We start from the raw sequence: 72,089 nt of genomic DNA on the forward strand, positions 1-72,089 counted from the left end.
TTCTAAAGAGCTTTGGTGGAGGCACAACCTCGGAGAAGCTATGGCAGCTACTACTGAACGGAATTGAAGTAGAGAGGTCTGCTAGAGTATGCCACCTACGAGTCCAATTTTGTGAACTTATGGGAGAGATGGGCTGCCTCACTGGAGAAAGGCGAAGGAGCACCTAATTTCCTAATTTCCTGAGCGCCTATGGTCGCTGCTTAGAGAGAAGGTGAAGGGAAGGTTTCCTGCAACATATGAGTTGGTAGTAGAAGTAGCCCACCTTAAAGACAAGAAGCTGTGCATGAAAGCAAGGGTAAACGAGTCAGGTGAAAGAAGCTCGGTCCGCCGACCAACCCCAGTGACTGCAACAGCCAGTCATAGAGCCCAACCACAAGAGGCATCAGAGGAGAAGCAAGACCTGCTAAGTAGCATCACTATACCCAACTAGAGAGTTTATCCGTGCATCTGGTGCAGCAAGGGCATGAACCTGTCAGAAATCCAGAACAAGGAAGGGAACAACAAAGGCAAAACCAAGAGTACAATTGCTACAATTACGGGAAAGACGGCCATGGTATGTACTATTGCCCACATCCAAGGAGGCAGAATTTCAATAGAGGGGGGAGACAGAATCAGATCTCTCTATCAAGGGCAAGACCACCACCACCCAAGCAACCAAGCCCGATCCCACCGGTCCAGATCCTTCAACCACCCGTACAAAAAGAACCACCACCACAACCTCTTATTCCACCACTAGAGTGTTATTAGCTTGGAGGCTAAAGGGAAGGCAAAGGTAGAAGAATTAGTTCGAGAGAATCACAAAGGGAAAGTAAAAGTAGAAGAAGTGAATGCTATGGGAGTGAAGCATGCTAGGCACGAGGAAGCCTCTCAAAGAGAAGAGAAAATGAAACGGAAGGCCGAGTCTAGCAGGCAAGCACCTAAACCCCGACGGAAAATAGACATCATGGATTTTTCACTAGGTGAGTATGCTAAACCCTATGACTTAGTTCAGGATGTGTTGATGCAGGGTCCGAAGATAACTTGGCCCCAATTAATCCACCTTGCACCAAGAATGAGGAGGCAATGGACAAAAATGGTGAGTACCAGGAACTCAAGACCCAGGATAGCTGGGGCTATCTCTGGAAGGGATCTCGGCGACATCCTACCAACTATGTATGCCCACATCAAGGGGAAACGAATCTCAAACGTCTACATAGATGGTGGCGCACAAATATGCGTCATGAGTGAAAAAATGATGCACCATCTAGGTCTAGAGGTGAGTAGGCCGACACCCTACCGAACCAAAATGGCAAACAATGTAAGAGTGAAATGCGTGGGCATTGTGAATGCGGTCAAAGTAAAAGCATTCAATACAGAAGTGGAGGTAGACATCTTTGTCATGCCACATAAAAGGGAGGGCTACCCTATCATTCTTGGGAGACCTTGGCTCATGTCTGTGGAAGCTAAGCAAGATTGGAGCACCGGAATGATTCAGATGAAGGACGCTAAGGGAAGTCCATATTCTATGATATGAGGACTGGGAAGCAACGCAACATGATCTTGGAGTCTTTAGAAGATGAGTCCACCAGCGACTATTCGTCTACCTCACGATAAGAAACAACCACCACTAACGAGAGTGATCATGCCATTGAAGTGATGGGGGTCATTCTTAAAGACCCAAAAAGATTGACACAATCTGAAACACCCTCGACAAACCAAGAGGAACCATCAGGTGCACAATCCTTAGAGGATGTAGGTAAATTACAAAGGATGCTCTCAAATGAGTTAACCGATGAAGAAAGGAGGGAATATGTCTCCATGTTGGGTAATTTCACTACACTATTCATTGATGGCTATGACAAGATCACAGGAATCACAGTAGTACAACACCACATAAAACTCAAGGAAGGCAGTAAACGCGTGGTGCAAAGGATCAGAAGACTTGGAGTAAGCCAACAAGAGGCACTACTTAAAGAAGTGAGAAGTTTGCTACAGACAGGTTTCATCTACCCTATCAAAGACTTAGAATGGGTCTCCACAGTAGTAGTCACACCAAAGAAGAATGGTAAGTGGAGAGTCTGTGTGGACTATAAACCTCTCAATGCAGCAACGAACAGGGATCACTTTCCCCTCCCATTCGAGGATGAAATTCTCAATGAAGTGGCGGGTCACGAGGGATACACAATGTGCGATGGCTACTCAGGATACTTCCAGATTAGCATTGCGGAAAAATATCACAAGAAGAGAACCTTCATCACACCTTGGGTGGATGCTTTTCTTACAGAGTGATTCCTTTTGGCCTCACTAACGCTACGGCCACATTTCAACACTATGTGACCTTTGTTTTCCAAACCTAGTTTAAAATGTCAATATGGGTTTTCATAGATGATTTTTGCATCTATAGTTCATGAGCCCTCCATTTAAGCAAATTCTATGATGGCTTAACCAGGCTGCAAACTTTGGGTGGCTAGCTCAACATGGATAAGTGTCACATTGGTGAAAGCAAAGTCACTCTCCTTGCCCATGTAATTTCAGCAAAAGGGATTGAGGCTGACCCTACGAAGATTCAAGCTCTGGTATCTTTGTCATCACCCACCACCGCTAAGTAGTTGGTTTCTTTCCTTCAGAAGGTAAGATACTTAAGCAAGTTCATTCACTTGCTATCTCAAGTGGTCCTCCCTCTACAACAAATCACCCAGAGGTATGTCTTCTCATGGAGTGAAGAAAATGAGCAGCAATTTACCAAGGTGAAGCAAATCCTAACTAAGCTTCCCACCATTTCACCCCCTAAGTGGGACGAGCCATTTTATGTGAACCCTAGTGTAGGAAGTGATACACTCGGAGTCGTGCTAATGCAAAAGGACCCCCAAACTTCTTTCATGCGTCCTATTTACTTCTCTAGTCGTGTCATGACCCCCGTCAGAAAAGGGATTTACCGAAGTAGAACAAATGGTTCTTGCACTAATGTTTGCTACCACAAAGTTCCGCTCCTATCTTTTGCCTAGACCCTTTGTAATCCTGACAATGGAGGAGGTTTTCCCATATGTAATGCGACACATGGATGTCTCATCTAGGATCTCTAAATGGCTGGTTAGATTACAAGAGTTTGACTACACCATGCAAGTGGAAAACTCCATCAGGGCTAGTTTAACGGGAATTCTTACTCATCGCCATTATGAGAAGAAGCCGAAGGTCAACACGAAAGCAAAAGAAGAAACACCATTGGTAGAAAGTCCTAAGCTAGAAAGAGCTCACTCTCTATTCTTTGACAGAGCATACAAAAGAAGAGTGGACCAGTCTGCAGCTGGCATAATCATTTTCAATGAGCAACCAGAAAGAGTATTCTCCATCGGGCAGTTATTACACTCCCACTCCAACAATGAAGCAGAGTATGCAGCTCTAATTCTTGGGTTGGAACAATGTATTTCACAAGGAATTCAACGCATAAATGTGTTTGGTGATGCTTTGATTTTGATAAGGTAGATAAACGGAACTTGGGTTTGTAAAAATCAGGTTTTACTTGGTCAACTACGCCAAGTTAAGGATCTTCTAAGGAAGTTTGAAGCATTGAAACTATTTCATGTCCCCAAAGCAGAGAATCAGGAGGGAGATGCTCTAGCCAAAGAAAGAATAGAGGACATTTCCATAGGAGAAATCAAACTAAAACTACCCCTCTTTCAAGGTAGTGATGCTATGCCTGATATCATTAAATTTCTAGATACAAGAGAATGTCCGGAAGGATACACCAAAGGCCAGAAATAGTGGCTGGTAAGGAAGGCTACCAGATACCTCCTTGTAAACGACCACTTGTATTGTAAGGGCAAGGATCAGATTCTCAGGCGAGTGCCAACCTCTAGTGAGATCATAGAGGTAATTTCAAGTTGCCATGATGGCGTCTGCGGCGGTCATTTTGCTCTAGATATTGTAACGTCCCTAATCTCGCCCCGACACCAAAAAACAGGATGGTACCATTGATAGGTCTCTAGGCCTCAAACAAGAAAAATTATAATGAATTCACCCTTACCATTGACAATGGTTTAGGTTTATAGCCCTAGAAAGAGACCTAGTCCTGTCTCGCAGTGGAAACGGGACCACAAAAAAAAATATCCGGCCCTATAACTTCATCATTCAGATTACGGTCTCCTTAGCCAACGGTTTTTTTCCCCTAACATATATGAGGGCACAGCTGTTGGTGGATTCCTATTCCAAGTGAAGAAGTTTCTAAACGTTTTAGTGCGCGAATATGGATAGTTACCTGACTAATCAGGTCCACCCATCCATGATTGGCAACCTTAGTCAATCCCCACTTACCACCCAGCACTCACACATTATTTCTGTGTTATTTCATTACTACCAGCTTCTTTTCACAATTAAAACAATGATTCCTTTTAACTTTTACAATGAATTTCATTAAGACAACCTTTGAAAACAGTATTGAAGAAATTCTTTCACCAAACAAACATCTTTAGACTTAAGACAAGGTACTGTCATTCTGAAGTATCTCTGACCAGTACTGGCTTGTCTCAAGACCACCTATACACACAGGGGTGAAAAACGGCAGCCATTCCTTATTTATAAAAACCGGGGTGGAAAAAGCCATCACCCAAAGTCTGAGCGCCCATACGCCAACCGGCTGCCCATACAACCGCGTGGTTCCTCTAGGATACACTTGAAAGTAATATCCACAAACACAAATAAGCACAGGGTAAAGACTCCACACGTGCTAAGAAAATAGCTCATCCATGATGGTATTGCCATCATTACTCATTACCTGGAGTAAAGTATTTTCAAGGAATCAGAGGTGTTTTGACACAAGCTGTCTTAAGGATGGTCAAACATTTCTTTTCTAGGTCAATCAGTCATAGCCCAATCATTTATTTCCTATTTACAATCATTGCTCGTTGGTTTCATGGAAGTTACCTTCCGTTTACAGCCAGTTTATCCTTTCTAACCTTACATATGCAATGCTAACTTAAAAATTAACTTTAAAAGATTTTAAGAGAACAAAATAGAAATCCACCTGGGACTGCTCGTCCATGTGTTGTTGGGCAGGAGCCCGTAGACTTTCCTCTGTCGACCTATCACTAGGCCCAGCCTCATGGTCATTACTGACTTTATTCCTTTTGTTGCTAACATCCTCTTCCTCAGTAAGAGAATTTCCCTTGGTTCTGTTTGGAGCCATGTCAGCAGCCTTATAAAAAGACTTAATCGATTAGAAGTTTAATTGAATAATCTTCTTTTTCACTTTTTTTAACCCAAAAATAAGGATTTGTGGAGTAAGTAGGTATCCTTGATAGTTAATTTGATGAGATATTCCTCCTGTAACTTCTTTATACTATAAGTAATTTCCCATAATTACCATTTAATTTGGGAAGCCTTTTAACTAGGTTTATCCTTAGTCTACATTCCAGTTTAGCCTTAGTAAATTATAAATTTCTATCGGCTAATGGATTACTCACACTAAATTATAGCTGGATATGTTCTATCTTTAGGAGTTTTCATAGATTTGATTTATAACCTTTCCCTCCTATACTTAGGGTCTAATTTAGGCAAAATTTTGCTAATAGTAATTTGTTACACCAACCATTTTTGCTGAGGTAATTTTCCCAACCTTCAATAGTGCTTTTGAATCTCAGGTATTTATTTGGTAATTGGATAAACTCATTTACTAGTTTTCGTTCTCTATTTCGTATGAAAAATTGGTTATTTTTAATGGGGATAAATATTTAAACTATTCATCTGAGGTTCGGGTATTTATAACAAATTCTTCAAGGTGTGTTCTACCTCTGATAATTATATCAAAGGTTTCTGGATCAATTTACTATTTTTCCCTTTTTATTTTCCCCTGAAAATAATGTAATTTTAGTTATATAATTAGATAAACTAGTTATCTAACATTATCATAATTATCCCAGGTTTCCTAACATGTAATTTACCTTTGATAAATAACTCAATGCATTTTGAATCAATTTGCTAATTTTACCCTTTTAATTTGTCCTAAAAACAGAGTAGTTCTCCTAAAGTAATTATGTAAATTAATTATCTGAGATTAACATAATTATCACAGGTTCCCTAACATGTACTTAATCTCAGGTAAACAACTCAAAGGAATTTTGAATCAATTTACTTATTTTCAATTTGTTAATTTTCCCCTTTTGATTTGTCCTAAAAACATAGTATTTTTGCTAAAATGATTAGGAATATTAATTCTTTGAGGTTAACATAATTATCACGGGTTTTGTAACATGTAAATAACCTCTAATTTAATTATGAAAAATACTCAAAAAACTATAAGATAATTTTCCTAGCTTAATGACAGTCCAATCCAGCTCTATAATTATCTCAACATAATCTAAACTTAATTATATAATTCCCATTAATTTATGGTTAATATGGACAATTTCAGCCATAATATGATATAATCATTAATTATCTTAATAACCCTACGGTTAATGACAACATTCAATATAGAATATTTAATTAATAGAGGATTTTTGAGTATCCATAGGCCTAATCTTTAATTTATTAAGAAAATAGATTAATCTAGCCTTGTTAATTAAGAAGGATTAGACTAATTACCATTTAATTTAATCAACTAGATCTTAATCTCTAGTAATTTATGCATAGCGGTTTCTCTAGATGAGAAAGAGTGTGTCAAGGCTCCGAGTCTAAATTTTTATGAAGGAAAGGGATGCTTTTATAGTTTTTCTGGGCCTTGGGTTGTTCCTGGTAGGTTTTTACACCCCAAGCAGGCCCCCAGCTTCAAGATGGCGGCAACTGCTACTATTTCAGTCCCTGGCAGGTTCCCCTCAGCTCCATGCTACCTCTATATCTTCCAGAATCGATTTTGGTTGATTTTATTGATTTCTAATGAGATGAAAATTGGAATATCAGTTAATTCTAAAACCTTAGGATAAGAAAGTCTTTGTTAATAATAATTACTAAAACCATCCATTTTTTATCAACTAATTGAATTCCTAGTGAAATCTTTCAGGGCCCGTGAATTTTCCAGTTTTTATCAGATTCTGATTCTGAAAATTACTAACCATAGTAAAGCTCTGCTTATGATTCCAAAAATACCAATATCAGCCATGATTGAATCATTCAACAGTGGTTTTCAAGTTAATTTTATAAGCTTTGTACAATTTTTAAGGTTTCAAAAACTGGAAACCTTACAATCACCCCAACTTAAGGAATTGAGATGTCCTCATCTCAACCGAAATTGGGAAAATCTTTGCAAAGTGATACTTCATCCTCCCAGGTGGCGTCTTCATCAGGGTAGTCTTTCCATTTTACTAAATGTTCTCTGATAACTCTGTTTCTTAGACTCCTTTTCCTAGTGTCGAGAATACAATCTGGTTGGAGTTCAAGAATCCCCTACTTCTGCATCACAATATGTTCTTCATCTAGAGTGTGATTTGGATTTGGGATGTAGGGTTTTAGAAGACTGATATAGAATACATTATGGACCTTGTGGTGCTCAAGTAGTTTTAGTTTGTAAGCTTGATCACTGATTACTTTAATCACTTCATAAGGTCCACAATATCTGGGGCTTAGTTTTTTGTATTTTCCCATAGATAAAGTGCTTCTCTTTGGCCGTACACTAAGGAATACTTTATCCCCTTGTTTGAAAAAAAGATCAGACCGTTTTTTATCAGCGTATTGTTTTTGGCGGTCCTTGGCTGTCGAAATGTCTTGTCTTATGGTTTTGGTTTGGGCATCCATCTCCTCCAACATTTGCTTTGAAGCTTCTTCTCTTGTAGTAGGGTCAGAAAAGTTTAGGGTGATATACATTAATGCCCATAAAGAGCATTAAATGGTGACATCCCAATGCTTTTATGAAAGGATGAGTTATAGGCGAATTCCACCAGAGGAAGAAATTGGATCCATTTTTGGGGTTCTCTACTACAATAGGCTCTAAGGATGTCTTCAATTACTTGATTCACTCTTTCCGTCTCACCGTCTATTTGAGGGTGATAGGATGTATTGAAACATAACTGGGTACCTAAGGATTCAAATAAAGCTTTCCAGAATTTGAAGCGAATTTTGCATCTCTGTCACTGACTATTCTCTTAGGAAGTTCGTGTAATCTAAAGATCTCTTTGATAAAGAGACGGCTTATTTCTGATGCAGTGTAAGTTGTTTTTACAAACATCAAAATGGATACTTTAGTCAGCATATCCACTACCACCATAATGGAGTCGTAACCCCCTTGAACAGTGGGAAGGGCTGTTACAAAGTCCATGCTAATGAGTTCCCATTACATTTGAGGAATGTCCAGAGATTGAAGTTTCCCTGGCATCATTACTCGATCAGTCTTAATCCTTTGACAGGAAGACATTGTCTGATGTAGCGAAGTATATCTCCTTTCATTCCTGGCCAGAAATAGCTTTTCCTTATGGCATTAAGGGTATTTGCATAACCAGTATGGCCGGCAGCTGGAGCATTGTGTCCTTCATAAAGGAATAACTCCTTTAATGTTGGATTCTTAGGAATGTAAAGCCGATACTTATAATAGAGAAACCCATCCTCAAGTGAATAATCCTTGATTCTGTCTTTCTCTTTCTCTTTTAGGTCCTGCTGATTGATAACCTGTAGAAGTTTTGGATAATCCTTATCTTCCAGGAAAGCTTTCTTAACCTTGTTTAGGATTGGATTGTTGACTGTGGAAATAGCCCCAAGAAAAACCTTACGGCTAAGAGCGTCAGCAACCACATTCTCTTTCCTTGGTTTATATTTTATTTCAAATTCATATTCTTATAAGAGTTCTATCCATCTTCTCTGACTCATGTTGAGTGTTGCTTGTAAGAAAATTCATTTTAAACTTTGATGATCGGTGATTAATTGGAACTTCCCTCCTAGAAGATAGTGCCTCCAGAGTTTTAGAGCATGGATGACAACTAGAAGTTCCAGATCACGAGTTGGATAATTCAGGTCATGGATTCTTAATTTTCAAGAAGTAAAGGCGACTAGTCTGCCTTCTTGGTTTAAAACTCCTCATATAGCAAGACCGTTGGCATCTATTACTACTTCAAAATCTTGAGTGAAGTCACGAAGTTTAAGTACAGGGGCTGATGTGAGATTTTTTTTTAGTTTGAGGAAACAATCCTCCTATTCTTTTCCCCATGCAATTTTGGATGTCTTTTTAAGTAGCTCAGTCAAGGATGCGGCGATAATTGCATAATCTTTGACGAAGATTCTATACCATCCTGTAATGCCCAAAAATTCTCGAATCTCACTGACCGTTTTGGGTTGTGGCCAGTCTATTATATCTTTAATCTTTGCGGGGTCTACTGAAACTCCTTTAGGGTTTATTATAAAGGTAAGATAACTAACTTCGGGCGTGAAAAACACACATTTACTCATATTGGCATAGAAGATGAAGTACTTTACGTACATGGCCTTCATGCTCTTTTTCATCCTTGGAATATACCAGGATATCGTCAAAAAACACCAGCACAAAAGCATCCAGATATTCTCTGAATATATCCTGCATGAGATGGTTAAAAGTAGCTAGAGCATTTGTAAGACCAAAAGGCATCACGATGAAATCATAATGCCCATACCGGGTGTTCAAAGTAGTTTTGTAAATATCTGCCTCCTTAATTCGGATTTGATGGTAACCTGATTTGAGATCAATTTATGTGAATACTTTGGCTCCATGTAATCTATCAAGCAATTCATCGATGCGAGGAATATGATACTTATTCTTTACTGAAACCTGTTTATGTCCCCTATAATCGCTGCAGAGACGTAAAGATCCATCCTTCTTCTTTTGGAATAGAACAGGCGCTCCCCAAGGTGAAATGCTTGGTCTTATGAATCCTTGTTCAATAAACTGACGAAGCTGTTCTTTTAATTCAATAGATTCAGGGAAGGAAATTTTGTAGGGTCTTTTTAAAATTGGTTCACTACCTGGAAAGGTTTCTATTTCGTGGTCTATATCCCTTGGAGGAGGTAAATTTGAGAGATATTTCGAAAATATATCTGAAAATTCCTTAAGCCATTATGGAGTTGTTTTATCCCTTGAATCATCTGCCTTATTAATTTTTACTACAAACATTTGTTGCCCCTTACGTAACCCCTTCAGAAGTCGACTAGCCTTAAGTAAATGAGCCTTAGGATTCCCATTTGATCCTTGTACTAATGTTTCTTCTCCTAAGTGATTTTTGAAGGTTAAGTTCCCTTGAGCATAGTGAATTTGGGCTTGATTTTTGATTAACCAATCCATTCCTAGAATACCATTATAGATTCCTGCTCTGGTAGAGTCCGGAAGTAAGATGAAGTCAAGGTTCCCCTTAGTTCAAACTCAACTTCCCCAGCTGTAAATTGAGATAGAATCTCTTTCCCATTTTCTAGTTCTATCACTAGTTTCTTGGTGGGATATTGGTTCAATTTAAGTTTCCTTAAACATTTAGGGGAGAGAAAAGAGTGTGTGCTGCCACAATCTATAAGTACTTCAAATTTTTCACCTTCTCTGTTTGAAGTGGTTTCGATGAGAGCATACTGTTGCTAGGCTCCACGGTTATCAATGGCGGAAAAAAGAGTAGCTCTTTCATCTTCCTCATCTAGCAAGGTAGGCTCTCCTACTCCAGCATAAGCTCTGGCTCCTCTACCTCTTCCTCTGCCTCGTCCTCTATTTCCTCTACCTCTTTGATTATTTCCTTGTCCTATCTGAGTCTGAGGAATGGTTCCGGTAGCAACTCGGAGATTTTTCCCCTCAGGGAATTGACTCTTGTAGTGTCCCATTCTATTGCATCCATAGCATCTGGTGTTTGGAAAAGTCTGCTCTATAGTGGCTGCAGCTGACACTGCCCTTCGTTGATTTCCTTGGTTGTAATTTCCCCTTGTTCTTCCTCTAAAGTTATTGTAGTTGTAATAGCTCATTGCAGGGGGGTTTCCTTCAGCTGCAAGTGGTTTAGCTCTTAGAGGAGCATCTTCAATAGAGATGGGTCTCATAGCTTCCAAGTGGGTACTTAAAGGTTTGTTTAGACCCTGATAGAAATGAGCAATCTGTTGTTCCATAGTCATTGGTTGTGCATACCATCGTAAAGACACATATTTGGTGTAGTACTCTTCCAAAGTAAGACCTAACTGTTTGAGGGTAAAGAATTCATTCATTTTAATAGCTTGGTGAGCTGGAGGAAGATATCTTTCTTTCACTGCTTGCTTCATTCTTTCCAAGGAGGGACTAATAGAAGGGTTATCTCTACAGTATTGTTTCCACCAAAGTTTTGCATCTCCGGTGAGTCGAAACATTCCTAACATTGCCAGATTTTCTGAAGTAGTTCCTGCTGCTGCCAAGAAATAATCATCCATGGCATCCAGCCAGGCTTCGGCATCACATTCTAAGTTGGTTCCCTCTCCTTGGAAAGTTGGGAGTTAAACTTGTTTTAACAGTAGTTTCTTTTCCTGCGTGGGAGTGTAGAGGCTTTTTGCATTTCCTTGAGTTTGTAATTAATGAAAATCTTTTGGTGATAACACTACTTTTGTTTTTGCATGCAAGTTTTCTAATCTATATACTTTTAAAATAATGAAAACAGAAAACGCTTTTTTCTCCCTAACATATGTGAGGGCACAGCCATTGGTGGATTCCTCTTCCAAGTGAAGAAGTTTCTAAACGTTTTAGTGCACGGGAATGGATAGTTACGTTACTAATCAAGTCCACCCGTCCATAATTGACAACCTTAGTCAATCCCCACTTACCACCCCGCACTCACACATGATTTATGTGTTGTTTAATTACTACCACATTATTTTCACAATTAAAACAATGATTCCTTTTAACTTTCACAACTGAATTTCATTAAGACAACCTTTGAAAACAGTATTGAAGTCATTCTTTCAGCAAACAAACATCTTTAGACTTAAGAGAAGGTACTGTCATTCTGAAGTATCTCTCACTAGTATTGGATTGTCTCAAGACCACCTATACAGGGGTGAAAAAACGACACACATTCCTTATTTATAAAAACCGGGGTGGAAAAAGCCATCACCCAAAGTCCGGGCACCCATACGCCAACCGACTGCCCATACAACCGGGCGGTTCCTCTAGGATAAACTTGAAAGTAATATCCACAAACACAAACAAACACGGGGTAAAGACTCCACGCATGTTGAGGAAACCGACCCATCCATGATGGTATCACCATCATTACTCATTACCTTGAGTAAAATATTTCCAAGGAAACTGTCTTGAGACAAACTGTCTTAAGGATGATCAAACATTTCTTTCCGAGGTCAATCAGTCATAACCCAATCATTTCTTTCCTATTTACAATCATTGCTCGTTGGTTTCGTGGAAGTTACCTTCCATTTACAACCAGTTTATCCTTTCTAACCTTACATATGCAATGCTAACTTAAAAATGAACTTTAAAAGATTTTAAGTGAACAAAATAGAAATCCACCTTGGACTGCTCGCCCATGTGATGTTGGGCCGAAGCCCGTAGAATTTCCTCCATTGGCCTATGGCTAGGCCAAGCCTCATGGTCATTAGTGGCTTTATTCCTTTTGTTTCTAACATCCTCTTCCTTAGTAAGAGGATTTCCACTGGTTCTCTTTGGAGCCATGTCGGCAGCCTTATAAAAAGACCTAATTGATTAGAAGTTTAATTGAATAATCTTATTTTTTCTTTTTTTTAACCCAAAAATAAGGATTTGTGGAGTAAGTAGGTATCCTTGATAGCTAATTTGATGAGATATTCCTCCTCTCACTTCTTTATAATATAAGTAATTTCTCATAATTACCATTTAATTTAGGAAACCCTTTAACTAGGTTTATCCTTAGTCTACATTCCATTTTAGCCTTAGTAAATTATAAATTTCTATCGGCCAATGGATTACTCATCCTAAATTGTAGTTGGATATGTTCTATCTTTAGGAGTTTACATAAATTTGATTTATAACCTTTCCCTCCTATACTTATGGTCTAATTTAAGCAAAATTTTGCTAATAGTAATTTGTTACACCAACCATTTTTTCTGAGGTAATTTTCCCAACCTTCAATAGTGATTTTGAATCTTAGGTATTTATTTGGTAATTAGATAAATTCATTTACTAATTACCGTTCTCTATTTCATATGCAAAATCGGTTACTTTTAATGAGGATAAATATTTAAACTATTTATCTGAGGTTGGGATATTTATCACAAGTTCTTCAAGGTATGTTCTACCTATGATAATTATATCAAAGGTTTTTAGATCAATTTACTATTTTTTCCTTTTTATTTTCTCCTAATAAGAATATAATTTTATCGAGATAACTAGGTAAACTAAATATCTAAGGTTAACATAATTATCCCAAGTTCCCTAACATGTAATTTACCTCTGATAAATAACTCAATGCATTTAGAATCAATTTGCTAATTTCTCCCTTTTAATTTTTCATAAATACATAGTAATTCTGCTAAAGTAATTAGGTACATTAATTATGTGAGGTGAGTATTTCTGTTAAAATAACTAGGAATATTAATTATATGAGGTTAACATAACTAGCACAGGTTCCCTAACATCTAACTAACCTTTGATAAATAACTCAAAGCATTTTGAGTCAATTTACTCATTTCTATCTTTTAATTTGTCTGAAAAATAGAGTAATTCTACTAAAATAACTAGGTATATTAATTATCTGAAGTTACCATAATTATCATGCATTTCCTAACATGTAATTAACCTATGATAGATAGCTCAAAGCATTTTGAATCAATTTGTTAATTTCCCCCTTGAAATTTATCCTAAAAATAGAGTATTTCTGCTAAAATAATTAGGAATATTAATTATCTGAGGTTAAAATAATTATCATGGGTTACCTAACATGTAATTAATCTCTCAAAAATAACTCAAAGAATTTTTAATGAATTTGATTATTTTTCTCAAAAAAATAGTGTAATTCTACTAATTTAAATATGAAAATTACTCTGAAAATTATAAGATATTTTTTCTAGCTTAATGAGAGTCCAATGCAGCTCTAATACTTATCTCAACATAATCTAAACTTAATTAATATAATTTTCATTAATTTATGGTTAATATAGATAATTTCAGTCCTAATATGATATAATCATTAATTATCTTAATAACCCTAAACTTAATTACAACATTCAGTAGAGAATAATCAATTAAGATAGGATTTTTGAGTATACATAGGCCTAGTCTTTAATTTATTAAGAAAATAGATTGATCTAGCCTTGCTAATTAAGAAGCCAATGCAATGGTCTAGTCGAGAGTGCTAATGGGCAAATCGTCAAGATGTTAACGAAGTACCTGTATAAGCAGGAGGTTGAGTGGGAAGAAAATCTAGAAAAGTGTCTGTGGGCGTATAGAACGTCCTATAAAGTGGCTAGAAACTTCAGTCCATTCGCGAGCCTATGCCGGTGCATGCACAGTTAGGTGCTTTGAAGGGTATGTGGCGTGTCAATGCCACCAAAAAAGGGGTTCTACAGGATCGGATAGTCAGTTTAGAGGCTTTGCAGATGGACAGAGAGGCAATGACATACTACTATCTTAAGCAAAGAGAGAAGTGGGTTGCCAAGTTCAATCAGGAGCTGCCAGACAAGAAGATAGAGGAAGGAGACCTGGTCATGAAGTACAAAAGCTACCTGGATTTCACATTCCAAAAGAAGTTCAAGAAGAAGTGGACAGGTCCGTATACAGTAAAAAAGGCCTTTCCGAATGGGACCTATCAGCTGGTAAGAGCAAATCGCAAGCTTCTTAGGAATATGGTGAATGGTGTACGGCTCAAACTGTATTTTGAGAGGGACTTAGTGCTTGAGGTGTAGCAAATTGTAGACAAGGGGGGTGGGCAACCCACCTAGAACATGCAGTGTGCAAGAGAAAAAGAGATGGAGCTTTTGTATATAGCTTGTACATACAGTTATGGTTTTGCGAGTGTTTTAAATCGTCAGTTTGGTGTGTCAGTTTTAAAGTTCTGTACATATGCTTTTGGTCGAACATAAATGTTCGATGAGGGGGTTGCGCAATGATGGTGCAACCAAAGTTGGTCTAAGCTAGGAAATGGTCTATGCCACGCAGAGGCAGCAGGCAAGTGTAGTGCAAAAGGCTAGGGCAGGTGCCAAGAACCTAGGCAACCAAAGGGTAGCGGGAATCTATGCTTAAAGTGGCTTCTTAGGCCAAAAGTGTTTCGGGATGGTAGATGAAGGTGTATGAAATGCCAAGTCAGTGCTCTGGAATGTAGTGTTTGGTGTGCTCTAGAAGCCAGTCCAAACGGCTCGTGAAGTGGAGCCCCAGTGCTCAAGATATTGCAGTTTAAAGTTAGAAGGTGTAGCAGATCCCTGACGGATAGGGTAGCTGGGGACAGGTGGCCCAGGAAGGTGTGAGTGGATATATGTGTAGTGCTCAAGTTGTGGACCATGCTGGTCTTCTCGGATTGCAAATCGGAGCTTTGGATAGCAAGTTAAGGTCAATTGAATTTTTTTCGGGGGTCGGGTTTGAGCCCACTTGACTACACTGGGGAATGCGCCATGTGGCATCTTTTGGGCCTCGTCAAAGTTTTCGGTGATAGTGTGCATCATGTGAAGCTAGCACAAATCGACGACGTGTCAATCGAGTTCTCGGCCGTCAAGATGTAGCAGGACTAAATTGGGAGCTAATGTTAGTAGAAGAGATAGAGAGGAATTTTTTACCTTTTTTGCGGCCTCGGATGGCGCACTAAAAAGAATCCGAAAGTGGCAAGATTCTTGTGGTCTGGGACCAGCACGTCAAAGGTTCAGCACAGCTTGGCAGCTTGAGCTTCCAACCATCGAGCAGGATATAGGGGCTAGATAATAAAGGCAAAAAGAATAGAAAGGGGGTTTTTATGTATATTTTTGGAGGATTTTAGAGGAGCTTGGGGGACTACAAGAGCTACCACCCTAGGAGCTGCCACGTGGAAAACCTATAGCCCATAGGTGATGGAGAAGAGGTCCGTGGGGGGCTATTTAGCCTGGGGCGTGAGCCCTCTTGAGTTTGTATGAAGGTAAGGCGAGCTCCCTCACCGTGAGCTTGTGGCTATGGAGTTGGCGGGCAGCGGACCTGCAGGGCGGAGCAACCAACGATTTTGTTGATCCCGGGGCGGAGATAGTGGTGCTTGTGCCCGCCGCTGGGAAGTCGCCGCCAATTCTTGCTAGTTGGCAGTCAACGCACCTGATGATGTGGCATGCCACTCGATAAGGGGGTCATTCCCGTGGCACAAATTTTGGAAAGGGAGCGAGGAGTCAATAGCAACATCGCTATTGCCCCCCTCCCCCTTGTAAGGGGTGCATCCCAAAGAGGTGGAGAAAAGGCCTGAAGGCAACCGGGCGATTAGGTGGCAAGTGGGGTGTCCCACAATAGAGTAGAGTAGCCTGAGGCAGGACAATGAGCATTGGGAGAGAGAGATAAAGGCCACCATGGGTATAAGGTGAAGGGTTGGCCAAGCAAAAGCGAGGTCAACATCAAGGCCAAGGTCAAAGAGAGAAGGCCATCCGAGCTAAGAGCAGGGACAAACCAAAGTAGAGGGCGAGGTGGAAGCCGGACCAAATGGAAAAAGAAAAGAAGGGAGAAGTGCAGGAGGAGGCGGATAGAGAGAGGGGAAGAGTCAAACCAGTAGAGCAATGCAAAGCTAGGCCCACAAAGGGGGTAAAAAATGAAGGAGGCAAAAACTAAAAAAAAAATCCTAGGGGGCAATAGAGACATTGCTAATGCCCTCCCCCCCAAGAGAAAAAAAGAGAAGAAGAGAGGAGATAGAACAAGGCGGTGCCCCCTTCCCAAAAATGCCAAATCAGGGCACCAGATGGACCAATAAGAGGGCAATTTTCCAAAATTAAGGCCCCCCCATATAAAAGTCAAAATTGAATCAAATTGGGGGCTTTTTTCCTAGCTTTTTGGTTGTTGTTTGAAGCCTGCAAAGTGGAGCTCTCTAGCAAGCTAACCCCTTTGTAACTTTTCCTAAAATATGGCCATGGTGATGGCAGTGGATGTCAGTGTACATGTTTTATGAAGTGCAATCAAGCCACCGTTGCCCCCTCCTGCTATTGTTTCCCCGTCCCCACTTCTCTTTCTCTTGCTTTCATGTTTCCCCTTGGTGTCGGCTGTGTGGATGTTTTGTGTGAGAGAGTGAGATTGAGTGGATGTGTGTGTGTGTGTAAGGGTGGAGACAGGATGTGGCAGTAGGTGTGCATTGTGTGGTGGATTGGAGTGTATGAGAAGTGGAAATTCAGCAGGCGGTGGTCTGCTAGTGTAAAGTGTTTCTTTGAAGGTGTTTTCCGAGAGGATAGGAGTGCTGTGGATACCTGAGCTATAGAGAGGCCCTTGTGTTTGTGCCGGGCGTGTTCCCCAATTACCTCTCTCCAACGTGATATATAGGTTTTACATATAGTTCCCCAAAGCTGTCAATTCATCATTCAAAGATTGTAAGATAATGCAAATATAACAATTCCACATGTACACACACACACACACACACACACACACACACACACAAAGTATACTATCATCCTACACCATAGCAATCTTGAAACTAATATTTTTCCATTGAAAAATTATTTACGCTTGATCCTTTGTGCATGTAACATTTAATGCACTAGTAGCTAGTTTATAGCGGAAATTGATAACATAGTGAGCATTTCATTAAGAACAAGTTCCTAATGAGCATAGATAGAGTACTTAATTTGAGAAAGCAACATAGTAATTTACACCTAGCTAATTTAGCATTGACAATACTTGAAAAAGGAGAGAAAAATAACAATTGACAATAGTTGTGGACAGGATTTACATGGAGCCGGCGGTCCCCCCTCCATAAAGGCTTTGTATTATAGCTTCTCCCATCAAAGGATACTTTTGTACAATACAATTCTTGTGTTCCTTGACAAAACTCGTTTGTGCAATGAAGATGGAAGCTTCATACACCAAATTATACTTGAAAAACACACCTAGTGTCCCTAGCCTTACTCCCAACACCTCACCCACCTTCAAAAATGGTGAGAGCTAGCAGGGAATGAGGATAGATTGATAGGAAGAAGAGGTATCTTGCGAGAAAGAATTATTCTCCTCACATAATCACTCTAATAACATAGCTTAGCTTAGTAATTAGCATGGTAGAGGATATGAGCATGCCATTGAAGCTTGGTTCTTGGTTGGATTTGCATTCCATAGCCAAGAGTCGTTGGTGTAGGGCTCTGCTTCTCACTTCTTGGAGAATGAGATGGAGTTCTTGTTCAATACATAACATGTGTGTGTATGTGTATCAAAGAGTGTAAGTCTAAAAATTCCAAGCTCTCTCTCTCTCTCTCTCTCTCTCTCTCTCTCTCTCTCTCTCTCTCTCTCTCTCTCTCTCTCTCTCTCTCTTGGTTGACCCCTCTTGATTTTTGCTCATGCTGGCCTCTCATTAGCTCCTACAAAGCTTAGCCAATCAAAAATTAGAAGCATAGTTAATATCCTTGTGACATGTGTCCCGCTTTTGTGAGAGCTTTAGGTAATTAAATAATTTAACTAAACTCTCATTGGACCTTTTAGTCTTTTGGCCAATAGGAATCAGGCAAGCCATTGGGCTGCTGGATGCTCATTGGACCCCTTTGTAGACTATCCAATAGTCTTCTAGGGAGCTTAATTTCTATTGGTTCTTTTAACAATCATTTCTAAATTGATTAGACTAATTTTACTCTAGCCTAATTCTCATTGGTCTACCTATATGGCCATCCAATAGTATTTGAGGGGAGGTTGGGGGAAACTAGCCTAGGAGCCTGACATGTGTCCAGTATTCCCTTTGTGTAAAGGGGAAGCCTTTGAGTGTGTGTGTGTGTGTTTCTGTCTCATCCCCTACTCTCATGGCTTGTCCCCTCCTTGATAGGGATATGGGAAGACTTTTAGTCTTCCCATGACCATCCAAGTTTCCCCTAGATTGTCCTTTGGACAATTGAATAAAAAAATAGGAACCTTAGCCTATGGAATTCTTAATGGAGCTGAACCTTAGGTCTTTTAAGCCCCATTGAACTTACATTGCTCTTTTGCAGATTGACCTCCTTTGGATCCCTATTATCCCTCCTTTGGATCCCTGCAGAGACCTGTCTAGTAGCCTTACCAAGTTTCTAGCTTTTACTCCCCTAGTACTTCCCCATATTAAATGATTAGCATTAACATGAGAAAATCATTTGGGAGTTTTAGATATTAGTTTTTATGACATTACCTCTGTCTTGAAATCATAGTCGTCCTCGACTATGAGGTAGAGAAGATAAAGCCTAATAATTAGTCCATTTGCTAGCGGGTAGAGAATCCATGTTTTACCCTACAACAACGTTCTAGAATGGATGACTAGTCCATTTGGTGCTTGAGAGCCTTAGCTACCGTAAGCATGTTTGCACATTAGTGTGTATCAATCTTCCATAGTAGAGTGACAAGCTCTACTTGGTGTTTGGGAGACGTCATCTCTACAAACATGATCCTAAGCATGCGTACACATTAACATGTGTGCACAATAAAGAAAAAGACACTCTTATCAGAAAAAGAAAATTGTTCATTTATGCATATTTACATTTTTTTACTCTAGGAAATCATTGTAAGCCTTGACAAGGTTTAGGTTAGCCTTTAGTTGTATGGCTTGCTTCCGTCTAGAATCTTCAAAAGAATAATTTTTAAACTTGATAAGATATCGTTGGATAGTCTTACCGCCTCGTAATACCTTGTCTTTGTGTCGGAGAATGGACCGGGTTGCAGCACCTTTTCTTGGTCCTTGATCTCCAGTGGGTCTTCAATGATTGCTTCTTGAGGTGGCTCTCCTTTGTATGGCTTTAGTAGACTCACATGAAAATCATTTTGCATGAGCCAATGGTTGGGAAACTTAAGTTGATAGGTCATTTCATTGATTGGCCTAAGAATTTGAAGGGGACCATAGTACCTTTCTGCTAATTTAGCATAGTACTTTTGGTGTCCCGTAGGATTCTTGCCCGTCGTGTGCCTTAATTGAGCCTTGGGAAACTTAAGCAAGAGCCAGTCATTTTGTTTAAAGGTTAAAGCTCTTCTATGCTTATCGGCAGTAGACTTTTGTCTTTTTTGAGAGATAGATATAGCATCCTTGATCTTCTGGAAAGATTCTTGCAGGTCTCGGCTATATTCATCTGCAGCGAAGATCTTCCCATGTACCTTGAGTAGCAGGGGACTTGTTGATCTTCCCTCTATCACCTGAAAAGGTGCTTTTCCCATGGAAGTATGTACACTGTTATTGAAAGAATACTTCACTAAGAGTAAGTACTTCTCCCATTGTGACTTTTCATCTACTTCTCTGACATAAGTTTTAAGGAGATAAAAAATTGTTAGGTTAGTTATTTCACTTTGGCCATCCATTTGGGGATGATAGGCCGAAGAGAAGTTTAGCCTTGTACCTAAATTATCGAAGAGACCCTTCCAAAAACTATTGGTCATTCTAGGATCTCTATCCGACACTATGGACATTGGCAATCCATGGTACTTGAAGATTTGTGATATAAAGAGGGTTTCCATTTGATGGGCTTTGATAGTCTTTTTGACAGGTATGAAATGTGCTTGTTTGCTAAAACTGTCTATTATCGACCATATTCCTATATTCCCATGGATAGAGTTTCGTAATCCAAAGATATAATCCATGGATATGCTCTCCCACGGCAAACTAGGAATTGGCAAAGGTTGAAGCAATCTAGGTTGCTTTCCTCTATCAAACTTTGTCTTTTCGCATACCACACATTTTGAAACATACTCTTGTATCTTTTCTTTCATGACAATCCAATACAAATATTGTAACATTTAATGGTCTAGTAACTTGTGTGTTGCGGAAAATAACATAGACATAGTGAGCATTTCATTAAGAATATTCCTAATGAGCATAGCAAGAGTGCTTGGATGCGGAGAGCAACAAAATCATAACACCTAGCTAGATATACATGAAGAATACTTCGAAAAGAGAGAGAATTAATCTATTGACAAGAGTTGAGGACAGGATTTACATGGAGCCGGTCCCCCCTCCAAAAGGCTTTGTATTATAGGTTTCCCCTATCAAGGGAGACATTTTAGAATACAATACTATGTGTTTCTTCAATAACTTTCTGGTGCAATGAAGATGGAAGCTTCAAGCACCAAGATTACACTTCAAAACACAACATCAATTCCCTCACGGTCTCAAACCCAAGACCTCACACACCTTTGAAGATGGTGAGAGATAGTGGGGTATGCGAGTAGATTGAGAGAAAGAAGAAGTATCCTTACGAGAAAGAAGTATGTCTCCTGACATAATCACTCTTAATAGCTTAGCATAGCTTAGTAATCAGCATGGTAGAGGAGATGAGCATGCATTGGAGCTTGTCTCTTGGTTGGATTTGCATCACAAAGCCAAGGGTTGTTGGTGTAGGCCTCCCTTCTCACAAGCTTGGAGTAGATGATGAGCTTTCCATTAAAGCTTGAGAAGGAGGTAGTCTTCTTTACTTCACACATGAGCTTGTGTGAGAAAGTGTGTGATAATGCCTTGCAAAAATCCCCCCCCCCCCCCCCCCCCTCTCTCTCTCTTTGTCGAACCCTCTTGCTAATTCCTCATGCTAACATCCCATTGGCCCCTGTAAAGCTTAGCCAATCATAAATTAGAAGCATAATTTCTAGCCTTGTGATATGTGTCCCCCTTTCCCCTTTTGTGAGAGATTTAGGTATTTAAACAATTCAATTAATCTCTCATTGGACCTCTTAGTCTTCTGGCCAATAGGAATCAGTCTTGGAAGAGCGTGCGTGTGATTCTCTCTCATTCCCTACAAATTGGGCTTGCCCCCTCCTTCCTAGGGATGTGGAAAGACTTTTTAGTCTTCCCCATGACCATCCAATTCCTCCACACTTTGGCCATTGGACTTTATCTTTGAATTTTGGAACCTTAGCATTTGGAAGTCTTAATGGGCTAAACCCTAAGGTCTTTGAAGCACCATTCCTGCAAATTTCTCTTTTTCAGATGTCCCCTCCCCTCTTAGGATCCCTATTTCCCCTCCTTTGGGTCCGTATTGTGACCGGTATGCTAGCCTATCGAATATTCTAGCTTTTTATCCCCTAGTACTTCCCTTTTAGGGTAGACTGAATCCCTCTATGCCATGCATAAAGAGGAGCATGAGGTTCATACATTACTTTCTCACGCAGTGAGTTAGTAATGCATAGTCTATTGCCATAAAGAAGATAACCATCTTGTAGGATAAATGGTTCTTCTTTCTTCCCTGGTGCAAGGTATGAAATCATATCTCTAAAATTGGGATCGATAGCGTACTCATCTATTATAGAAGATAGATCATTGTGAGTTTCTATGGATACCGCATTCACTATCGCTTGTCCTAAAAGTGCATCGGCTACTTGACTATTCTTGTTAGCAATGTGAGCGATATGAAAATGAAATTGTGCAAGAAAATTTTCCCACCTCGTTTGTTTTTCAGAGAGCTTGGTCTTCATCATGAAGTAATTAAGGCTTTGGTGATCCGTTCGCAGGATGAAAGGAGTCCCCAGTAAATAGTGCTTCCACGGATCTAGAGCATGTAGAACTCCTAAGAGTTCCTTCTCATATATTCCTAGAGCTTGCTCAACAAGGTCGATCCTTTGAATTTCATAGGCTACGGTGTACCCTTCTTGGAGCAAAACAGCTCCAAGGAAATCACCACAGGTGTCGCATTGGACCTCAAATGGCTTTGAGAGATCCGGTAGTGTAAGCACAGGTTGAGAGATGAAATTTTCTTTTTAAGCTTTTTAAAATCATTTTTCTCCTTGTGGACCATATATACCTAATGTTTTTCTTTGTTAGGTCATGTAATGGTCCCGTGATTTGTGAGAACTTTCTATGAAGCGTCTGTAGTATGCACACATACCTATAAAGCTTCTTAGTTCATGTAGATTCCTTGGATTAGACCATCCTTTTATTACCTCTAGCTTTCATGGATCCATTTGGATGCCATCTTGAGAGATAATTTGACCTAAATACTTCAAACCCTGGTTATATTCTGTAGATCATCAAGCTTGAGGGTACTTCAGATGCTTGCCAACATGATGAGCTCTCTCAAAGATCATATATTTTGTACAATCAACCCATGGAAGAGGTGTGTTCTAGTGCTATTGAAACAAAAAATATTAGATTTCAATCGATGATTAGTTGGCCTAATCTGAAGTTGAATCGCCCAAACTCATTGCCTTTGCAGGACCATTCAACACATTTTTTAGCTGATGCTATTAGGCTATTGGTGATGCAGACGATAGAGGCCGATGAATGCACAAGTCCTTTTGTCAGTAATCCCTGACTAACAATATTCTCGTGAATTTTTTTGCCCCTATCAGCTTCTTGTGTAGTGCAACATGCCTTAAAGATGAAATCATAGGTGATTCCATCTGGAGCAATGTCCTCGCTTTGCATCTCCTGAGACCAGCCTAGTTTTTCCTGGCCTACGACATTTTGCATACATGTATTGAGATCTTCCAAGCGAAGCAAACTAGTGAGAGTACAAGTGATGGTATGCAGCATTGGACAACGATCTACTTCTAAATCCTCTAGTAGCCTCAACTCCTCAAACACACATCTTGGACACATCACAAACTTTCAAGCTTGGCAAGCTCGGAAGGGCCTCCAACCCAAACTTGACCTCAATGACCCCTGGACAATTACCGATGGTGAGATGCGTGAGCCTTGGAAGCTGCCCATCAGAGACATTCACCTCTAAATCTTGTCACAACATCAAATCTACAAATGCTCGAGAGAATGCGCTAAGGATGCAATTACATCTCCAAGCTCCATGGAAAAGATGACGAAACTCAGCCTTAGCACTTGTAAGACCCTCCAAGTTGGCTTCATTACTTCGACGTCTTTAAAGAGGCCACTTGTCACACCCATGTCCTATAGGGTTGGGGATCCCATCAGTAAGTGTTCCCTCAACCAGCAATTGTCTAGCTATAGGGACACCTCTCTCTCTCTCTCCAGTAGTTCTCTAGACTATCGAAGCACAATTTTTTCAGAGCTGGGAGAGCACCAAGCCTAATCCCTTCCAAGAAGTATTCCCCCACATGAAGCTCCTGCAAATGTGGCTAGGTGCCACTGTCCGTGCCCTTGCCTAAAGCTACGGAGGAGAGTAGTCAAATTTGGAGGTGGAAGCCTTCATGAGAGCAAGAATCTAGCAATCCCTCTGGCACGTGAACTGGCTCTATAGAAAACTAGTAAATATGCTAGCCTAGGTTCCCAAAAGATTTGGTCTAACGATAGGGCTTTGTCTTCTCAACATACATGTTGTGGGCTGCTATTTGGGTCTCTTCTAGAGAGACACATTGTGCTCACGCTCGTAGCTTATTGCTGGTAGCTACTGGCTCTATCCGTTGTTCTCAGTACATGTGGTGCATGGATTAGGTGGCCATGGTGATGCCTATGTATGACTCTTGCCCAATGGTACGCGGCCCTTTCCCGACCATGTTTCATGGTTAATACTTGAAAAGGATAAGCACCTCCCCTTGTGGGCCCTCCGGTGTCATTAGAAGAAATTTGGACTCACTTTTGTATCCTTTAAGAAGTTCCACTTCAACTTAGAGAGAGAAAATAAAATTGCTAAATAATACAATTCAAGTCATGCTTTTTTGAGCCAAGAAGATGCCAAAATAACATATTCTTTGTGAGTTAGCCACCGTCTTCCTTTTGTTATCGTCATTCTCTTGTCAGGAATCCAACTAATCATATGACTACTGATTTGAAACACAACTCTTTATGTAGTGGATCCTTGACATAGAACATATATCTGGTCATATTTAGGTTTAATCAATATCTTGCATCTCTTGTATTTTTCTAAATGCGTGTTTTGTGTTTAACAGAGAGGACATATATTCACAACAGTGGATGTTTTGATTGCACAAGCAAGTCTCTAGTTCGAAAACACTGCAAGGTTCATTATCTGCGTCTAATTTCCCATCGCTATGAGTTTGCTTGGCGCAACACATAAATGCTACAAGGCAGGGCAGGGCTTCTGTTTCTTATAATTTTTGGAGAGACCACAGTGAAAACTCTCCACCATACTATTGTATGGCACTTTTGCATGACATGCACTGTATACTTCGTATTTTCAATCTATGACCCTTCATTGCAAGGCAAAATGTTTAACTATTCACATTGCTTTTTTGTAGCTTGACTCAAATATTGGCCTGCAATTTGGACAATCGAAACGCACCTATACATCATTACAAGTCAGTAAAGCATTTTATTTCTTATTGAAGTTCATTGATGCTTTACCACTTGCTTGTTTTAGAATTTTGCACAATGCTTCCTTTAGTTTGGCTTACATGTATGTTCTCTTTAAAAATATACACTCAATGTAGATCAGCATCTGTACATATTAATTACAGATGCTAGAGCGAAGATTGTTGCTAGATAACCCACTGATGTCTTGGTCAAATAATGCTAGTCTACACTCTACAACTCATGAACTATCCATCTCAACCATTTTAGATATCCTTGCTTTCAACATCAAGAACAATCCTAGCCAAATGACCATACAAAAGAGTAGAATTCTGCATATTGTCTGAAGAGGTTCCAGGCAACATGATCAATCTCCATTCATAGCTACAATCCTTTGACCTAATGGATCAAGCCCAAAACAAAACCAGTTTCTTGATTTTGGAAATATTGGCTGAGCCACCAAGGGACAGGCATATCTCACATCCGAGAGACATGAATTTGGCTCCATATAGCTTGTCAAAATCATGTTTATTTAATTATTCATTTCTATAATATGTTTTAACAATGCCCACCAAGAAAGACTAGTTGCTCATGCTGGCCTCTCATTGGACCAATCACAAATTAGAAGGATAATTGATATCCTTGTGACATGTGTCCCCCTTTTGTGAGAGCTTTAGGTAATTAAATAATTTAACTAAACTCTCATTGGACCTCTTAGTCTTCTGGCCAATAGGAATCACGCAAGCCATAGGGCTGCTAAATGCTCATTGGACCCCTTGGTACACTGTCCAATAGTCTTCTCTGCCTCTTAGCAGCTTTTGGACTGCATATGAGGCAACGTCACATGTGTCCACTTCACATTCACCTTGCAGGCGTGCACGCCAAAGAGGCCTACCAATAGAAAACAACACCCTTCTTACCTCCTCCCCATCATGTATCCTGCACTGCACAGATATAAGATTCTCACTGCAAACCCAAGGCACACCCGCTATGTATAAGGGTGTAAATATTTTAGTCTTGAGTAGCTTTCCCTTGGGGTTCGCTAGGTGAGTGGGAGCAAGAATCCGTAGCTTGGTGGACATATCCATCAACACTGCAAAAATCCAGTCCTCGTGAGGAAAGCATGAAAACACTCTCCGCATGGTCATATACAAATTATCCTCTCCTTTAAACGATGACTCTGCTTCATCAAGGCAAAATAGCACCTTCATCCCCTTCCTCCTCGGTAATTTTGGACCCATCTTTTCACACAACTCCTTTATGCGAGATTCCAGCCACCCATGCATCTAAGGTTAGAGCTAAATGGGTGCGATTTTTTAAAGAAAAAATCTCTCTCGCCAACATGTCCCACTGGTGACCTGACTAAAAAATCTCTCTCGCCAACATGTCCCAGTGGTGACCTGACTAAAAATTGGTTAAGGATGATGTTTGCTTACGTATCCTCTCCAAGAAACCTCCGACAGGCAGCCCAGCTTTTCCAACTCATCTGAAAGTCGTTACGTGCAACCCAGAAGAGCAGCCGCATTTTTCCTGACGTCATCTCGTACACTCTTAAAATACGCCTTGGCATTTGATGTTCCTCGTGGCAGGGCGGAATCATTGAATGAGACCTAAATGACACACACACCCTTACTTGAGAGCTCACAGATTCTTCTTCACTTCGCCCAGCCTGAACTCTGGATCATGCATAAGGCATATGCAGTAGATGCAGCCCACTGCTCACCAAATCCATCCAGGGTGTGCAAAACATAGTTAAGAACTGGGCTAACTTCATAGGTCTTCTCCTATGCAGCTTCCAATTTGCTTGCTACGGTTGACGAGATAGGTTCTAGACTATGATGGCCCTGTTTCTCTGGGACCCTCGTACTGTGGGCCACCCAGAGCATCTGGATCTGGACCTGCAAACAGGCAAACTGCTCTTGGGCTTGCAGCATCATCTTTTGCTATCGCTCTTGGGCCCTCAGCTCAGCCTCCTTATCCCGACCCACTCGAGGAGGAGGTTCCTAGCTCGTCGCTACGAGTTCTCTCCGTCGTTCCCAGCACATGGTGCATCAATTACGTGGACGTGGTGATGCCACGTGTGGCTCTTGCCCGATGGTACGCGGCCCTTGCACGGTCATGTTTCATGGCTTATATTTGAAAGGGATAAGCACCTCCCCTTGTGGACCCTCCGGTGCGTCGACCTGAAGAATTTCACCTCTTATGGAAACAAAGCATCTCAATGCAAAGAGTTTGTTTAGATGGATTGCCACCCACTATACATTCAAGTGGAAGCACACCTCATATGCAACAACAGGTTTTAATGGACTTTTTGGTATGCTTAGAAGAGAAGGGAGAAAAGCTGATGAACAAAAGCTACACTATTAATGTGCAAAACATCATCAACAAGGAAAGTCTTTTTAGATTGAGATAACTTCTTGAAAATTAGCAAGAAAAGGTGCATTCTTTTTTTGAGTTTTCTCTATAAGTTAGTAAATGGGTCCCTTCATTTAAGGGACTCGTGTGACTTCCTAGAAACTTCCTTTCCTTTTTGTTTTAGAATGCCAACGTGGACATTCTTTGACTCTATGGTGCTATGAGTATTTCAATTGCTTTTCTAACGGCTCAAGGGTTGAAACATATCCCCATCATATTTTCATATGCGTATGCATTTATTGTATGGAAACATATAGAAAAATGGTTTTAGCATAAGAAAACCTCTCGCAGGAAAAATTCCAAGAATGCTCATTTATCTATCAAAAAAGGAGGGAGAGAGAGAGAGAGAGAATTAACATCTAAGGAAGGCTATGTTGATCTATGAGACTAACAATATACAATGATGTCCATGTCCAAAAAGACTAAGGTGCACCATGCCCCCAACAGTGCCATATAGAGGTGATGCGTGCAAGCTATTTGAAGTGGGTTGCTCACCCTGAGAAATCATGTGGTCTGATGGCCCATGTATCATATAAGTTAAACTGATAAAAACATGTGCTATAGTTGATCTGTGTGTGTGTGAGAGAGTGAGAGTGAGAGAGAGAGAGAGAGAGAGAGAGAGAGAGAGACCCAAAGAGGAAAACTTGCACAAGTTATAGACTTATGTTGGCAAATAAATCTCCTAACGGATTCCAAGAACACAAATTGAATACAAATATATAGTGGAGTGCAAGGAAATTCTAAGGAGAAGAAAGCATTAAGAGGAAGGTAAAGAATCACAAATTGAATACAAACATCTGGTGGAGTGTAAGGATATTATAAGGAGAAGAAAGCATTAAGAGGAAGGTAAACAAACATTGCAGGTATGCTAGAAGAAATCATAAAGAGAAAGGTTATTAAACATTACAGGTATGCTAGAAAACCTCTTTACATACGGAATACGAAGTCTTTTGACTTTCCAATGTCATTTGGATTTTTATTTCCTACCTTCACTTTTCCATTTTAAAGGTTCTTAAAATTTTTTAAAATAGTAGAGGCCTAAAAGAAAATTATCAGACTGTTTTTCTCCTTCACGGTCACCCTACTTGGCTGCTATCAATGCAGCTACTCTACATGAGCACCTATTCACTATTGTCCTCTTAAATAGCACCTTGCCTTCTCTCCATATTGCGCTATATCAAGGCCTTTCAAAAAGTGTCATGAGCTCTCGAGAAGGGAGGCACATGAGATTGTTGTATAGCCACCAAGGCCTCCTACCCATCCGGTCTCTATATTCCCACAGTACAAACCAGAACCCATGGTAGTCTAAACCCCAACCCCCTAAACTACCTTTGGGGTAGGATGCAACAGATGGTGAATCAAACCTTTGTTGAGATGTAGAGAGAAAGAGAGAGAGACGAGACAAGAGACACACCATATACGCTCCCAAAGACTAATTCATATTGAAGACAAGATACAAATATATAGGTGAGACCAAGTTGAGTAGAGTGAGCCATATATAGATCCAACACCCCCACTCAAACAAAGGTCTCTAGCTTTGGATGAAAAAACCCTTGGGGAGTTCAAGGGAAAAACCCAAGCCCCTATACAATGTGAAAATATGAACTAGCGATGATGATGTGAAAGTGAATTGTGCATCTATGTACAAATATTCAAGTGACTCAGAGATCACAATGTGCAAATGTGGAGTGTGCATAGTGCATGGTACCTAAAAGATTACAATGTCATATGTACAAAGCTATTACAATAGCAAAGAAGCTAATCTTGAAAGAGTGAGGCCGAAGCAACTTCAAGCTCTGAGCGCAAGAGGATGAAACGTGACTCGTTGAGGCCTTTGGTCAAAATGTCTGCAATCATCTGGTCACTTGGACAGTGTTCCACAATAATGGTTTCTTTGCGTACTTCATACCTGACATAATGATAATGGACAGCAATGTGCTTTGACTTATTATGTTGAACATAGTCTTTTGCAAGACTAATAGCACTTTGGTTGTCACACCGCAAGGGTGTGCTAGAAAGAGGAGAGTGACCAATATCAACCAGCATTTGTTGAAGCCAAATCAACTCACAAGCTGCAAGTGATGCCGCAACATATTCTGACTCAGTCGTAGAAACTACAACACAACGTTGTTTCTTGCTGGTCCAAGAAACAAGACAGCCATTTATAAAGAAGCAATTTCCACTAGAAGATCGCATAGACAAATGTGAGCTTGCCCAGTCTGCATCTGTGTAACCCAAAAGAGAAAGAGATTGCATAGAATCCGATGGGAGTTGTCGTCGATAGACTAAATCAAAATTTGTAGTGCCTTTCAAGTATTTCAATAGACGCTTTGCAATAGAAAGAATAGTGCCATTCTTTCGTTTATCAACGTCATTCTGCTGAGGTGAATATGGAATAGTGTGTTCATGATGAATTCCACTATCAGCACAATAACTCACAAACTCTGGAGAAACATATTCGCCTCCATTGTCACTACGAAGCTTCTTAAGGCGACAACCAGTTTGAAGTTCCACAGCATTGTGGAATTGTTTGAAAACAGATAAGACTTCAGATTTTTGTCTAACGTATACCTTGAGAAATCATCAATGAAAGTAATGAAGTATCGATATTGTGATCTCGAAGAAGGTAGAGGTCCACATATATCAGTATGAACAAGATCACCAAGTTGAAGATCAAGGAGTTTTGAGAAATCAGCATGAACAAAACGGTGATGCCATACTTTGCAATCATGATCACCTGGAGCAGTGACAACATTTGCTACAGCATCATTGAGAGAGAGTTCAAACAAATTACCGTTTCGAGGAGCAGTGGCTATAGTCTGTCCATCTTTCTCAATTCGGCATTTAGTATGATCAAATCTAACAAACAGACCAAAATCAACAAGTCTAGAAACTGAAAGAAGATTACGTTGAAGATCTGGTACATGTAATACTCCTTGCAAAATTCGAGTGGAAGAAGATAAGGTACCAAGATATAAGTCTCCAATACCCTTTACTTGACAAGTAGTATCATCAGCAAGATAAACAACACGTTGAAATGGTAGTGGATGATAGTTATGGAGCCACTTAGACTGATATGTCATATTTCTTGTAGCACCAAAATCAACAATAAAAATTGATCCATCACGTACATGAAGTATTCTGTCTAGAGCAACTGAACATAGGGTGCAGCTTGTTTCTGGTACAATGTTGTTTCGATGTTCAGTAGCATATACTCTATTACGATCTGTTTCGAATCGACGCTTATATCAGTGGGATGATCAGATCGTCCACAATATTCACAAGAAGAAGAAGAAGAGTCTCTAGATAAACATGGTTGTTTCGTGGTAATATTGTGTTCTTCATCATATTGACGTGCCCAACAATCATCTTCAGTATGGCCATTTCTGTTGCAGTAAGAACATTGCTTATTAGGAAATTTGAGACGAGAGAAAATATTACCACAACGGCCACCTCTGCGGTTTCCTTGTTTAAATGGACGCCTTCGAGCATAAAAAGCACGTTCCATCTGTTGTGACTCGGTCTCCTCTTGTGAAATCACAGTTGTATCGTGACGAGCATTACGACGTGATAAAGAAGATTGGAATGTTGCCTATACGGATTGGCAATGACATGATAAAGCAGCTCGTCGGTATATTATTTCTGCTATGATTCTATGTTGAGATGTAGAGAGAAAGAGAGAGAGACGAGACAAGAGACACACCATATACACTCCCAAAGACTGATTCATATTGAGGACAAGATACAAATATATAGGTGAGACCAAGTTCAGTAGAGTGAGCCATATATAGCTCCAACAACCTTGTAGGTAGTGTATCTCGCTCAATATGCATGCAGAACACACAAGAGATGCATCAAACAAGTATCTTTGTATACATAATTTGAAAACATTTAAAAAAAGTTTATTTTTATAATTTAAAGTGTAATTAATCATCTGTGTGTAACTAGAGAGAGGATGTGATTGCAAGCTAGAGAGAGAGTATAGGTAGAGAGAGAGAGTGTCCCTCAGTGGCTAGAGAGAGAGATCTATGTGACAAGAAAATATCGATTGATGAGGTAATTGATTGATAATTTTTTACTATTTTATATTGGAGCTTATCGATCAATAAGTTTAGCGGTTTGCTATTGGATACTATAACATCCTTTTTTATCAATTAAATAGTAATTTATTTTCTTATTCATGAATAATTTGAGAATACACGTTTATTTTTTATTGTTAAATCAAGTAAATGAAACCAATTTGTCTGTGCCTTAAGGAGCCAATTAAAGATAAAGAAGGGTGTAGACATTTTCCTTTTCATAGCCATTTACACACATCTCCGATTCAGGATGAACTCGATTCAAGAGATGTTTCGATTGGTAGCCTGTTAACAACTTTTTTTAATTATCTTATGCTGAAGAGTGTTTGATTTCAATTATCAGGAGTCCTTGTTTTTTTCCAAAAACAACCCTACATAGATTTTGTGCGACAAGGTTAAATGCTACCTCATACTATGTTCTTGCCACCTTGCACTTGAAGTGAAGCCTGAATTGATTGCAATTAAAGCCAATAGACGATGGGATGCATGGCTCATCACGTATCCCAACTATCAAAATGCAGCTGCAAGATGTGTGCAGCTTGTCAACTTGTCAATTTCTGGTGGAATGTAGAGAAGATTGTGTAATGCAAATTGATATATTGGTATTTACTACAGCTGACAATGGAAAAAGTAGGACCGAGTTGTGGTCTAATATACAAAAGTTCATTGATTCATGTATATTTTATTATTCAAGTGCTCTTTATGAGTTATGGCCATTTAGGTCCTGCCGTTAATGTGTATTCACTTTGAGCATTCAAGAAATCTTTAAATAAATATGTGCCAGAGGAAAATTCTCTCTCTTGCATGGGGGAAGATTGCATCCAAGTACACGTTTCTATTCTTCTCTCTTCTCTCTCAATGTGTTGGTGTAGCACTCTACTTCAAGAGGTATACCTACGCTTGAAAGTTCTCTCTTTTTCTTGCTCTGTGTCTCTCTATGTTTATGTATAGCTCAGTTACACGCTTGTTGGATGATCCAAGCATGTAGATTTGTCAATTTATGGCTTGCCGTATGTTATCTTTGCTATTTTTTCGTGCCTTTCTTGCTTCTGCTTGTAAATTTCTATATTTTTATTTTTACAATCAACAGGTAGAAAAAGTAGGACCGAGCTATGGGCTATGCAAAAGTACATCAAATAGATATAGTTTTAATTATTCAAGTACTCTTTATGAACTATGACCAATTATGTTTGGCTGGCCAATGTAAATTCATTTTGAGAACTTAATAAATCTATAAATAAATACGTGCAAAAGGAAAATGCTCACTTTTGCATGCGGGGAGATTGCACCCAATGTTCTTTTCTCTTCTCCTCTCTTCTCTCTTGCAACCATGACGATATAGAACTCCACTCTAGGAGGTACATCTGCACATGCTCTCTCTCTCTTTCTTTCACACTCTATCTCTCTCTACTCATGTATATCTTGGTTACTTGATCGGGGAATTTGCCAGCTATGTAGATTTGTTGGTTTATGACTTGCAATATGCTATTTAGTACAGTTGTGATAGGTGGAAAAAGTAGGACCGAGCTATGGAATATGCAAAAGTACAATACTATCAATTCAAGAAACCTCTAGGTATGAAAATTCTCAATGCATTTTGGTGGTATACATCTAGCAAGATAAATTCAATTATCTCGAATAAGTAATCTCTCTCTATGTATAATCTTTAGACCCAAATACCATATATATATAATACACCACCCACCCTACTGTTGAATCTACTTTTGTACTTATCTTGAGATCTCCAACTTTTCAAGATTGTGTATATGAGAATCCCCTAGTTTATTACACCACCCTATTGCTTACTCTACTTCTGTACTTATCTTCAGATCTCTAACTTTCTCGCACTCTCTATCTGCCAACCTCCCAATTTTGGTTTGATAAATTAATGCGTTATATATTTAATTTCTTTTAAGTGACTCTCTTTGCAAATATTTTCATACCCAAGAAACTTTGCAACAAGCAAGAGTACCATCAGACACTTTTAAAAGACAAAGCCCCTTTACTTATTTACATTGTGTTATAAAGTGTAAATTGATTTTTTTCTAATGTTAGGGAGCTGTACATACATTGATTGGAATCTCCACTTAGTTAATTTGTCATACAACCACTTACATGAACTTGGTTGATTTGATATGATAATATGGAACATAGTTTAGAATTTCAACACAATGTGTAAATGCTTATCATGGTGTAGATTTGCCAATCTAGAAAACACTAGTTATAAGTGTGGATCTGTTGGTTTAGGTAGCATGAGTGAAAATTTCCAATTTAAGAAGCACAACAATAAACTATAGATTTATAAAATTTTATACTAAGTACAAATAGGCCGATTTAGGCCTCACCAAAATATAGGCAATATTAATGTAGATTTGCTGATTTAGACAACACGTCTCATGGGTGTAGATTTTTTGGTTTAGGCAACAATGATCACAAACTTATGCTGCAATGGTTGGCCACCACTATCTCTAGCCCAATCTGGTTATCGAATATATAAAATGAAAGATATTTGGATTTGGACTCATTTTTGGATCTAGAATCAATTTGATATATGATGATTTCCTGCTACAAAAATGTTTATGAAATTAGACTTGAGCTTTATGAGATTTGTTTTACTAAATGATGAGACATGTGACCAATGACTTAGTATCCTGATACATCACGGTATGACATATACTCCTTATTCTAGAGACATGGGATACTAGAATATGTAGCATGTGGATGGAAATAGGCATAATAAATGTTGCTTAATTTTATGATTTTTTCTTTCAGTATGTGATACTCCCGGCACATAGTATTAACCAATATTTTGACAAGTATGGTTTTGGATTCTTATCTTTGCAACTTAGTAAAATTTCTTTCTAACAAAGAGGTATTATGGTATGTAATGTATATTGATGTATTGTTATTTACTACAATTGAGAGGTGAAAAAAGTAGGTCCCAGCTATGGGCTATACAAACATATATCACATTTATGTATATTTTATTATTCAATTTCTCTTTATGAGCTATATAGCCATTTATGTCCGACTGGCCAATTTATATTCATTTTGAGAATTCAAAAAATCTATAAATAAATACGTGCTAGAGGAAAATGCTCACTCTTGCACGGGGGAGATTGCACCCAGTGCCTATGTTTATTCTTCTCTCTTCTCCTCTCTTCTCTCTTTCCATGTTAGTGTAGCACCTAGACATTAGTGCTTGCCTGGGGATTTGTGCACATTATTACAATTCAACAATATGAAGTTTGTGATTTTCAAGTTTTAGTGTTGGGGTTGTAAAGTATGCGTTTATCCTTGCTAAGTCTATCCCTAGCTACCTTGTGACAATAGGATGTCACATGCATCCATCCCTATGGTAGTGTTTAACTGCATTTAGTTCTAGCCTTCAATAAAGTTTTAGCTATCTCTCTGTACTGATGTTCCTTCTCAAGAATCTTAGAATCTCTAACTATTAGCTATAGCAGCTAGTGTTTTAACTGCATTTAGTTCTAGCCTTCAATAAAGTTTTAGCTATCTCTCTGTACTGATGTTCCTTCTCAAGAATCTTAGAATCTCTAACTATTAGCTATAGCAGCTAGAATCTCTAACTATTAGCTATAGCAGCTAGTTTTGTAATCTTGATTAGTCATCATAGGTGCACCTTCCACTGGCCCATCCCTAACTAGAAATTATGGAGATCCATGGCTAATTCAATTGCCCAATTTTTACTTAGAGAATCTTGGAGCACCTAATTATAGGGTAGATGATTTCTTTTGCAATGAATATGTATACAAAGTGCATTCCAATGCAGCTATTGGTTCCCTTCTCTTCGCTTGTTTATTGGTGGCTTAGTTGTAGTGTCCTTTGTTTTGTCACCCTTTCCTTTATCAATATCCTCTATTTCACTACCTTTAAAAGATGTCAAATTAATTTTTGGTGCTCTATCCTTTGATACCTCATCCTAGATAGTCAAAACATTGGAATGGGATTGGGACAAGTTTTTCCAATAGAGAAATTGTAAGTTGTCTCAAGCCTTGAAGCGGTTTCTAGTCCTTTCAAATCAGTTACTCTACACTCTTATAAAAACATTGACTTATACTAGTTATGCACTCTAGGTCCTAGATTCTAGCAAGTAACGTGGTAAAGATATTTGCAAACAAGTACGTCAGGTTCCTCTTCAAGATGATTTTTTTTGCAATGAATCTGTATACAAAGTGCATTCCAATGCGGCTATTGGAAACCCCTATGCACCATCCTTCTATTTTTCCTTTGCTTGCAGGTCTTCTTTTAATGCATCAATAGTGGCTAGTACAATTTTCTGGAATCTTACAAATGTGGGCAACCTCCTCAGTTGTCAACTCCAATGAGACCACATGGACTAATAATTTTCCCTTGTCTACTTGAAAAGTGCTAAGGACCTATTGGGTGATCAATGCATCAAAGGGTAATTTGTAGCCTCCACTACCGCCTATAAACATCATAGCTTGGGTGGATGCATGAATATGTGGCCCCGTTTTAATCGGTGGAAAGTTGCGTTTGGAGGCTTAAAATTTAGGGGGTATGAAACTGGTGTTATGGGAAATAATTGTTTGAATTAAATAATCGTGTGGAGGATACAAAATCTTAATAATCGTGTGGAGGATTCAAAAACACGTGTGGAGCCCACGTCAGACGAATGTTTGCATGACTATACTTCTCCATGTCTCTGTGCATTTCTCCTTCTACACCTTTCTCAACTCACTCTACAGCCCCCTGTGCACGCTTCTTATCCATTGCTATGGATAGAAACCTAAGAAAGAGCCCAAGGAATGCAGCCCGACAGGTCTCCCCCACAAAGACCTGACATTCTCCCACGAAGGTATGTCACCTCTCTCTGTCTCTCTCTCACTATGGGAGAATGTTGCTATTACCGCATAGCATTACCGCGTAAGAGGAGAGAGAGAGCTTCAAGAAAGATAGAGATTGTATGCTGCAACCTCGCTGGCGCGTTTTTTGTTTTTTCCGTGAGCATTACCGCAATTATTACCGCACATATAGCCGCCCATATTACCGCAATAAAATAATTCTCCACGCGGCCCATTTCTCTCCCACTTTTTCCTTTCTATAAATCCTATTCTATTTTGTTACTTTTCAGAAATTGGTACCCACTTTTTGCATGCAGTGTAAGAAATCCCATTCTCATTGGGATTTTTAGTACCTCTCTTCTCTTTGCTTGCCTCATCTATTGGTATGATTCTCCTACTCTACTCATTTGTACTCCATGAGATTCTATAAACAAAAATATTTTGTTTCCACCTCAAAATCTTATGTCAACTATGCACTCATATGGAAATGGCAAGCGAACGATGATCAAAATTGTATTGTCTTGCATTCATAAACAAATAGCCCTTTTGTACAGCATAAGTAGAGAAAGAAGACAAAATCCAAAAGATATTTATTATTTTTCATCCTCCAAGAGATCTCTACAAGTGCTTACATCCATGTCCAACCCCATGGTAGCTAAATCAACAAATAAATCTATTGATTCATCCTCTATAGCCTCTCCTATTGAATCATCATCATCCTCTCCATCCTCGTCCTCCTCCGCACTATGATTGGTTATTGGGAATGGTTGGTTCTCCTCGACCTCAACTGCATCATCGTCATTGGCGTCTTCTTGAGATGGTATGGTGGGATCTGCCAAAGTCTCTATGTTCTTATCTGCAAAGATAGATCTGCTCCGTGGTGTGACTGGAATAACATACCAAAGTCGTATTCGATACATACAAGGCACATAAAACACCTGTAGTTCATAGAGCAAACAACAACATGAATGTAGTTTTATATGTATCATATAATGTTTTAGTGAGTTGCACATGGACTTCACCTGCTCACAACTACTAGGTTGCACCAAGTTTTCGGTCTTCCCGTGATGAAATTGCCCGGAGTCTACCATATAGAGCCCATTCTCATGTCTCTTAACCTCACCCGCAAACCATCGGCAATCAAAGAGATATTTGTGAAATGTTCTGAAATCCACTTTGATTATCCTCTCTATTGTTCCACATTCCCTCACATCTTGTGTTTTCGTGTCAAAGTTTCCCATAACTCCACTATCATGAGTGGTTCGACACTCATCTATTGAGGCGGTCCGGGGCGGGCAACAAGAAGAGAAACCTCTACACACCCTTCAAGGCTCCCGTGCTGCTCAATGGGGCTGGGGCACAACACAACACAAACCAAAACAACAAACCCACAGCCAAATCCCAACTACACAAGGGGCACCACCTAGTTTAAGAGCGAACTAGGACGCAAAAGAGGAGAATAGTTAGAGCAACCCACAAACAAGCAAGGAATTTACACTAACCCTAACACCAATGGAATACTCTCACACACTAAAACACGAGAGAGAGAGAGAAAGAGAGAGAGAGAGAGAGAGAGAGAGAGACAGAGAGAGAGAGAGAGATGGTGCTCGGGCTGCTTTGAAGTGTATCATTAATGATCAAGCAAACATAAATATATATATGTAAGAAAGAGAGAGAAGAGGGAAGGGGGTGCTTGTTGCACTAATGCCTTCTTACAAATCTGTCATGACCAATCAAAGTGAGATTAGTATTTGTTCAACATAGCCTGAGTAAATTACACCACAACACATCACAAGAAAAAAGCCACCCCAATCACTGTCTTAAGGCCAGGGGAGTCCTCTCCACCCTGTCGCCCTCTTACAGCATGTGGGATTTATGGCTAAATTGATAACAATACCCGGAGACAAGCTATCGAGAACTTAAATAAAACACCAAGACACTTACACATCATTATTGTCCATGACTTCACGTTGGAAGGGAGACAAGGTATCCATGCTTAGTCTAAATTCACCCTCCTTGATTCAGCGAATGTTGGGCTTACACTAGTAGGAGAAATGATAGATTTCCTACTCTCAATTTAATGATCACTCTCTCTTACAATGGCATAGAGTTTCCTTGCTAATCACCCCTAATACAACACATACATATGGCTAATGCCAATGAGATTCCACTCAAGAGCTCCTTCTCAAGAGGCTGAGCTTGGCTTCTCAAGCTATATCATAGTGCTCTTTCTTCTCCCCCCTTTTGTGCTAGCTACACCCTCCTTTTATAGCAATTTTGAAGGCTAGGGTTACTCCTCTAACCATGGTTGGGTTAGATTTTCAGCAATTTATCTAATTTCTTTTGCTTGGAATTATCAAGAAGTTGGTGGGGAAAGAGAGAGGAGAGAAATGGAGGTGATAGGACTTTTCATAGTGGGTTAGTGTTAGTAGAGTTAGTATTGATTTACAAATGGAATTGGATATTTACAATGGGAGTATCCATGTAGGATACAAATAAGGAAGAAAAACTCTTAAGAGGTAAGAAAAGGTGGATTTCTTACAAGGTTGATGCTCCAAGTGTCTTGAGTAGGGCCAATTTTGACGCTTGTTGACGGTCCACTAGCTTTGACGATACATTTTTTCTCCACTCTTGACCTTCCTTGAGAGACAAGGTAATTGAAGCTGAGTAATCAACCACCATGATGCTGTCTTTTAAGAGAAGAGGCTGAATTTTGTGGTTTTTTGATAGATATGGGTAATTTGGAGGAGGAAAAATGAGACTAGGTGGTCAATTTTGGAATGGAATTGTGTGTGGGAGGTATGAGTTCACCATGGTTTCTCTTATTCTTCAAGGTTGAGGAGAAGGTGAGTAGGGTGCAGAGAGGAGTGGTGAGAGAGGTGGGGATGATGAGTGGAGAAGTGTGTGTGAAAGAGGAAAATGATAAAGTGGAAGAGAGAGTGTGGCTGCATAGCATGGGAAAACTAGGGTCCACTAATAAAATCATAGCTCACAGCTCGTAGCTCAAAAAAATATGAAAAAATTTGAGGCAAAATTTCAGCCCACGGGCTACAACTTTTGTTTGTATTACCTTTTCAAATTCGAAGAGCAAGTGAACTTTAAAAATTCAGCCAAACCGACGGTTTTTTTCCACGGCACAAGGTCCTTGTGGGGTCCTTCTTTGGATGATTCTTTTGAATACCTCCAAGAGTGAGCCCTCCATAGTGCATGTATGCATGCCACCTACCCTTGACCTTATTTGGTAGGTCTATAATTGAAGATATTGTTGAGATCATGATATAAGTGAATAGTACAACTAAGAAAATCAAATATTGAGGGGTTTAAAAAATATGTACATGTCAAATATAAATAATATAAGTAGAAAAAATATAAAGGGGTCAAAAGAAATCTCTCTCATTATGAGGCTACCATAAAAAGATAAATATTTTTGGTGTTCTAATTTTTTAGAAAAAAAAAATAGATGTAGGAAGGGAAAAATCACAATAGTGAAAAAATATACACATAAATAAAACTAGTTTTTTTGAATTTTTGTTGGGGTGGAGTTACACCAAATATAAGAGAAGCTTACATGAAAATATTTCTATATGTAAGAAAAATTGTGGTAATGGTGAGGCAATGTACAGAGCATAAATAACACACACCTAGGTAGAAATATTTAAATAAATACCAAAATAATTATGAAAAAATCTTTTATTTAGGCCCTATATACAAAGAAATATTTACATACGCATAGGCCATAATATACTTATATTTTTTATATTTTATATTTTTTTGGCTCAACTAGCCCAATGACTAGCTAATTGAGGGTTTTTTATTTCAGTAAGTAGATATGGGAAAAGTCCCCTAACTCACACGCACCTATATACAGTGAAAGGGTGAGGGTAACCACAGTGTTTGAGTGATTTGATAGGGTGAGATAACTCACTATGGCAATTACAGAGAGTCGAAAAACGGCTATCATTAGCCCTCCCCCAGGATGATGGTATATTCATGTACCATCATAGAGCATCTTTTCCAAAGAGAGTGCTTCAGAGTCCTTGACGAGATCTTCATTGTTTGGCCCCTTGGAATTTTTGTTTGTGTTACACTCATGCTTCATGGAACAATACTTACATGGGATAGTTGCCTTTTGCTCTGGTAGATCCTTTGGTAGAAGGCGACTCAAGTAAGGCTTCAAGCGATAGCCGTTTACCTTCCTGGAGTGCTCTTTCCCATTCAAGTCCATAAGTTGATAGTAACTTGAATTGAAAGCCTTCTTGACTATGTATGGCCCCTACCATCTTGTTTCAAATTTGGCATCAAAACAATTATCGAGTCGATTGTCATACCTTAGCACAAGATCTCCTTCATTAATGCCTTTGTCCTTCAGTTTCTTGTCAAGCTTCTCCTTTGTCTGTGTGGCTTTCCTCTTATAGCACTCGTATGCTGCTTCTCTTTTCCACTCAAGCTCAGCTAAGGTAAGAAGTCGATCCATCCATGCTTCTTGATCATCTTGTGCTGATTTGCCATGAAGTCGCATTGTTGGAATGTTTAGCTCAATTGGCTGTAAAGCCTCTTGACCATAGACCAAGTGAAATGGTGTGAACTCCGTGGCTTCCCTATATGTGGTTCGATACGTCCACAAGGCACCATCCAAGAAGTCATCCCACAACTTTGTCTTGTTTTTCACCATCTTTCTAATGATGCCTGCAATGACACCATTAGCTTTTTCTACCAAACCATTTGATTGGGGATAGTAGGGTGTGCTATGACGATGTAGAATGTGAAGCTCTTCACAAACTTCTGTGACCAAGCCCTTCCTAAACCCTGAACCATTATCAGAAACAATCTCCAAAGGTGTGCCAAATCTGCAACAAATGTGATTGTACACAAACTTGCTAACTGTCCTCTCATTCACTCTTGCCACACTTTGAGCTTCCACCCACCTAGTCATGTAGTCTACAGCCACTAGAATGTAGAGTTTACCATTTTTTGTCCTAGGCAGAGGACCCATAACATCAATGCCCCACTTTTCAAAGGGTCCATTTGCAAGCACGATTTGCCTTGGACCATAAATCAATCTTCTATTCCCATTTACCTGACAATTGTGACAACTTTTACACCAATGTTGGACATCCACATGCAGACTTGGCCAAACATACCCCGCAAGCAAAATCTTCTTCACAGTTAATTCTTGGGAAAAATGACCACCACATGCCTCTTCAAGCAAACCTTTTAGAATGGCTGGAATTTCCGCGATAGTTGGTACTCTTCTGCACACTTGATCCTTCCCTCTTTGATAGAGGGAGCCTTTTAGGAAGAGATAGAAACTTGCCTTCTTCATGAGTCTCCTCTTCTGAGCCTTCGTGAAGTCTTGTGGAAACGCACCCTCCAAAATGTAGCCAATAATGGAAGCCAATGACTCCAATCCCTGGTATCTCGGTTGCTTGACAGCTGCTGCCACCATGATGACCTGCACTTCTCTCTCAACACATGTAACTGCTTGTTGTGCAAGTAAATCGGCATCTTCATTTTGTTTCCTTGAAATATGATATAGTTGCACTTCTTCAAACTGATTAAACATCTTACGAATGGCATGAACTTTTGTCCTTAAGCTTTCATTCTTGCATGCCCAAATGCCTAAAATCTGTTTAATAATGAGAAGTGCATCTCCCTTTACCATGAGACCTTTTATCCCTTGGCCAATGCACATCTTCAAACCATGAAGTAGTGTGTCGTATTCTGCTTCATTGTTGCTAGTTGAACCTGGTAGATTGACCTTCTCTTTCATGACCACCTCTCCACTTGGGTTGAGCAACACTAGCCCTCCCTCTGCTTTCGCTGTGGCTCATCGAAAAGCTCCATCAAAGAACAAGGTAAAAGCATTGGGAATACTTTTTGGTGGTGGCAATGGTAGGGTCTTTACTTGAGGCACCTTAATTTCGTTCTCATGTACCCTATAAGTGAGAATCCCTGTCAATTGTGCACGCACACTATCTTATACCTTGAAAGAGTATTGGAACTCTTGCAACTCCATAATCCACTTTGAGATCCTAGTACTAAGATTCATTTGAGATGACACCCAAGGGAACAAATTCTCTGCGGTGAGGATTACAAAAGGTTTTGGGAGCAAGTAGGATCTAAACTTCCTTATCGCAAACATGAGAGAAAGCATCATGAGTTCTGCCTCCGTGTAGCCTCTCTCTAAAGCATTCATGACCCTACTAGCAAAGTAGATGGGCCGCATCCTGGTACTATAGGGATCTTGTTGTAGCAAAACTGCACCAATTGTTTCTTTCCCAGCACTAGAGCTAACAAAGAATGTGTACTCCCAACAAGGAGGCATGAGTGTTGGTAGCTCTGACAAAATGGCTTTAATGTTACAAAAGTACTCTTCAAGCTCATCAGACCATGCAAACTCTACTTGTTGTGTCAACTTTTGCAAAGGGTGAAGTAACTCTGAGGCTAAGTGAATGAAGCGTGACATATACTTCACCTTTTGAATGAATGAGATGACCTCCTTAAGACTCTTGGGTGATGGTAGCTCAATAAGAGCCTTTGCCTTTGAAGGATCCACTTCAATGCCTTTGTAAGAAACTTTATGACCAAGCAAGATTACTTCATCCTCACCTATATGGCACTTGTCCGGGTTGAGTTGACCTCCCATGTTGTAGAGCTTCTTTAAACCTTCTTCTACCCTTTGTAGATGCAATGATTTTGAGCTATAAATACAGAAATCATCAATGAACACCCTAATTGACGAAACGTTGGAATGTTGCAGGAGCATTTGTCAGACCAAATGGCATGACTCTAAAAGCATAACAACCCCAAGGAGTGATAAAGGTTGTTTTCAATTGATCCTCCAATGCAATCCCTATTTGAAAGTAACCTAAGTAACCATCGCACACAGTGTACTTCTCATGACCAGCTACCTCATTTAGTATCTCATCCTGGGATGGGAGGGGAAAGTGATCTCTTTTTGTTGCCTCATTGAGGGGACGGTAATCCACACAAACCCTCCACTTGCCATTTTCCTTAGGAGTGACAACAACAGGAGAGACCCACTCTGAATTCTCCACTGGATAAATGAAACTTGCTGCTAGAATCTTTCTTACCTCCTTGAGTAGAGCTTGTTCCTTTATAACTCCTAGCCTTCGTAGCTTCTGATCTTTAGGTGTGGCCTCAGGCTTTAACTCAATCTTGTGTTGAACAACATCTACCCCACGCACGTCGGTGTAGTCTTTAGCAAAAAGCCTAGGAAACTTCCTTAGCACACATTTGAACTCCTCTCTTTCATCCTTTGTAAGTGTTGTTGATAGCATACCTTCCAGCATCCCTTCATCTTGAACACCTTCGTTCTCTTGAGGACCTACCTCCTCCAAGCCTTGACAAGAGGTCTCTTGGTTGCTTGACTTAAATCTTACCCCCATGACTTCGATGGAAGACTCCTCTTCAGTAATGCTGCCACTACTTTCTTCTTCTGAAGGGCTATCGGTCCAACCTTCTTGCGTCTCACTTTGAGATGATTCTTCATGGAGCTCCTCTTGGCATTGCTCCTTCATGTCAAAGACAACCTTCTTATGATTTTCATTCCTGCAAATTAATTTCCCACTCTCCCAATCCTGCAAAGCTCGCATTTTCATTAGCCATGGTCTTCCTAGGATAAATGGATGACCACTTCCCTTGGTCGACATAACATAAAAATCCACCGCTTTCTTAATGCCAAAGGCCTCTACAAAGACATTTTTACAAATGCCTACACACCTAGCCTTGCTATTGTTTGCCATCTTGACTTTGATTTCAGGTGTCTCATGGATGTGCATGCCTAGTCTTTGCATGAGTCCCTCTGTCATGATGCAAATTTGTGCACCCCCATCCACTAGACCTTTCCTAACCAATCTCCCTTTTATATAACAATCTAGCACAGGTGTAATGTCCTCATTCATTTCAGCTTGTGCAATTTTTACAACATGCACACTCTCTTTCACCTTTCTCCTAGTGCTAATTGCCCTTGTTAAATCCCTCCTAACTTGTGGACATAATGCAAGAAATTGAGGCCATGAGATATCAGGACCCTTACCTCTCATGTCTTCCAGCAGGTTGTATGGAGCCATTCCATGTCCAAGAGGGAAGTCTTGGAGGTCGATACGACGTCGAGTCCTCTTAGCCTCCTTGGTCTCCTTTGCCTTCTTTTCTCGTCCATGGTCACTTTGTAATGTGACTCCTTCTTTCTCTTTACCTTTTCCTCGGCCACGCTTAATGTCATTGGCTTCCATGTCAACCTCATTTGAATTTGTCACCTCTACCACATGCACGTTTGGGTCTGGCAAAGGTGGAACTCCTTCCACTCCTTGTGGAGGTGGTCTTGCTCCATTTGGCCTTTGTATAAGCCGTGGTTGCTGACTAGTTCCTTCACCTGCATTCATCACTGGGTAATTCAAGTTAGGTCTCCCTGGCTCCCCACGGGGCCAAGGAAAATTATACATCCCATGTCCAGACTCACCGCAATTCCAACATTGCAAGACTCTCCTAGGTCGTGGGTCTCGCTCTTCAGACTTCTTTGCTTGTCCCTTTGGACCTACGGCTTGTGCAAGGTGAATTGACAAGCTGCTTAAAGATTCATTTAACTTCTCAATTACATCCGCCGTTACCTCAGGAAGCTCCTTAGATGTTGATGCTTGTGACTTACCTTTGGGTCTAAGACCTTCTATTCGAACCTCCCCCCTTAAGCACTTGAGTTTCCTATATTTCTCAGCAGCCCTAGTTTCAGCTGCATCAAAGGTAGCAGGGGCACCCGCCTCAACTTTTACCTTAAGGTCAGGAAAGAGTCCGGCTATGAACCTCTCCTTCTTTAGAAATTCTGCACCATCACCAGGGTTAGCAACATTTCGTATCCATAGAGCCCAAAGATGTAGAAACTCTTGCGTGTACAAGTAGTAGTCATCTAAGTCTTTTTGCTTATGAGAAACAATGTCTTGCCATAGTTTTTGAGTGTTTTGGGGATCAAAGAAGTATCTCTTAAAACGATTCAAAACTTCTGTGTAATTCCCCTTAACTTCCTCACGCAAAGAGTCAAACCAAGTACTAGCATCTTTCCTAAGGACCACCTCAAACATTTCTACACGTTCTTGATCGGTTACTATCCTCTTGATACGGCAAGACATCTTGAAATTTGCTAAAAATAATTCTGCATCCTCTCCAGGCTCTCCAAAGAAAAGAGGATATCCAGACATTTGGCGTTGGCTCTCCATTATTATGAAAGATTACAACACGAGTTACAATAAGGGACACAATAGAGATTTAGAACCACTCGCCTGCAAATGAAGAAGTAAGAAAATACCACTCTAGGTTTTCTTCTTTAGCCATCCAAGCTTCAATGAGGTCTCGATTTGTTTGATCAAAACAAAAAGGTAGACTATTGATGAGCTCTAAGAAGGGTTGAAATTCTTCAAAGCTAAGGCGATAAATAGAAATCTCTAGAACTTCATTTTTTGGGTCCAAAAGAGCAACCACGTCCCAAGTGATAAATTGCACTTGCTCTACAATTCCCAACGCACAAGCGGTTTGTATAAAAACTAGATCTTCATGCTCTTCGAAGGCCGTGAGAAAGTAGCAATTGACTAGGAGCTCCTTGCCTTCGAGTTCCACACAGTCGGAGTGAGACAACCTTCTCACAATTTCATAAAGAACATCCTCATCAAGTCCAATCAAGTTTGCAAGATTTAAAGACTCCTCTTGTGCTACAAAATTCCTGGACAAAAACTCCTTAGGATTATGGTTAAATCATTCAAAAGCATAAAGAGATTTACAATGTCTCTATGAACAAAGTGTCATAGAAAGTAGAGAAGGATGAGAATTTATACAAATTTGCAATCTTCTCTATGCTCTCTTTATTAAGACAAGCTCTGAATAGCTCCCTATCTCCTTTGTTGAAAGCGAAAGGAAGACTATTAATAAGACGCAAATGAGGGAAAAATTCACCAAATGTGAGTCTATGAAGCATGAACTCTCGCCGCAAGTTTCCTGAAGAGTCTTACTCAATGGTGAAATGCACTCGCCAAACGCCAAATTTCACTCTATTTACCAATCTTAGGGCACACACTAGTTGGATGAATGCGCAGTCTTCCTTAGTGCCCAACAACAAGAGGAAAATGGAATCCACGCGTAGGACCTTTCGTCTTAACTTCAACACCCTCTTGTTATGAGGGAGACGCCTTACTACTTGCTCCTGCAACTCAATTGGTAATAGAGCTAGATCTCTACGGATTGAACTTTCACTGCACACACATTCCCTGTTAGAACAAATGATCGTTTTTTGTTTCTTATAACAACTTGGACAAAGAAAAAATAAACATACATACTATTTTGCCGGGCTGCACTTCATTTTAAAATAAAATGAACACATGTACATCAAAATAAGTGTGGTAGTTGATCAGAGGTAGAATGACAGGGTTTGGTGATGCAAGAATTTCTCCTACTCTTTGGGCACCAAACATGAACACCATTCGTTGTTGAAAATGGATCTTTCTACTAATTGCAACGTTTATTCTAATGTGTGGAGTAAAATGAAAGGGAAAAACCTCTATTCCTGGGCCATTATCCATGGCCTATGCATGTTCTAATGCTTAAAATAACACAAAAATATAGACGTCCAAGCTAATATCGTACCTAATGAGAGGCAAAATAAAAGGATTTACCGAAGTGTTTATCTCGGCTAACCTAAGAGGACCTAAAATCCTACGAATTACTCGTTGAAATTGCAACTTAGTACTAACAATTATGTGTATCTTTTGCCTTGCAATGGGAATGAAAGGATCATACAAACTCTCATGATTCATGCAAACTACTTGACTATGCTAAAAGTTGATCCTACACAAAAACATACACGAGTTTTTTTCCTCCGTGGGGGCACCAATTTGAGGCGGTCCGGGGCGGGCAACAAGAAGAGCAACCTCTAGACACCCTTCAAGGCTCCCGTGCTGCTCAATGGGGCTGGGGCACAACACAACACAAACCAAAACAACAAACCCACAGCCAAATCCCAGCTACACAAGGGGCACCACCTAGTTTAAGAGCGAACTAGGACGCAAAAGAGGAGAATCGTTAGAGCAACCCACAAACAAGCAAGAAATTTACACTAACCCTAACACCAATGGAATACTCTCACACACTAAAACACGAGAGAGAGAGAGAGAGAGAGAGAGAGAGAGAGAGAGAGATGGTGCTCGGGCTGCTTTGAAGTGTATCGTTAATGATCAAGCAAACATAAATATATATATATGTAAGAAAGAGAGAGAAGGGGGAAGGGGGTGCTTGTTGCACTAATGCCTTCTTAGAAATCTATCATGACCAATCAAAGTGAGATTAGTATTTGTTCAACATAGCCTGAGTAAATTACACCACAACACATCACAAGAAAAAAGGCACCCCAACCACTATCTTAAGGCCAGGGGAGTCCTCTCCACCCTGTCGCCCTCTTACAGCATGTGTGGTTTATGGCTAAATTGATAACAATACCCAGAGACAAGCTATCGAGAACTTAAATAAAACACCAAGACACTTACACATCATTATTGTCCATGACTTCACGTTAGAAGGGAGACAAGGTATCCATGCTTAGTCCAAATTCACCCTCCTTGATTCAGCAAATGTTGGGCTTACACTAGTAGGAGAAATGATAGATTTCCTACTCTCAATTTAATGATCACTCTCTCTTAAAATGGCATAGAGTTCCCTTGCTAATCACCCCTAATACAACACATACATATGCCTAATGCCAATGAGATTCCACTCAAGAGCTCCTTCTCAAGAGGTTGAGCTTGGCTTCTCAAGCTATAGCATAGTGCTCTTTCTTCTCCCCCCTTTTGTGCTAGCTACACCCTCCTTTAATAGCAATTTTGAAGGCTAGGGTTACTCCTCTAACCATGGTTGGGTTAGATTTTCAGCAATTTATCTAATTTCTTTTGCTTGGAATTATCAAGAAGTTGGTGGGGAAAGAGAGAGGAGAGAAATGGAGGTGATAGGACTTTTCATAGTGGGTTAGTGTTAGTAGAGTTAGTATTAATTTACAAATGGAATTGGATATTTACAATGGGAGTATCCATGTAGGATACAAATAAGGAAGAAAAACTCTTAAGAGGTAAGAAAAGGTAGATTTCTTACAAGGTTGATGCTCCAAGTGTCTTGAGTAGGGCCAATTTTGACGCTTGTTGACGGTCCACTAGCTTTGACGGTACAGTTTTTCTCCACTCTTGACCTTCCTTGAGAGACAAGGTAATTGAAGCTGAGTAATCAACCACCATGATGCTGTCTTTTAAGAGAAGAGGCTGAATTTTGTGGTTTTTTGATAGATATGGGTAATTTCGAGGAGGAAAAATGAGACTAGGTGGTCAATTTTGGAATGAAATTGTGTGTGAGAGGTATGAGTTCACCATGGTTTCTCTTATTCTTCAAGGTTGAGGAGAAGTTGAGTAGGGTGCAGAGAGGAGTGGTGAGAGAGGTGGGGATGATGAGTGGAGAAGTGTGTGTGAAAGAGGAAAATGATAAAGTGGAAGAGAGAGTGTGGCTGCATAGCATGGGAAAACTAGGGTCCACTAATAAAATCATAGCTCACACCTCGTAGCTCAAAAAAATATGAAAAAATTTGAGGCAAAATTTCAGCCCACGAGCTACAACTTTTGTTTGTATCACCTTTTCAAATTCGGAGAGCAAGTGAACTTTAAAAATTCAGCCAAACCGACCGTTTTTTTCCACTGCACAAGGTCCTTGTGGGGTCCTTCTTTGGATGATTCTTTTGAATACCTCCAAGAGTGAGCCCTCCATAGTGCATGTATGCATGCCACCTACCCTTGACCTTATTTGGTAGGTCTATACTTGAAGATATTGTTGAGATCATGATATAAGTGAATAGTACAACTAAGAAAATCAAATATTGAGGGGTCTAAAAAATATGTACATGTCAAATATAAATAATATAAGTAGAAAAAATATAAAGGGGTCAAAAGAAATCTCTCTCATTATGAGGCTACCATAAAAAGATAAATATTTTTGGTGTTCTAATTTTTTAGAAAAAAAACAAAATAGATGTAGGAAGGGAAAAATCACAATAGTGAAAAAATATACACATAAATAAAACTAGTTTTTTTGGATTTTTGTTGGGGTGGAGTTACACCAAATATAAGAGAAGCTTACATGAAAATATTTCTATATGGAATAAAGAGTATGAAAAATGGTAAGAAAAATTGTGGTAATGGTGAGGCAATGTACAGAGCATAAATAACACACACCTAGGTAGAAATATTTAAATAAATACCAAAATAATTATGAAAAAATCTTTTATTTAGGCCCTTTATACAAAGAAATATTTACATACGCATGGGCCATAATATACTTATATTTTTTATTTTTTTTATTTTTTTGGCTCAACTAGCCCAATGACTTGCTAATTGAGGGTTTTTTATTTCAGTAAGGAGATATGGGAAAAGTCCCCTAACTCACACTCACCTATATACAGTGAAAGGGTGAGGGTAAACACAGTGTTTGAGTGATTTGATAGGTTGAGATAACTCACTATGGAAATTACAGAGAGCCGAAAAACGGCTATCACTATCTTGCGGGTTCGAAAATGATGTCCTTCAGACCACATAGGGTTGAATGTGAAGGCCTACAAAAACCAATCAAGATAGATGAGAGAGAGAGAGAGAGAGAGAGAGAGATAGAGAGAGAGAGAGAGATGACACACATACACACACACACACACACACTCGCACACACATACTAAACACATTGAGTATATTACCCTTGGTAGACATCCTCGCACGTACTCCCATTCTTTAGGGCTTATTTGTTCTCCTTGTGCCTTGGACTTGGTCATGGCATTGTGTATCCACCCAACTGGAATTAGATCAGGGTATTTGGCAAGATATTTAGGAAAGTGAGGTGCCTGCCTACCGCCATGCGACCTCTTCCATGCGTCCCTCTCCCTTTCTCTCCTTGTTCGCACCTCCACATACATATCCACCCATTTTCCCATGATGGGAGAATTGAGTAGAAAGTGGTTGTTGACTATGGCTTGAAATTCCCTATCCAAAATCAAGAGAGAACCTTTCCCGCTTGGAATGTTTGCGTGTTTTTTTGGATCCTCTTCCTCCGTCTTTAAACGAGGCAATGATGGGTCTATTGTGAAAAGATATTGAGAGACATACACAAAAGCCTCTTGTACAATTCAACCCTCTACCATGATTGCCTGAACACATGAAACCATTAGTGATTAAAGTAACCAATAAAAAGAGTTGTGAATACAATCCAATCCTAATAAGGTTTAAAGCTTAAGATCGATGAATACCTCTGGTTGTGATCGTAGCCTTACAAAGTCTTTCAAGGTCTTGAGGAACCTCTCAAGAAAGAACATCCACCTGGAGTGAACCACACCACAAATGGCTATCTCCTCAACAAGATGGAGCAATAGGTGAACTTGGCTAACAAGGATGAACGTGGGAATGCATCGTCAATAGCACAAGTTGCTTCAATCTCTAGAAGTCAAGCTGTTGAAATGGCTGAAACTTCGATTTCTTTGGAACTCACAAACCTGTAACCAAAAAACCCTCCATAATCTTCATAGTAAAGTTAGTCTTCAAAGTAAAGTTTAGGAAGGAGGATCAAATGTGCTATACCTGAAAACTTCTCCCACCTTGAATATTGCAGTTTTTACCTTCGTGTCCACAAATCCACTAATGCTAATTGGAAGCACAAACTATTGCACAAACAAAAAGACTTATTAGTATCCAGAACCCTAAACCACATAAACACACACTCACATATACACACACACACTGTTGTGGTTCATCAACACAGGAAATGCATAGTGAATCACAATTCTTTCAGTATCTCATAACTCGAAAATAATACACAGAAGTACTAACATCATACTGAAGGTAAGAGATAGAAGGAATTGATAACTCAGAATTAAGATAACAAGAGTGCTTCATTGATCACGAATAGCTACAATATCTCTGAATACAACTGTGCCATCACAACTCCCAGAACCGACTTATAACCATCATACAAAACAGACTGGTAATAACAACCTCAGTCTTGATATATCATAACTGTTAAATATCCGATTTAAACAACATCCGACTAACGATGATCCGACTAACTATATCCGATGAAGCACTTCCGACTAACTACTAAATTGGTACTCTGATATGCCTGTCAACACATGGCACAGCCCGGTGGTGGATTTCCCTGAAATCTGACTCGAATCCACGTATCCCTTGATCAGCAAGAGATAGACAAAAGAATTCCTGACCATCCTAAACTTCAAACATATCTTTGAGACCTGTTTCAGTATCAGCTTCTTGTATTGTAGTCACCACAGTCTCCTCATTCTTTGCTGCACTAAGATCTGGAACTTCAATATTTGCAGCATTTGTAATCTTCTTCTGATATTCAACCTCCATTGGCAAAGCTTCTCCACTTGACTTCTGAATTTCCTCAGCAGCTTGCAGTGTTTGAACAAAAACATGCACTAGTTTTTTAAGTGTAGAACCACCTTGTACCATGAATTCTTCATCCACATGAAACTGTTTATCCTTGAACTCCTGAAGCTGCTCCTGATAAACATATTTTTCTTTCTTCAGAGATTCAACTATCTCTAATAAGGTAGCTTCATGAGAACTGATGAAGCCTGATCTCACAACCTCACAGGGATAATTGATAACTGATGTCAACCTTTCTCTCATTGCTTTCCAAACATCCTGCATCCCCTCAACCAACTGTTGCCTTACCAGATTGAGATCCCCTTCATCCATGAGCACTCTAGAAACATTGATATCTTATTGAGCTAATACTTGCTTTTCCAGAGCTTCCAAAGGTTTCAACCGTTGTTGTAACATTTCATTCTCCACCTGTAACTCTGTATTTCTGTTAGACACCTAATCCAGCCTAGAATTGACTCTGCCTTCCAATTCCTTAGTCCATTCTTGAAACATTCCCAAGGAGAGCTAAACCTTTGCTATCTCTTGTTGATGTAGTTGCAGTTGATCCTGCATCTCTTGTTGATGTTTCTCCTTCTACTCTACCAATTCCTGCCTCAAGGATTCCACCAACTCCGACTGTTGGTGTAGCATTTCTTTAGATAGACCAGATTCAACTATATTTTGTAACTGTTCCTCCATATTGTGGTGCTGATACCTTACAAATCCTTGTAATTCATGCAACATCTTTAGAGCTGTTGTCAGGCCAAGGGCCAAACCAAGGGGTCACGGACTCGTTCGGCCAAGGGCCGGCTGCTAGTGGGAAGGGGTCCGAAAGGGGCTAGGAGCCTATTAAAGGGAGGTTGGGTGGATGGACCAGGGATGGCAGTCCCTTGGTGTTTACACTGGTATCAGAGCTTCAGGCTATTTTGAGAACTTGGGAACGTTTTTTGCTTGGCTGCATGTTGCATGCACAACAAAAAAAGGGAGGAAGAAGGAGAGGCCGAAGCCCGCGTGTGCAGCAACTCTATGTCAGGGACGAGGCTGTCTGACGACCTGCACCGAATCAGGGGTTGTTGGGCTCAGTGGGAGCGTAGGGTGAAGGGATGCACGATACGTCTCTAGCCCGGCCTCAGCAGATCTTGCCATCGCGAGGTAAATCTTCAAGAAGATTGGCGCAGGCGGCCGTCCTCTGCAGCAGCATTTCTTGAAACATTTTTTTTACAAAACCTCTTAAGGGTAGGCCATTCACACCCGGCAAACCCTAGTGGGTTTTGAACAAGGGCCATACCTTGCCAATTCCGTTGCTCTAAGGGACTTGTCTCCGGATCGGTGGGCACACACAACACACAAAGGGTGTGGTACTGCATATTTTACAGCCCGCATCTGCTACAACTCGGCTTCTCAAATTTCGACACGCCAAAGCTTGGTTGCACATTTCCCGGTTTTGGTTTCTTGCATACGATGCAAGCCAACTCGGTGGTGAAGGTACCTTGCTTCGTGTTCTCGAGCTTATCATCAGCTGCACCATTTGTTGAAAAATTTCAAGTTCCTTTGGCGTAGTGCATACGATGCAACCCCGCTCGTTGGCAACTCCAACTTGATCGAGGCTTTCAAGAGCATCATCGGCTGCAGACTTGATCATTATTTTCAAGCTACTCTTCGTTTTGGATTGACGTTCGCTTTCGAATTCAGCGTTTTTTCCCACCCAAGGCGTAAGTCTACGATTACTTATAGCAACCTGCTACGAGCTCGTTGGAATTCAGGTATTCTTCTTTCTTTTTCTCGCACAGTACGTCCATATCATGGATTCGGACATAGATATGCATCATGCATTTGATTTCGAGCAGTCCGCACCCGTTTTGTCTGCTGATGCCACGCGGACGGTTCCTCTCACAGAGAGCAATCGTGCCCCAACGGTAACAGACGATGCGTATGAGTTGCTGGACATGCAGGATTTCCGTGCATTGCAAACACTCATGATTGTGCTTGAAACGAATTTTGCACAATTAAATCAGAATGTCATAGCATTATTCGATTTGATTAAGTTGAATATGCGACAGCAGGCCATGGGCCCTGCTAGTCAGCCAACTTTGGAGCACGGCTCCACACCAGGCCAAGGGCCGGTTGCTGGGCAAGGCCCTCCTCCAGGACCGCTTCACTATCTGACCCAAAAAGAGGTGGACGATTTGTTGAAAAATACAAAGCCACCAATTTTTCGGGGAGAAGAGTGTGAGCGAAACAAGGACACCGTGAATATTTTTCTCAGTAAGTGGGATGGTATTCATGACCTTAGACGTACCCCGGATGCAGCCAAGGCGGTGCAGACAAGTCTGACTTTGGATGGCAAGGCCTACAAATGGTGGATGTCTCTCAAGGAGAAGGGCATGCTACCACAGACTTGGGCATCTTTTGAGACTGTCTTTCGGAAGTAATTTCTACCTACCAATGAGAAGGATAGAAATTGGACCGCCTGGGACGAATGTTCTATGCGCCAGCATAAAACATTATTGGAATATTTTTCCCATTATCGGGATGTGATCCTCAAGCTGGAAGGGATGGATACCTTTCAGCAGGTGCATGGGTTCATCCGTGGGTTAACCCCCGAGCTTAAGAAGCACGTTAAAACGCAGGATCCACAAACACTTGAGGACGCAATAGTGCAAGCTCACATCCATGATGATCCCGATGATCGGGCATTGCACAGTTTGCATGTGCATGGCACTACACCTGTTTCAACACGTCCACAACATGTGCATCATAAAAGAAAAAATGTCTTTACTGCATCAGAGACCTCCAAAAAGCCCAAGGGGTCTAGAGGTCCTCTCTCAACGGAAGAGTTTGAGAAAGCCAAAAAAGAAAAGTTGTGCTTTAAATGTTTGGGAACTGGACATAGCAAAAAGGATTGTCCCAAGGGGAAATCTGCTGCTCTAGACAAGGGGAAGGAAAAAGCAGTGCACATGGTGCAGCTTTTACCTCTTGATTCCTCTTCCCAGCTTGCTAATGTGGAAGTAACACACACCGAGGCGGTGCATGAGTGTTGTTTCACGGCCTCCATGTGGCAGCAGACTTTCGGACCACATGAGTTGGTGCGTATGCATGGCTCTATCCAAGGGCACAAGGTGCAGATCTTGGTAGACGATGGTGCGTCGCACAATTTCATCAATTATAAATTGGTGAAACGACTCAAATTGCCCCAAACCCCGAGTTCCCATCTCTACAAGGTAGCAATGATTAACGGCCATGATGCTGAGATATGGGAAACTCAGGTTAAAGATGTCCCTCTGGAAATTCAAGGATACCATACGTAGCGGATGTGGTTCTTAGTCGTGAATGGTTGCATAGTTTAGGATCATCCCTTAGACGTAGCTATGAGCATAATAGTCTAATGTTGGAATCCAATGGTGTGCACGTGCTGCTGTTGAGGGAGAAGGATGTACCTTCCTCACCACTTATTTGTACAGCTGAGCTTATGAAGCTCTCTTATGAAGCTCGCTTATGATGATGCAATAGAAGAAATCTTTTTGTGTTACTCACTGTGCCATTTTATTTCCAATGTGGATGATGTTTTTAATGATGCTAAAGTTTTGAATAAAACTTCCTCAACGCCGCATTCTTCTCTCTCTCCTCTTCCAGCTATGTCTACTAATTCAAAACAAGCAAATGTTTCTAATGAATTGAAGGAACTTTTAAGGGAATTCAAGGATGTGTTCCCAGATGATTTACCACCAGGGCTATCGCCGACATGTTCTGTGAAACATGGCATAGACGTGGTTGTAGGCAGTAAGAGGGAGGCCTTGGCTCATTGCTGTGAATGCAGATCAAAAATGGGGACAAGGACAATTGATTCTCAAAAAGGGGCAACATGTAGTATACGATTGGCATGAAGGAAAGAAACTCGACATCAACTATGAGACCACGGCTGATGAAGAAAGTGAAGAGAGTTTTGGCTCAAGCTACGAGGAAAGTTCAACCACTACGAATTCATCCTATATCTTTGCTGGACAATTGGAATGGCATCTTCTCTCAGATTAATGTGATGTTGATGCAATAATGGATCAATACCTTTTACATCTGCATAATCCCATGCAAAAACATCTTTATATTCCATTAATAACTGCCATAACTCTTGTAGGAATTCCCCATCCACAGAAATGCTAACCTTAACCATCCTTGGTTCTTCTTCAGTCCCTAGATTCAATTCTTTTAGTTCATCCTGCTGAACCCTTTTAGATCCTCCAAATCGTTTGTTGTAAATTTTTTCCACCATATCTCTGGCATCCCTCTCCTCCTGCTGAAATTCCTCTTTGACACTAGTTGATAGACTCTGATCCATCGGTTTTAGTATGTCGGAACCCTGAATTTCCTGTCCCATGATAGGTTCATCAAAAAGTTCCTCTGTTTCCTGATCCTTTTGCAAAATTCCCTCAATATCAACTTCAAAAATAGGTATGACAGTCGGATTAGCCTGAAAAAAGGCTTCCTCCTCATCGTCCTCTACTTCCTTAGCAAGACTGATTGATTGAGCAAACAAGGGTATTTCTTTTCCAGGAATGTGCTTTCTTCCCAACATAGGTATGCTAATTATCTGTTTCCCTTTGGTAAGCACCACCTAATTCTCACCCCAATCCTGTTTCACCTTGGCTAACCTAAACCAAGGTCTTCCCAACAACATCTCATAGGAAGCATCACCTTCCTTCATTCTGAGAACAACAAAATTAACTTGAAATTGCATCCCTGCAATCTGAATAGAAGAGTTCCTTAAAATTTCAATTGGATGAACCCTCCTTTGATCAGCCATTTTAACTTGAAAAGGTGGTGGTTCCAATCTCCCTAAGCCCATTGGGAGATAAAATGACTCAGGTACGATATTGACACCAGATCCTCCATCGAGCAATACTTCCTCAAATATCCTGTCATGTAAAGTCACCTTGATAACTGGAACCATGAAATCCACATCAGAAGGATGAATGCTATTCACCCCAGGCTCCTCTTTTTGCTGCATGGAACTTTCATAGTGCTTTCCTAGTAACTTATGTAGCGATCTCTCTTTAAATGCTGGAACTATAGAAAGCATTTGGTCTAAAGACAAGTGTAAAGGAGAGTTAATTAATACCTCAAACCAATCTGGTTCAGGTACATCAACCTGCTTTTTATGTTGTACTGGTGCATTAGAAGATTCTGCATGATCCTCCAAGTGTTGACCTTGCTGCTCCCTCTGAACATGTTTCTGCACCTGATCTCTAACCCCTTTTTGCTGTTCCCAATCAATAGGACCTTTAGCCTTGGATCTTGTCACACCCAACACATCAATTTCATCTTCCATATTATGTGGATATTGACAATCATTCTCCACATTGTCATACTCTTGAGTCAGAAGCACTGTTGCTGTTTCATTAGGGGTATCTTGATAAATCCGAATGTCGATAATGATCACATTTGCTTGTTCCTGTGGTTGATTTGGAGGTGGTTGTGGAGGACCTACTTGCTGGTTCTCCTGATTGAATGGAACAACAGGAACACCTCTCTCCTCACGATGTTTTACCCATAAGGCACAATGAAGGCCAACCCAATGTGTAGGGTCACCACAACAAGGCATAACCCCTCGGGGCCTTCTTTGGTTATTATCCTGGTTTCTTCCAGGTCCCCTCTGAAATCCCTTTCGAGGAGGTCTTCCTCTGAATGGAGCCACCTGATTTGCCTCTGCTAAAGCAGTACCCCGCCCATCACCTGTACCTGTTTTACCCCTTTGATTAGGGTTGTACCAACATTGAGCAGTGGTGTGTCCATCTCTTTCACAAATCTCACAGTACCTTTTCTCTTTAGGTGCTATGACTGAATAGCCAATATTCTTTAATTGCTGAACTATATCAACTTCACCCCCTGTTTTGTCCTTCTTCTTCTTCTTAGGACTCTTATTTTTCTTCATTTCGTCCTCATCAGATGAACTACCAGTATCCTATTCTTCAGAAGAAGATGTCTTTGAATCTGAACCTGTTTCAGATTCCTTGTCTCCTCTCTTCCTAGACTTTGTCATTCCCAGTGTTATAGAAATGATATTTTATGATTTATTGCAGTTGACAGGTGGAAAAGACTAGACCCAACTTGGCCTATGAAAATGTATTTGTATATCATGTATATTTTATTACTCAAGTGCTCTTTTATGAGCTTTGGCCAATTATGACCGGCCGGCCAGTTTGTAACCAATTTGACCATTCAAGAAATCTATATAACAAATACGTGCAAGAGGGAAATGGTCACTCTTGCATGGGGGAAGATTGAACCCAGTGTCTGCGTTGCTCTTCTCATCTCTCCTCTCTTCTCTCTCGCCGTGCCGGCGTAGCACTCCGCTCTAGGAGGTGCGCCTGCACGTGCTCCCTCAATCTCTCTCACTCTCTGTCTCTCTCTGTTCGTATTGTGCTAAATTATGGATTTGTGCGAGTCGACAGGTATGTAGAGTTATTCGTTTATGCTTGCTATGCGCTATTTTGAGTATTTTGCAGGGTGCTCTATGCTTCCGGTTGTAGCAGTGGTATCCGAGCTTAGGCTATGCTCCAAGACTAATGATTATGATCGATAAGTAGCAGCTAAGTATTTTTCTTTCTTGTGTTTGTAGATTCCATGAATTGCTTCACTTTGTACTGATTAATGTTGATTGTATGATATAATTAGTGAATTTTTGAAATTAAAACAGAGTCCCTTCTTTATCGCCATATTTTAGTGCTTGTTAATGTAAATATTGTGCTAATTAAACACGAGAAAAAAACATGGATTAAAATAAAAATCATGTCGAGATGATTAGTTACGACAAAGAGGAGTAATACATAGCATTTAGTAGGTCGATATTAAGCAGAAAAGAATCTTACTGAAGAGGGCTTAGTGACACTTTACATTAGAGGATTACGAGGAGAAATTTTAAGGTCATAGAAAAGTTGAATGCAGACAAGAATAGAGACAGAGGAAGATTAAGGATCCCGAGTGAACCTTTGAGTTGTGCTCAAACTTGATCGTGGAGTGGATGATGACGAGGAGGTAAGCACAATCGTTAGCACCTATGCCGCTTGCCAAGGGGTGGGCATGAGTATTATACCGTCCTCAGAATTCACGATGAGATTGTTCTAGAAGGGAAAAATCCCTTGAGCTTCCCTTTACTAACAAGCAACAAAGGCGCAGGACCAATGACAAAATTGCCAGACGTCACCATCAACAAAGAGCAGTGTGTGAGTCAGCGGCAGTGCAGATTCCCTCAATCTCCCTCTCTGCTCGAATAACGACCACAAACACCCTCGCTTTCTCTCAGTTCTCAGTACCAACCATGCAACCCCACACCCTTCTTGCTCTACGACGCTGATTAACATGCACACTCGCAAGGCCATTCTGACACGAGCCAACCACTGCCCAACACACTCTCTTTCTCCTCTTCACGTGCAACCAAACTTCAATCTCGCCCACTTATTTTTTCATGGTCTGCAATATGGCGTCCCCCAACCACACAATGGCGACACCTTGTGTAGTTCTCCCTCTCCCTCCACACATGCACTGGAGCCGTCATCAGCCAGTTCCGATTGCAGCTTGATTCTCTTTTTCTCTCATAGTTGCTCCATGCGCACACACACACATCTTCAACCATCCCCCCCAACTCACCATGCAGCCATCCTCAGCCACTCACCGAAGACCTCCAACCACCCACACTGAGAGCGGCGACACCATTATGCAACGTCATCTCTCTCTCTCTCTCTCTCTCTCTCTCTCACTCTGTGTGTGTGTGTGTGTGTGCATGTGCTAGCATGCGGCCATCCATCTTTCTCCTTCTCATCTTCAACCATACCCCACCCCAGCACTTCTCAACCCCGTGGGCGCGGGCGCATTTGATTGCTGCGTTTGATGTTTGATTCGAGTCTACCTCCTGCAAGTCTCAATCCAGCAGCCTCTCGGCTCTCGCGCTGATCTCTCCCCTTGGCCTACTAGTAGCTATACACACACACACAGTGGAACTACTGCGCTTTCTCTCAACTAACAAGCTCTCTCAATCTATCTCGCCTTCTGTCCCCCCGAACACGACTGCTTGCAGTGGCGAATATTGACGAAGCTCTTCAGCCACATCTACGATACTTCCTCTGAGGACGGCAGCTGCAGAGCATCCTTGGGCATTTATGGAGATGATGATGATTTCAATCGACAATACTAAGATTTTAGTTTTAGGGATTTAATTAATTCTTCACCACTTCATTTTAATTTTATACCCAGACATTGGATTCGCTCCAGAAGGACTCTAAGAGTTTGATTTCATAGGTCATTTTGGCCTTTTGAAGCCTGTTCATATACCCTTTCATTTCATTTCTCGCTCTCCCCCACTGCATCTACAAAAACAGACATTGAGGATGCTCTTTGGCAGCCACTGCAATAGTTTCTCAATCGACGCCCTATGCAAAGTATCCTCAAGCATTGACACTGCTACTGTTTCCATTCTTTTGTTGAGCTAATTCCTTTTATTTTATACCTAGCCATTGTATCACGGTCCATAACGACTGTATCAACTTGCTCTCATACGATTTTTGCTGACGGTTCGTCTATTAACGACGTAATGGTGTCCTTCATAAGCATATGTGCTTGTATCTTTGATCGTCAACTCCGGCGTTCTGTTGTGGAATCTTTTAGACGTGGTAGCATAAACAAATTTAAAAAAATAAAAATAAAAATAAAAAAAATCACGATCCAAGACCTTGGTTGATGAAGTCAGATACTCCTCAACTGCAAGGTATCCATGGGGCTACACAATCGTAAATTCTGGGACGATTGGGCTCATCGACACAACACTATAGTGAATTGTATCAAATCATTATTATAATTCTCGCTCGGCGGTAATAATCTCCTCGTTATTGGTTTTTAGATAGTGTATTTGTTACTCATTTCTCTACTTGCCACTTGAAGTGAAAAAAAAAGGCATGGATATGATTGAAGTTTTTACACGCCTTGGATCAAATTACGGCAAAGAATCCAATCCTTGTACATTGTTCATAGGTCATTTCTTTTTCTCTCGTATAAATATTATGCATTATCTAACTATGTACAATTTGTAAACCTTGAAGCGAAGAGACCCTTGTCGCTTCAGCCAAGTGAGATACCTCATGCTAATTGCCCAAAACCACCCCATTTTATTGTTTGATTTCAACCAATGCAGGTAGTGCGTGATCTTGGTGTTGTACTTTTGATATTCTTTTTAAGCTCACTCTTAGCTCAGACTATGGTTACAACTAGGCATACCCCTACCATTCCGAGTGAGTATCACTCGTTAATGAATCTCTACCTTGCATCCTAATTCTAATCATCAACTTACCCTACCTTCATTTCACAGATGGACCATGTTTTTTTTTTCCCGGTTATCACACGTATATTGGCACTTTATCCACAATTTTACAATACAATTTTGTTAGTCATTGGGATATATTCATGTGGTATTCAGTGTTTTACAAACCTTTGTTTCTACCAAATATCTAAACTGTTGAATATTTTAAGTAGATAGTATGATTGATTATTGCGAAATCTCTCCTTACACCACAATATTGAAATTTTGTGTGCTTATTTTGTGAAACTTTGAAACTCTCACCCCGGACATGGGCCGCGTATTCTAACAAGGCATCAAACATTCTCTCTTTAATTACCTCGACAGGTGCAGGGATGATGTTTGCATATACTCTACTTCTGCGGCTGTACATTTCACTCGTACACTCCTTCTTAACAATTTGAATGATAAATTGGCTCATTGACCTCTGATTTTAAGCATGGTATAACAAATGATGTTTACAAGAACCGGATTTTAAGTAGTACGAGAGTTTCATTGCTCAACACATGAGTTAAAATACTACAAGAACCTCACGCTTGCCACACACACAGATACGTACACATTTTGATGCAAAATATCCTTCAGGAGATTTTATTGAGATGGTTTGCCAATCAGCTATGCAGCTCCTCATGTGAGCTAAGGTGCTTTGAGTTTGTGAACAACAATTTTTTTCTTTGTTGTAAGTACTCTGCTTCTGAACTAACTCCAATGTGGTGTCACACAGGTAGTCACTGTTTTGTTTTTTATGTCTTGCCTAGTCCATTGGTCACGAACACACAGATTCGTCGATATAGGCAGTGTGTAGATACTCATCTTGGTGCAGATCCGCCGATTTAGGCAGCACATTAATTTATGATTTTTAAAACAATATTCAATGCAGATCCGCCGATTTAGGTAGCATTAGTGCAAATTCGCTGATTTACATAGCACACTTTATTGGTGTAGACTCGCCAGATGACGCAACACCAATCACAAAATCATGCTGCAGTGGCTAGCCATCACGGTAATTGGTTTGATTTTGTTACCCGGGTACATAATGACAGTGATTTGGATTTGGACTTATATTGTGGAATTGGAATTGGATTGGGATTTGGTATCTGATGATTATGTTCTCATGGCAGTGTTTATGTGATGAGACTTGACATTATGAGATTGATGATGAGTGTGACCAATGATATCCTGATTCATCAGGGTATGACATATACTGCTTATTCTAGTGGTATGGGACACTAGAATAGGTAGTATGTGGATGACGAGAGGCATAGGCAATGTTGTCTAGTTTTATGGATTTTTTTAACTATTTGATACAGATTTTCTAATCATTGTTTTTGACAAGTATTCTTGCAGATTTTTATCTTCGCAACTGAGGACAATTGCTTTTCAACGGAGAGGTATGTTATAGAAATGATATTTTATGATTTATTGCAGCTGACAGGTGGAAAACACTAGACCAAGCTTGGCCTATGCAAATGTATTTGTATATCATGTATATTTTATTATTCAAGTGCTCTTTTATGAGCTTTGGCCAATTATGACCGGCCGGCCAATTTGTAACCAATTTGACCATTCAAGAAATCTATATAACAAATACGTGCAAGAGGGAAATGGTCACTCTTGCACGGGGGGAGATTGCACCCAGTGTCTGCGTTGCTCTTCTCATCTCTCCTCTCTTCTCTCTCGCCGTGCCAGCGTAGCACTCCGCTCTAGGAGGTGCGCCTGCACGTGCTCTCTCAATCTCTCTCTCTCTGTCTCTCTCTGTTCGTATTGTGCTAAATTATGGATTTGTGCGAGTCGACAGGTATGTAGAGTTATTCGTTTATGTTTGCTATGCGCTATTTTGAGTATTTTGCAGGGCACTCTATGCTTCCAGTTGTAGCACCCAGCCTCTTCTCAACTCTAGAAGCAGCCTGTACCAAATTATCAAAACCTCCTCCAATGTCAATGCTGGCCACTGCATTTTTAATACCACTCCTCAATCCTTTGAGAAAGTAGCCAGCCAACATTTCATTAGTTGGACTTTCATTTCCTTGTAATCTCTTAACAAATATTCTAAATCTCTGAGAAAAATCTTCTACCAACATTGTCCCCTATTTGATGCATCGTAACTTACTTAGAATATATGTAGGAGTTTTCTCCTTCCGGAATCTTTGTAGAAAAGCCAAACTAAGTGCAGCATAAGTAGGAAAGTGAGCCATACCATATTGGCTGAACCAGCTCATGGCCTTGCCTTCCAAGGTAGCTGCAAATTGCTGTAATTTTATAGGATCTTGAAACATCACCTGGTATCCACTTGCTTGCCAGCGGGTTTCAGATTGTGTTACATGACAATCTGCATCCTCTTTGGGCTTCCCTCTGAATTTGGCGGATTTGATCTGCAGATATTCTTACAGGTCTTTTCCTGCTAGATCCTCTCAATGGGTCAAATTGGAGTCGCCTTCTACTTCGTGCAGGTCCTCCTATCAAGAGTAGTGCCCCCACAAGTTGCCTCACTGCCCTATCCTCTGTTGCTCCAGAACCCTCCTCCCTAGAATTCACCAGCCGTTCTTGAGGTGGTAGATCAGTTTCTTCATCTACAATCACATCCTCATAGTGAAATGGATCTATATTGCCTGTTCTGGCTTGAGCCCGTGTGTAATATATACGAGAGTGTCTTCTACCTCGCTCGGACATGCATTATCACCAGAATCAGATTCATGAACAGAAGAATAATACCTGATAACTGTATACGTCCTCAGCCATGAGAGCTGAACCCGTAGGATCGCCAAATGTGTTATGGTTCATCAACACAGGAAATGCATAGTGCATCACAATTCTTTTAGCATCTCATAACTCGGAAATAATACACAGAAGTACTAACATCATACTGAAGGTAAGAGATAGAAGGAATTGATAACTCAGAATTAAGATAACAAGAGTGATTCATTGATCAAGAAGAGCTACAACATCTCTGAATACAACGGCGCCATCAAAACTCCCAGAATCGACTTATAACCATCATACAAAACAGACTGGTAATAACAACCTCAGTCTTAATATATCATAACTTTGAAATATCCGATTTAAACAACATCCGACTAACTATGATCCGACTAACTATATCCGATGAAGCACTTCCGACTAACTACTAAATTGGTACTCTGATATGCCCGTCAAAACACACACACACACACACACACACACACACATTACCTGAAGAATCTTGTGCCAATCATGGGATTTGCGCCCATACAATTGTGTGGATCCTCCTTTATTAGTTTTAGTGAAGGCACCCTTGAGAAAATGCATATAACCTGTTGGAGTATGGATGGATGCAATGAATTGTTTCATACGCTCTTGATCCACCCTTGATAGAATCCAAGGTGCCTTTGGAAGAACCATCTTCCCCCGAGGCCCCATGCGAGGTGTGGCAGAAGGAGGGAGCCTCCTTATGGACCTCATGTCCTCTCTAGTCCCCAATGAATCTTTCTTGCCTACTATGTGATCCCATATAGCCTGCCCAACATTTTTGAACACATGCATTGGATCCAATAGGTGTTGGATTTTCAATGAAGCCCAATAGGGTAGTAATAAGAAAATAGAGTACCTAGACATACCCCTAGGTGGATCATTGGGAGGAGGCAATGTGTTGTGATGCTCGTTCCAATGTCTTTCCCAATCGGCCATGGTCCAATGGAGTGGCTCCATCCCATTGCACGGTGGAGCATAAGATTGATGTGTGGGCGGCAAGAAGCTATGGTTATTGGGGTAGATCACCTTACCAAGTAGAGCGGGTCTCTCTGTCACGAGTGAGGGTCCACAAGTTTGGCATGCCCTATGTCCAGATGTCGATAGTCCTACAAAAACAAAAGACATAACCGCATATAAGTGACCAATGCAAAGACATTAAAGAGCGTCACAAAGTATAAGCTTACTAGAAATCTCTCCAAGCCCGGGGTAATCATGCATGGTCCACATGAGAATGCACGTGATCATTGTGCGACGATCACAAAGTGGTCTTGATACATCAAAAACATATATGCCATTCCATAGCTCTTGAAGCTCTTTAATCAAAGGTGCTAAATATACATCCATGTTCTTCACCTTGTGTTTTCGTGGGACTAGAAGAGAGAGCAAAGTGTTCCCCTTCTTGGTTGACTCCCATGGTGGAATGTTGTAGTTCACAACAACCACTGGCCAAGTACTCCATGAGGTAGAACGATGCCCAAATGGGTTTACCCCAAGACCAAGACTCAAGTGACGAGGCTCTTCTCTAAACTCCGGCCATGTCTGCTCAATGTGTTTCCATGTCGGCGAGTCAGCCGCGGGCACTCTCATAACCCCATCAGTGGAGCAATTAGTCATATGCCATGTAAGAATCTCGCTTGTTCCTTTGGTGCTAAACATGTACTTGATGCGGGGAATGAGGGGGAAATGATGAAGAACCTTGCGAGGTATTGTGGTTCCTTACATTCCCTCTTTGTACCTTGAATATTCTCCACACTCGGGGCAAGTATCGAGCCATGCATGTTCATTGCGGAATAGCACGCAATCATTGACACATGCATGTATGCGATCATAGTCCATCACCATCTGTCGTGCCTTCCTTCGATTTTCTGGAAGATGATTGCCTTTAGGCATCATCTTGCTAAATAGCCTATGACATAATTAAATAACACTCGTTATTGCATATAACCATGAAAAAAACTCACAACTAACACTTATTACACTTAAACGTACCTCAATAGTGCATCGACCCCTGCATTGCTCCATCCAAACATTGCTTGAATATTCAAGATCTTAAGAGATGCTCGTAATATGGAGTAGGAGCATCCCTCATAAAGAGCGGTGTGTGCTGCCTCTAGCAATGAATCTTTGGTTTTTTGGGCGGCTTCTTCACATGCACACTTAAGCTCACACTCATTTGCCGCCTCACGTGCAAGAAGATCCTCAACCATATTGTGCAAATGATCTTCCTCCACCTCCATGTGGGGCGGGGTGGTGGGGAGATCTCCATATGTGGTGGATGTAGGATGCGCATGCGCTCGTGTGGACCCACCCACATCCGACGGCGGATGTGACCCCCCTCCCATGACTGCTTCCTGGCGCAATCGCTCTTTTGTCCTCCTCCCGCCTCCGCCCCCCGATCACACTCCAATGGGGAGCGACATCAATGGATGCCAAAAACCTCGGATCGCTAGTTTCCATTCGAACACGTTTTCTCGGATTGTCCCATAGTCCATAATCATCCACGTGAGCCAAGCATATATGCCGAAGCCGTGCAATCGCACGGTTACATTGCGTACATGGATATGGTAATCGCTCGCTCAACCATCGAGTTCGTTCCGCACCAACCGGCAGACCCACGTCATCCCAATGGACCTGCACACACGACCACACATTAAATAAGAAAAAAATAAATAATAAAAAGAAGAATCAAGAATGTTGGTACTAACATGACTGACACTCATTAAAGATAGAGCGGAGGTGGGTACAAGAGGTCATGCAGTCGGCGTAACACATGCAGTCTCATCAAAGATTTTCACGGTAATACACGAGGTAAAACAGGCGGGAAAAGGCGCGGTAATACACGCGGTAAAATACCCCAAAAAAAAAATTATATAAAGGGGGCACCTGCATGCCCCCGCAAAATTGAATGTCAAAAATTCAAAAACGAGCTCCTCTTTTGCGCGGGCCTGTTTCCCTCTCCATCTCCAAGCTCTCTCTCCTTCTCCCTCTCCATCTTCAAACTCTATTACTCTCTTCATCTCCATCCCCACCATATCCAAGCGATCGACGTCACGATTGTAAGTGCTCGAACTCTCTCTCTTTCTTCTCATTCTTCTACACACACACATGCACTAACATGCACACACATTGTACACACACGCACTATTTTGTGCACAATCACACACTAATGCTTGCATTAGTGCGTGCATGCATTATACACACACTAATGCCCGCATTAGTGCGTGCATGCATTACAAGCACACACTAATGCTTGAATTAGGGCGTGCTTGTGCATGAATTAGTGTGTCACAATCCACCTTCGGCTTTCGATGGTTCTGAGATGCAGTACACGACCCCGACCTCGAGAGGGCATACCGCGCACAGGAAGAGTGGCTATCCTCGTAGCAGAGTCTTTGTGGGCGGTACACACCAGCACAGTTGGCTGCCTATGGGCTCTCACCGCTTGCGACACCGGGCACTGGCACTCCGATCGTGCAGATTGTGCCTCCCAGTGAGCCTCCCTCCACCTTACCCTCAACTTTCCCGTCACCCGCAGCTCCCTCCACCTTACATTCGCAACGATCCACGCCCGCACCGTCAAGTTATGCGTCGCCTACACCACCCAAGGGTTCGGGTTCGGGCTAGCGCTCTTTGGGTGGCCATATCTCTTCCCGTAGTGGTGGCTCACTCTCTCGTCGAGGTAGTGGCTCGTGCTGCTTTGGTGGTGGAGGGGGCAGTGCTACAGATTCACCTCCTCTTACACCCCGACCTCCTCGCTCACCCCTTGGAGCTTCACATGAGGATGAAGACCGCGATGCGCCCGCCCCGGACGCTCGTGGCTACTACAATTATATACATCGAGGGGGGGAGGTGGATCTAGGTTCCTTTTTGGGGAGGAAATTTCGAGGGCACCTTAACCAGCTGATCCACTCGACATACCAAGATTGCTTTAAATATTTCAAAGATGAGGACCGAGCCGACTTGACGTACATTCACACGACATTGCTCATGCGGTTCCCTAATCCGGAAGTGGAAGAATTCTCCAGGCAGTGGCTCGAGGAGTACGTCAAGAATTTATTGAAAAATAAGAATTCCAGTGTGCGGAGGGTGGCAAAGCGAACATTTGAATTTGAGGGTCACAACTATCGCCGTGGAAATCTTCACGACGAGGAGTGGGAGAAAGCCCAGGGTGATATGGAGGGCGAGAGAGCGGCAGGTTCTAGGGCGCACACTCGGAAGGTGGAGGCGAGGACGCAGCAAATGCCCATGCATTATGGATCGGGCGGAAAAGCAGCATGGAAAGATAAATTTGTGAGTGCGCGTATTTTCATTTGACTTGTCAATTTAATTTGTGGTAATAAGGTTAGGTTTGTGATAATTTTTAATTGATATACAACAAAATATTACTATGACCCGCCCAAGTCGAGAGATCTAGAGATACAGAGAGAGCCACTCTGAATATCAGACATGGTGCTGGCTGTATGAAAACAACAAAATCAATCGCGAAGAATTTGAAAATGCATGTCGTACACTACAGCTTGTAAGTGTGTTTTTTTAAAAAAAATGAGTGCATGCAGAATTATGTATCCATTTGTATTAATTAAAGGTTTTTTTGTTTTTTTCTTTTCCAGAGTCAAGGAGTCCCTTAAGAGGTCCCAGGATCCGAGTAGCTCAATCCTCCAAGAGTTTTTGGGCCCGTCTTCTTTTGGCCACAGTTGTATAGCCCTCATGTATCGCCTATTTGGGCAATTTTGTAATATCCAATATAATTAAACACTTGATTTTGGCCCAAAGTCTTCTTTTGGCCACAGTTGTATAGACGCCATGCATCGCTTATTTGGGAAATTTTGTAATATCCAATATAATAAAACACTTGATTTTGGCCCAAAGTCTTCTTTTGGCCACAGTTGTATAGCCGCCATGTATCGCTTATTTGGGCAATTTTGTAATGAACAGTTTCTCCAATATAATTAAACATTGTTGTTTTTTTATTTATTAAATGTATAGGAAAAAAAAGGCAAATGACCATTTGGATGGGTCCTACCAAGGACCATCCAAATGGTCATCTGCGTTTTTTTAAAATACTCGCATGCACGATAATGGTAGCGGTAATACTGGCGGTAAGTCACGCGAAAATAAGCGCGGAAATATAGCCGGGCCGATTACCGCATGCATTGTTGAAGGACCATTACCGCGAGTATTGACTCGAGCATTACCACCCCCGAGATTTTTTGACTTCAACTTTTTCTTTGTTTTTGTGCGTCTATCTGAGCGGTAATGTGCTCCAAATGTCATAGTGTCTGTGTTGTGTACAGTGGACCTGTATGTGTAGTAGAGTATTGAGGTGTGGATATATTGAGTAATGAATATGGATCTATTATTTTCAGAGACAGAAGTTATAGCCTCCTCCCAAAATCAACCGCTTTGTTCACTCCAAGGATGTGGAGGTACCATTAAAGGCATTCTACACGACAAAGGAGGATTTTCACAGGGAATATGGGTTAAGTCTTGAGGGGGAAGATGTTAGGAAGTTGACAAATGCAGATGTGTCCATATCCTACTGGATGAAAGTTTTCACGTGTCTTCCAGTGAAGGAGAAAAAAGTGCCGATAAAAACAGCAAGGCCGGATCACTACAAGGCACTCTACGAGCTCTACAAGCAGGTGTATCAATCCAAACCACCAAACTATCTACTGTTGGGAGTCAAGTTTGCACAAGGATATGTTTATTTTGTATGCACATGTTCAATAAAGTGGGTTGAGTTTGCATATGAGGTGGTGAAGAATGTGACCAATGAAGGTCACTTAGATAAGAAAAGAGAACAATGGAAGTTAGAGACTTCCCAAGTATGCACAGGAACCCTAAGTGGTTCTGCCATCTTGTTAGTAAATACCCCATCCGAAAGTACACAAGCCAGAAGTGGGATTTTTGCGACTACTCAGTCTGCGTTTAGTGTTGAAGTATCCACTTCCTTGCAAGAACTACTTGTTGAGATTAGAAAATCTCATGACAGTGTATTAGCCGAGTGTCAGAAGGCTAAGGATTCTGTGGTCAAATCTGTTGATGTGCACCATTGCGAGGGTTCCCTTGACACCATCTGACGCGGCACTTCCTTGACGATGTGAGGCTTGCTTGACAGCCTCCAAGAAAAATTTGACCAAGCAAAAGCCACCCTACAGAGCCAGCAGGCACAGGTATGCTTTTAACTCCATCTAATTTTAGTATAATATCTGCAAAGTACTGGTTTGGATTTACAATATACTATAGTCTATATATTGTTGTGAAATGATTACACAATAATACCTATAAAGTAGATTGATTACTATAAATAATGGTAACATACCTGCAAAGTAACAGTTGTAATACCGGTATTCGTATTCTATTGGTGAACATGTTACTATAAGTTCTATCAATGATCACAATAACGGTATGAAAGCAACATAATACAAGTATACCAACAAAATAATATCGATATAGTAACAAAACAAAACAGTAGTTTAACACTAAAGTAACGGTATGATTATAATAACCATATTGTACTGAAACTCTAATATTGAAAATGGTATTATAAGTTTTACAATACCGGTATTATGGCTCTATCATACCGGGATGGGTAGAATGTGGTACCACAAAACCGAATAATAAAAAAACATAATAGTATGACAATACCGGTAGGATGTTATCATACCGGTAGAATTATATCCTACCGGTATGATTACATCCTACCTGTATGATTATATCCTATCGGTATAATGTTATCCTACTAGTATGATGTTACCGAATGTTATCCTACCGGTATGATGTTATACTATCCAGTATAATAACATCATACAGATGGGATAACATCATACCGGCAGGATGTAATCATACCGGTATGATAACATTATTATAGCGATCTTCGAGCATTCATATCGATTTTATACATGTTTGACATTGTGTGATAACAGAGGTCTCTGGCCTACAAGAAGAATTATCCAAATGCTTGGAGCGTGAGGAAACCTTTGGTCTCTATGTCACGTTTGTGACAGACATGATTAGTCAACCAATGCTATTTGAAACCATAGTCTTGCCTGCACAAGTTTCAGCTCCTGGACATAGTGTTGTTCTCATTGATGTGTGCAATGCTTGTGGTGTAAAAATTCATGATCACAATCGCTCAAGCCATGTTGTTCTATTTCCTTGTTTACATGCACACCATGCATTCTGCTATGCTCATTTGGCTGAGAAAGGAAAGTGCCTGCTTAAGGATTCCCCCAGAGTTATTTTTGCAGAAGACCAATCCCTTCTAAAGAAGAAGCCAGTTGAACCATGCCCAATAACAAGTGAGAAAATTGTTTCAACAGGTAAGAAACACATCATTGTTTTAATCAGGTGGTTGATTTTGGTCTTCTCTGATGTTGTTTCAGAGTCAAGCTGCTTTAGAACTACTGCCGGTAAAGACACAAGGAACGATGCAGTGACGCCTGCATAGAAGACACCTGTGGAGGTTTTGCTTGATGAAAGTGTCCTTGGTAATGCTGAGAAACCTGTTTCGGAAACAATAGAATAAGAACAAAACTTTGAAGCCTGAAATGGAGCGAAAAAGCAAGGAAGAGGAAGAGACCAAGGGGCAGCCAGAAGAGGAGATGAACATAGAAGACACTAAGGAGATGCAGAATACCGGCACAAGTTCTGACCCTAAACTCAGAGCCTGCAAAAGATTATAGTTTGCCCCCCCTATGTTTCTTTTTATGTAACCACTTGTGAAATTAATACAACTTTCTTTCCCATTCAACATCTCTTTCATCTTGTGCCTAATTTTTGAACATTGTGTATTTTTATTGTATGATTTCAATTGCATATTTAAATTTGAGTCTTGTGTAATTTTGCGTCTACAGATATGTTTTCAATTGAAGAATGGCGCCTTGCAGATAGGTTCAGGGTTGACAAGCAAAATTGCAGGGCTGACATTCGTGCAATATGGAATTGGGTGTTGTCTCCTCCAGTGCTCGTGTTTCCTCTATTGTATAGACTGTGTAAAAGAATCCCACTGATATGGCCAAGGCCACCACCTACATTGAGCGTCCAGCGTAGGGTTCTCATTTTGGACCTTAATGGCTTACTGCTCAAGGAATTTGATGAAA

Source organism: Adiantum capillus-veneris, chromosome 9, assembly GCF_014529385.1.
Source record: "Adiantum capillus-veneris isolate H3 chromosome 9, ASM1452938v2, whole genome shotgun sequence".
Taxonomy (NCBI): Eukaryota; Viridiplantae; Streptophyta; class Polypodiopsida; order Polypodiales; family Pteridaceae; genus Adiantum; species Adiantum capillus-veneris.